At 40.0% G+C, this 60,453-nt stretch overlaps 2 protein-coding genes and 1 long non-coding RNA gene across 7 annotated transcripts; 1 reads left to right on the forward strand and 2 right to left on the reverse strand.

Moving 5' to 3' along the window:
* Positions 1–374: 374 nt before the first annotated feature.
* Positions 375–43,803, forward strand: LOC133652411 (leukocyte elastase inhibitor-like). Of its 3 annotated transcripts, XR_009826571.1 has the most exons (10): positions 375–512; positions 774–958; positions 4,779–4,916; positions 8,031–8,148; positions 8,230–8,372; positions 14,828–14,905; positions 15,023–15,112; positions 15,180–15,360; positions 19,267–19,642; positions 43,431–43,803. XR_009826571.1 is itself a non-coding variant. In XM_062051143.1 (9 exons), exons 2-9 carry the CDS (start codon positions 779–781, stop codon positions 19,500–19,502), a joined length of 1,164 nt encoding a protein of 387 aa, XP_061907127.1. In that variant the 5' UTR covers positions 375–512; positions 774–778; the 3' UTR covers positions 19,503–20,263. The 3 variants fall into 3 exon arrangements, 2 of the variants coding, with proteins under 2 accessions (XP_061907127.1, XP_061907128.1); XM_062051143.1 differs by lacking the exon at positions 43,431–43,803 and having other exon boundaries at positions 19,267–20,263; XM_062051144.1 differs by lacking the exon at positions 43,431–43,803 and having other exon boundaries at positions 375–504; positions 19,267–20,262.
* Positions 14,662–20,444, reverse strand: LOC133652414 (uncharacterized). 2 transcript variants are annotated; one of them, XR_009826572.1, is made up of 3 exons: positions 20,298–20,444; positions 15,197–15,260; positions 14,662–15,103 (listed from the first exon to the last, which is right to left on the reverse strand). It is a non-coding gene; the product is annotated as an uncharacterized LOC133652414 (long non-coding RNA). The 2 variants fall into 2 exon arrangements; XR_009826573.1 differs by having other exon boundaries at positions 15,197–15,388; positions 20,298–20,377.
* On the reverse strand, positions 24,773–37,826 carry LOC133652412 (calcium release-activated calcium channel protein 1-like). Of its 2 annotated transcripts, XM_062051146.1 has the most exons (3): positions 37,808–37,826; positions 37,536–37,735; positions 24,773–27,384 (listed from the first exon to the last, which is right to left on the reverse strand). In XM_062051146.1, the coding sequence occupies exons 2-3, from the start codon at positions 37,647–37,649 to the stop codon at positions 26,839–26,841; spliced, it is 660 nt and encodes a 219-aa protein (XP_061907130.1). In that variant the 5' UTR covers positions 37,650–37,735; positions 37,808–37,826; the 3' UTR covers positions 24,773–26,838. The 2 variants fall into 2 exon arrangements, with proteins under 2 accessions (XP_061907130.1, XP_061907129.1); XM_062051145.1 differs by having other exon boundaries at positions 37,536–37,826.
* Positions 43,804–60,453: the final 16,650 nt, after the last annotated feature.

Consider the following 60,453-nt stretch of genomic DNA (forward strand, 5'->3'; position numbering starts at 1 on the left):
TCTGTTCAAATATTCACATTTACTCACAGAACTGTATGAAGAAGACTAAAACTAAATTTAAAAAATGTGAAATAATATACATATATGTATGCACAGCACATTATTTTTATTGTCACTTTTCCTTAAAAACAGTTTTGTTTTAAATCCTGTACTTTCGGACAATAAACAAATCTCATGTCTTTTTTTTTTTTTAAACTTTTATTTATAAATTTCAACATTTACAAACAGACGAGAAACAATAATCAAAATAAGTACAACAATAGTACAAAACAGTACAAAACAGCGCCAGGAGGTTATAAATTCAAAGTAACTAAAATAGAATGCAAAAAATATATACATATAAAATAACATATATCTCATGTCGGACGCGGAAGTTGATTTTCCAATGACGTTCCTCCTGGGCGTGTACGTGTAATAAAAAAGATATATGTATATATATATATAAAAAACACTTTTTTGACAACAGTCTGAGTGTTTCTGGACCACCGGAGGACCTACAAAAACGTATGTTAGTAAGTAATTAATCTATCGACGTATAAGAGTATATGGGTGCACTTGTAATGTTTTATGTGGTACAGGAATTAACTTTTGATTATGGCTCAATTCCAATGCGGTATCAAATATCACGCTGTCGTGAACGAAATCCATTTGCATATAGTGAGTGCCAGCAGCATGTTATTTATTTATTCCAAGTGCTTAATTCTCCGAAAATATATGTATTTCGTGTGAATTCATTCTAAATTGTATGTAAATGTTTTGGGGTTTTTTTCCAGACAAAATGGCGTCATCAGCAGACATTCTAGCCAAAGCCAACACCACCTTCTGCTTGGATCTGCTGAGAAGATTAAGCGACGAGGACAAGACTGCAAATGTCTTCTTCTCCCCTTTCAGCATCTCTTCAGCCCTCGCCATGGTGATGCTGGGGGCTGCTGGCAACACAGCCTCACAGATGGCAGAGGTACACTTTCAAATCAACTCTAAGCAACATGTGTGTGTTCACAACTGCAACCTGAATGTGTTTAATAGGAGTTGGTGATTGAGAATTCTGACATACTGTAAGTTAAATGGCTGACTGCAGTTCAAGGGGTAAAGTGCAAAGTGCGCGTGTGTGTGTGTGTTTGTGTGCTGTGTGTGTGTGTGTGTGTGTGTGTGTGTGTGTGTTCTTGTATATTTACCCTTCTTGAGACATCAACACGGAAATGTACCTCCCATATGAGGACCGGTGAACAAGTAATGACCGAAATCATGGTCCCAATACGGAAAACCATTGCATCTAATAGAGAGCCAAACACCAGAGTCTGTGAACATTGCTCCAAAGTCAGGATTTTTTGTTGATTTAATGTGCACACAAAAGTAGGGATGTAAGATAATGGCTTTTTTGCCGATATCCGATATTCCGATATTGTCCAACTCTTAATTATCGATATCGATATATACAGTCGTGGAATTAACACATTATTATGCCTAATTTGGACAACCAGGTATGGTGAAGATAACCCTAACCCTAACCCTAATTTTTTTTTAAATTAATAAAATAAAATAAGATGAATAAATTCAAAACATTTTCTTGAATAAAAGAAGAAAGTAAAACAATATAAAAACAGTTACATAGAAACTAGTAATTAATGAAAATGAGTAAAATTAACTGTTAAAGGTTAGTACTATTAGTGGACCAGCAGCACGCACAATCATGTGTGCTTACGGACTGTATCCCTTGCAGACTGTATTGATATATATTGATATATAATGTACGAACCAGAATATTAATAACAGATAGAAACAACCCTTTTTTGTGAATGAGTGTAAATGGGGGAGGGAGTTTTTTGGGTTGGTGCACTAATTGTAAGTGTATCTTGTGTTTTTTATGTTGATTTAATAAAAATAATCACATATACTGTAATATTGTACATGGTCATTGGTATATATTGTATATATGTTATAGACATAATATAATATATCTGTATATATATTATTCTGTACACATATTATGTATATATTCGTATATATGTTAGATTTTTTTATCGCTATATTAGTCTATTTATACCTGCATTGTCCTTTCCATCCTTACACTTTCCATCATTCTAACTGAGCTACTGTGTTGAACAATTTCCCTTGTGGATCATTAAAGTTTGTCTAAGTCTAAGTCTAAAACAAAACAAAAAAACTGATACCAATAATAAAAAAACGATACCGATAATTTCCGATATTACATTATAAAGCATTTATACATCTCTACACAAAAGTAAACATTGACAGGTGCAAAGGCAGCAATATATGATAAAACAAGACGGCAGCTAAAGAAGGACTTCCCTATTCATCCCCGTAAAAACCCGCCAGGTGAACAGTTGATTTTACGACTTCCGGTGCTGACGTAAGACAACCTGCGTCCCATATTTGACCATGGGATGAAAAAATACACTACGGTACTAAGACTATAGTGGCCATTAACAGTTAGCTTCTGCAGCTGGGTTGCCCAAAGTGCGGCACAGGGGCCATCTGTGGTCCGTGACTCGTTGGTCATCGGCCTTAAACACATTACAAAAAACAAAAAATAGAGATCTCATTTGCACCCCTGGTGGTGAAATCTATCAAAATTAGGGTGGTCCCAAAAAGGAGGGATTTTTCAAATGTATTTATGTATATACTGTATATATACATACATATACATACATGTGTATATATTTATATACATACACCAACCCAACATGTTCTTTTTAACTTAAAGGCCTACTGAAATTAATTTTTTTTATTTAAACGGGAATAGCAGATCCATTCTATGTGTCATACTTGATCATTTCGCGATATTGCCATATTTTTGCTGAAAGGATTTAGTAGAAAAAATCGACGATAAAGTTCGCAACTTTTGCTCGCTGATAAAAAAAGCCTTGCCTGTACCGGAAGTAGCGTGACGTCACAGGAGCTAGTATTCCTCACAATTCCCCATTGTTTACAATGGAGCGAGAGAGATTCGGACCGAGAAAGTGACGATTACCCCATTAATTTGAGCGAGGATGAAAGATTCGTAGATGAGGAACGTTACAGTGAAGGACTTGAGAGGCAGTGATGGACGTATCTTTTTTCGCTCTGACCGTAACTTAGGTACAAGCTGGCGCATTGAATTCCACACTCTCTCCTTTTTCTATTGTGGATCACAGATTTGTATTTTAAACCACCTCTGATACTATATCCTCTTGAAAATGAGAGTCGAGAACACGAAATGGACATTCACAGTGACTGAACATGTAAATACACAATTAATAATATTCAGCTTTTTAAGCTAAAAAAATAGAAGCTAACCTAGCTACGTAGCCAACGGGATAGCATCAGTCTCAAATGCAGATAGAAACTAAATTAAAAAAAACCTGACTGGATGGATAGACAGAAGATCAAAAACACTATTAAACCATGAACATGTAAATACACGATTAATAATATTCAGCTTTGCGAAGCTAAAAAAAATAGAAGCTAACCTAGCAACGTAGCCAACGTGATAGCATCAGTCTCAAATGCAGATAGAAACTAAATTAAAAAAAACCCTGACTGGATGGATAGACAGAAGATCAAAAATACTATTAAACCATGAACATGTAAATACACGATTAATAATATTCAGCTTGGCGAAGCTAAAAAAACAGAAGCTAACTTAGATGCGGCGGCGAGGCGTACTCACGGTAGCGCGTCTGCTATCCTGCTCAAAACACAACACAACCTCCTGGTGTTGGTGTTGCTGTAGTCCGCCGCTCCACCAATCGCACCTACAACTTTCTTATTTGCAGTCTCCATTGTCCATTAAACAAATTGCAAAAGATTCACCAACACAGATGTCCAGAATACTGTGGAATTTTGTCGAAGAAAACAAAGGTATTTGATTGGGTCCAAACACTTCCCTTGACCTTGTGACGTCACGCGCATACGTCATCATACCGCGACGTTTTCAAGCGGAAGTTGCCTGGGAAGTTTAAAATTGCACTTTATAAGTTAACCCGGCCGTATTGGCATGTGTTGCAATGTTAAGATTTCATCATTAATATATAAACTATCAGACTGCGTGGTCGGTAGTAGTGGGTTTCAGTAGGCCTTTAATGAAACCCTAACATGATTCCATCTTAACGACTGTTGTTGTGCTGGCAGAGGTCTCGTCTTTGCATCTTAACAGCTGCTGTTTTTGCACCACAATGAAGCGCCACTATTCTCGTCTGAGCATGTCTCCTCTTGCAAATGATATCACCACACTACTGTAGTATCAATTTAATACAGATACAACCCTGAGTATACAGAAAATTGATCATTGGATGGATGTGTTCAACCCAAACGGGAAATTGAGTAAAACCATGCAATTGCTACGCCAACCCCTTTGGCACTGGCATTGAAACAGGGATTCAGAACATCCTCTCATCCTGTTACTATCTTATTAACAGATAAACTGATCATTTTGTTTGCCCAAAGTCTGTTTAGGAAATTGAAGTGCTCATCCCTCTTAAATACTTCTTTAAACATTGTAACTTACTAAATATAAATTTAAAGTCCATAACATACGACACTATAAATAGCAAACAGAGCAAAATAGTGGCGTGAGTGCTTGCATGGATGCGTGAATGGTTGCATGCGTCTTAAAGGGTACAAGTTGTGGTGTTCATGTCAACCCGCCCTATTGACTTAATGTAAATGCTATTTGCAGGTGAATGTCTGCAACTGTGCACTAATTATTCACTTATTGGTGTCAGCACAGCTTGAATCGATCTGCTTGCTGTGTAACTTCTCGTTTTCTCGATCCACAGTGTCTGAAAATTGAAGGCCATGATGAAATCCATGCCAGCTTTGCCAAAGTGCTGCTGGAGCTGAACAATCCAAAATCACTTTATGCCCTCAGTGTTGCCAACAGGCTGTATGGGGAGAAGTCTTACACGTTTGTTGAGGTTTGTGTTGTTCTATCTTCTATTTTGTTCCAGCTAACAAGAAGACAAAGACACAAATCTTGAGAGTCTTGCATAAGGAATGAGGACAATGACAGCACTTTTGGGATAAACACGATACACTCCATAAAAGGATCCAAGAGTTACCGCAGAAATTCAGGCTTTGCAATAAAAGTGGGCGATACAACGAATATTGAAATATATCCAATACCAAATATTACAGGACCCAATATCAAGACAGATATTTTTTACTTGAATGTTTTTCAAGATTATTTAATGATTTGGAGATGTTGGCCTTGAAGTTGTTGTTTGGGATTATTAGCAGAATAAAACACAAAACAAAGATTTAGGCAAACATAAAACAAAAACATTTATATGTGGTAGATGTAGAAGGTAGGACAATATCAGCAAAACAAAACATTCTATTACATTCAATTGTTTGAGCAATATAAAGTCAACAGTGCAAGATACAAATTAGATATTCACATTGTATATTGTGAATTACATTATATATATATATATATATATATATATATACACTACCGTTCAAAAGTTTGGGGTCACCCAAACAATTTTGTGGAATAGCCTTCATTTCTAAGAACAAGAATAGACTGTCGAGTATCAGATGAAAGTTCTCTTTTTCTGGCCATTTTGAGCGTTTACTTGACCCCACAAATGTGATGCTCCAGAAACTCAATCTGCTCAAAGGAAGGTCAGTTTTGTAGCTTCTGTAACAAGCTAAACTGTTTTCAGATGTGTGAACATGAATTCACAAGGGTTTTCTAATCATCAATTAGCCTTCTGAGCCAATGAGCAAACACATTGTACCATTAGAACACTGGAGTGATAGTTGCTGGAAATGGGCCTCTATACACCTATGTAGATATTGCACCAAAAACCAGACATTTGCAGCTAGAATAGTCATTTACCACATTAGCAATGTATAGAGTGTATTTCTTTAAAGTTAAGACTAGTTTAAAGTTATCTTCATTGAAAAGTACAGTGCTTTTCCTTCAAAAATAAGGACATTTCAATGTGACCCCAAACTTTTGAACGATAGTGTGTATATATATATATATATATATATATATATATATATATATATATATATATATATATATATATATATATATATATATATATATATATAAAACTCAATGTTGTCGTGATTAATCACAGATTAATCCCGATTATTTTTAAGTTTTTAAGACTATGAGTGGACAATTTTTTTGCTTCAATGACATGTTTATTAAACGTCATGCTTTTTTAAACAGCTCAAGACAAAATTGACATAAACACGCTTTATATGACACTAAAAAAAATGACCTACAGAATCCCAGACATAATTTCAATTCCTGCCGTAGGAGCTCTTGCATTCAGAGGAAAGAAGCTACACTTCTGTGTTTGGATACCAGTTTTGCGCATTAATAACACAAAATGTGGATTGTTACAATCATGGTTTGATAGTCAAAGATGTTTGGTAATGTAATCTGTGATATTCTTACCTGAATAAGTGCTTCTGATATTCTGTACATTATATGTTGTACAAGTTAATGGTATTCATATTACTGCATGACAATGTCTTAACTTCCTCTATTTATTAATGTAATATTCAGCCTGGTAAACATTCCGTAACTGTTATAAAACATGTTATAAAATAAAATACATAATATTTAAAATTCCCCCACCATATTCCTCAATTGATGTACTAGCATTTATTTTGGGAGAACTATCACAGATTACATTGTAAAACATATTTGACAATCAAAGCATGATGGTAATGTAAGCCCTTTTTTCATTTTGGTTAGTGTAGTTGGACCGGCTGTAACTCGTAACGCTTTTATTTTGTAGCCGGAAGTGTGTGTCTTGGCATGTTTTGACGACAAACCTAAATGTTGGCAATAAAAAAAAGTGCCTCTTGACTTCCTGCCTACCATCTTTAATTTTCTGCTGAGCTTTTATCCCATCTTACTAAACCAGTTACAGTAACAATCTACATTTTATGTTATCAATGCTCTAAACCAGGGGTCACCAACCTTTTTGAAACCAAGAGCTACTTCTTGGGTACTGATTAATGCAAAGGGCTACCAGTTTGATACACACTTAAATAAATTGCCAGAAATAGCCAATTTGCTCAATTTACCTTTAACTCTATTTTATTATTAATAATTAATGATATTTATCTTTGTGGAAACACTGATCATCTTAATGATTTCTCACAATAAATATATATAGAAACAGATAAATATCAATATGCAACACTTTATTTTTATATTTTCTCTATGTGCACATTTTTCAAATTGAACATTTTCAAATGATCACTTCTAAGACAGTCTTGTGAAATCACAATATCCCATTTTAACTAGCTAGCCACTAACATTTTTTAACAAATCATGAATTACTTTGCACCATGTTTGTACAAATAATAACTCATGTAAAATACAAAAGTCAACTCTCAAATGTTTAAATAAATCATGTCACACTTTGAACTGGACACCAAATCTGTTATCTGTTTCTTTGTCAGTTAGTGAAGACCAAGTCTTTAAAATATTTTCTTGGATTTTCAAATTCTATTTGAGTTTTGTCTCTCTTAGAATTAAAAATGTCGAGCAAAGCGAGACCAGCTTGCTAGTAAATAAATAACATTTTAAAAATAGAGGCAGCTCACTGGTAAGTGCTGCTATTTGAGCTATTTTTAAAACAGGCCAGCGGGCTACTCATCTGGTCCTTACGGGCTACCTGGTGCCCGTGGGCACCGCGTTGGTGACCCCTGCTCTAAACTGTAATCTAAACACCGAAGTGAAGCTCCACCTCTTTGAATGCAAGCAAGCCAGCATTTGCATTTGCATTTGCTGCAGTGATGACGGCTCACGGCGATCGTAGCTAAAATGGTCTTGGCTTGTTGGTAGAACAAGTTGCCATGGCTTTGGACCTGGGCTTTCCATTATGTACCCTTGTTTTTGTTCATAAAATAGGGTACCGGTATGTTCCTTGGCTAGATAATGGTTGGGAAACACTGCTGTAGAGTTCTAAGTGTGTATTTAATGCAGTCAGAATGATTATTTTCACCTCTGCTAGTTATGAATGTTAAAAAGTATGTGTTTTTTCTGGTTTTAGGATTTTCTAGCACAAACTAAAACACACTACAGAGCAGAGCTGGAGTCTGTGGACTTTATAAGAGGACATGAGGCAGCAAGGATCAACATCAACAAATGGGTAGAGAATGAGACACAAGGTAGACGTCTTACCATCAATACACAATGTTAACACAATGTTAACACAACGTTGATGTGTGCCACTGCTGCTTTTAAACCAGGTAAGATTACGGACATACTGATCCCAGGTGTGTTGAACGACAGGACCAGGCTGGTGCTGGTCAATGCCATCTACTTTAAAGGCGACTGGATCCAGAAGTTTAAAGAGAGTTCAACACGTGGCGCTCAATTTAGGATTAACGAGGTAACACTGCAGTAAAAGTACTTTTTATGCTCATCATTAAACTTCCATTCCTAACCACAGGGTTTCCCGCAGCATTTTGTTGTTAAAGCGGCCGCCTTAACAACAAAGAGCCACCGCCTAAATTAAAGTCTTAACAAGCTGCTCTGCTTAGTTCTGCCTCTGCATCTGTCAGTACGTCTCTGTAGCACCCAGCATTGTCCCACCCACAGAACCATCTGATTGGTTACACGCAGAGCGGTAACAGCCAAACAGCAGTGCATATTCAGAGCGCATGTAACAGCCAATCAGTAGTGCGTATTCAGAGCGCATGTAACAGCCAGTCAGCAGTGCGTATTCAGAACGCATGGAGTCAGTGCTCCTGCGGTGGGGTGAGCAGAAAGGTGTTTAGCAGGTAAGCATAAGGCAGCGGGCTCTCCCCAAATGATAATAAACACCTCCCAGTCAACTACTAGTAACATCACTATGAGCCCGTTGATGTTCTAGAAACATAAGCGGCAGCTCAGCTCACTCGCAGTCCTTGAGGTGAAGGCTAATTAGCTTTTAGCGTAACGTTAGCTCACTGTGCGGTGTGTGCGTGTGTGTGTGCGTTACGGACAGCAAAGCCCTGTCTGTCTGAGAGAAAGACAAGCATTATTGACCTACAGTTAACTAAGTTATTTCACTTGACCTTTTTCTGTGTTGATTGAGCTGTGTTGAAGCAGCAAAAAACGACATTATGTTAAATGAAGAGTTTCCTGAAGCTGTCTCTGATAGTTGATATAATAATGTAACTGCATCATAAAGTTTACATGAACTCCATAGTGTTCAGGGATGAATAGTCTCTCCTATTGCTATTGTACTATTTTCAACTAGTTACATTAAATCATTAATAATGTAGCAGTCTAGTTTTGAATTGCAGGGTCCCTGCTATCACATGTTGATAAAAATAAAACATTTATATAATAAAAATCAACTACAGGCTTCCCAAATGCTGTAATAAATTAAGCATGATGAGTTGAGCATATGTCAGCATGTGGCCCCACTTTTAACTCTTTTTTTTTTTTTTTTGATTGATTGAGACTTTTATTAGTAGGTTGCACAGTGAAGTACATATTCCGTACAATTGACCACTAAATGGTAACACCCGAATAAGTTTTTCAACTTGTTTAAGTCGGGGTCCACTTAAATTGATTCATGATACATATATATACTATCATATATACTATCATCATAATACAGTCATCACACAAGATAATCACATTGAATTATTTACATTATTTACAATCAGGGGTGTGGAGGGGGGGGGGGGTATGGACATCAAGTAGTGGACATAGAGAGAGAGAGAGAGAGAGAGAGATCAGAAGGCATAAGAAAAATAAAAAAGTATCTGCATTTTATTGTTTACATTTGATTATTAGCAATCCGGGGAGGGTGTTAGTTTAGGGTTGTAGCTGCCTGGAGGTGAACTTTTATTGCGGTTTTGAAGGAGGATAGAGATGCCCTTTCTTTTATACCTGTTGGGAGCGCATTCCACATTGATGTGGCATAGAAAGAGAATGAGTTAAGACCTTTGTTAGTTCGGAATCTGGGTTTAACGTGGTTAGTGGAGCACCCCCTGGTGTTGTGGTTATGGCGGTCATTTACGTTAAGGAAGTAGTTTGACATGTACTTCGGTATCAGGGAGGTGTAGCGGATTTTATAGACTAGGCTCAGTGCAAGTTGTTTAACTCTGTCCTCCACCTTGAGCCAGCCCACTTTAGAGAAGTGGGTAGGAGTGAGGTGGGATCTGGGGTGGAGGTCTAGAAGTAACCTGACTAGCTTGTTCTGAGATGTTTTGAGTTTAGATTTGAGGGTTTTGGAGGTGCTAGGGTACCAAGAGGTGCATGCGTAATCGAAAAAGGGTTGAACGAGAGTTCCCGCCAGAATCCTCAAGGTGCTTTTGTTGACCAGAGAGGAAATTCTGTAGAGAAATCTCGTTCGTTGGTTAACCTTTTTGATTACCTTGGTTGCCATTTTATCACAGGAAAGGTTAGCCTCCAGAATGGAACCTAGGTAGGTGACCTCATCTTTCCTGGTGATAACAATGTCACCTACTTTTATGGTGAAGTCATTGACTTTCTTAAGTTTGATGTGGGACCCAAACAGGATGGATTCTGTTTTACCCAAGTGTATGGATAGCTTGTTGTCAGCGAGCCAGGTGCAAGTTCTACAGAGCTCAGCACTGAGGATTTTCTCCACCTGTGACTTGTCCTTGCCGGATACCAGCAAGGCAGAGTCATCCGCAAACAAAAACAATTCACAGTCGCATGCCGATGACATGTCGTTTATGTATATTAGGAACAGTAAAGGTCCCAATATACTGCCTTGGGGGACTCCACAACTCACCGAGAGGGGGGGGACACGGTGCCGTTCACCTCTACCACCTGCTCCCTCCCCTCCAAGTAAGATTGCATCCAGCTCCATGAGGTTTTGTTAAATCCGATTGCTCTGAGCTTATCCAACAGTATAGCGTGGTTAACGGTGTCAAAGGCCTTCTGAAGGTCCAGCATGACCATGCCGCAGTATTTGCCCGCGTCCACCTCATGTTTGATGTGGTCGGTCAGATAGAGAAGGCATGTGTCAGTGGAGTGGTTAGTTCTGAAGCCGGATTGGAATTTGTACATGAGTTTATTAGTGGCAAGGTAACTATCGACCTGTTCATAAACTATTTTCTCCATTACTTTCGAAATGGAACTGAGAATAGAAACAGGTCGGTAGTTGCCAGGTTCCAATTTGCTTCCTTTTTTAAAGAGGGGAGTTACTCTTGCTATCTTAAAATCTTATGGTACTTGGCCTTGTGTAATTGATAGGTTTATTATGTGCGTGATGATCGGGGCAATGATGGAGGCAGAGTCCCTGAGGAATCTGGAGGGAATATTATCAAGGCCGGTGGCCTTGTTAGGGTGGAGCGCACTCAATTTTTTAAACACCTCATCAGCTGTGACCATTTCCAATTTGAAATCATCATTGGATACTCCTAGCTTTCTGTAGAAGGCTTTAATGTGTTCTACACCAAAGCGACCAGAGTGGTGGGACAGCTTGTTGACAAGAGTTGCGGCTATGCTGGTGAAAAAGATGTTAAGTCTGCTAGCTACCTCCATTTTGTCTGTAATGAGGGAGTCACCCTCCTTGATGCTGATGTTGGTGAGTCTTGTTTTAAGTTTCTGGCTGCAACCAGGAAGCTGGTTGTTGAGAATTTTCCAGAGCTCACGTGGCTTATTTGTGTTTTCCTCTATTTTGTCGTTAATGTAATTTTTTTTTAAGGATTTAGTCAGGTTGGTTGACTTATTTCTTAATTATTGCATTGCTTTTTGAGAGTTGAAAGGAGTAATTTGAGGTTATATTATTGGGTTGTTTATCTACTTCTGTTTTACATTTTTGGTATTCAGAGTATTTCCTGTCTCTGTCTTTTATGGCAGCTAATAGGTCCGTATTCATCCATGGTTCCGAGCGGGCTTTGAGCCTGACTGTTTTCACGGGAGCCATGTCATTTAGTATCTTTAGGAACGCCGTTTTGAAGCGATCCCAAGCAACATCGACCAGGTTGCTCGCGAGCACAGGGGACCAGTCCCACTCATCTAATTTTAAATTGAAATTGTCATTGGAGTATTTTTTGAGGGATCTGGATTGGGCTGTTATGTGGCCATTGACTTTAGGTTTAGCTATTTTACGGGTGCAGAAGGTTAGATAGTGGTCGCTAAGACCACAGATCATGACCCCACTATTTTTTATTTTAGGCCGGTCTGAAGTGAGAATGAGATCTATGGTTGATTGGGTGGAATCACACACCCTTGTGGGTAGAGCTATTAGCTGGGAAAGACCGTGCAGATTACAAAACTTGCTGAAGGATCTGAAGACAGGCGCATCTTTGCGTTGAATATCTGTGTTCAGATCCCCAGTTATAATTTTCTCCATGTTGTCTGTCCCTGCCAAGCATTCTTCCAAAGCCCCATAGAAATTACTCTGATTAGGGGGTCTATAAACAGTCCCTATTAGTACCGGCTTAGCGTTTTTAAATTTGATTTCCGCCCACACAGATTCCAGGTCATTGTGGTTTTCAAACGCTTATTGCAAACGCTTACTTGCAGTAAGTCAATTTGACTTAGTAAGTCATTATTTTGACATAGTAAAAAATATTGACTTACTAAGTCATAATAATGACATACTTTGTATCTCAGGTAACTAGGACTGTTTTGTTTTTACTTTACGTAAAAAATATCGAGATATATATCGTATATCGCCATTCGACGAGGTGGAGACATGATGGCGACAGGCCGAGTTACACCGATCCTTAAACCCACCCACCCCTTTCCCCGGTCCGTCTGCCCGGAGAGACACCACCTTAACTAACACATTTTCTGGGGGAAACACTGAACCATAATGCTAAACAACAAAAATAAGCAATGTCATCAAACCACAACATTGACTAAATTCAGTCAGTCTGATTCACAATAAAAACTAACTGTAAAAAAAACCCAACTATGTTTTTTCCCTCATCACGAAGTGGGTTTCATATTTCATTTCATATTTCATATTACTGAATTGTCGACCTAGCTCGTGCAATAACTTGGACAATTTAACTTTGACATCGGTTACCTGTGAGTAGCAATGTTTAATTGTACTATTCCTGTCAAATAAATACAAAAATAAATACAATTATAACAGTTGTGGGGGAAATGAGAGTAAACTAAACTCTGCTTATAATGAGAGGAACAGAAAAAGAGGGATACATTGATTGTTATTTATGGACCGCACACATGTTGTGTTCATGGCATTGGATCATCCATCTAAATAATCAAATGCATACTTAATTTATGTTGTCTTAGTGACCTGTTCTGTCCCAGCACATACTACATTCATAACACTTCATTTGCAGATCATCTTCAAACCGTTTTTTTGATTCAATTAATCAATTTTTTTTGTGTTCTGATTATTGTCAGAATGTTGCTGCACTTTCAATATGATCGGTATTCAGCAGCATTTACAATGAGAAGAGCCACTAAAGAAAATATACCACAGCTGATAAACTTTAGCTTTTTTAATTAACAGGCAAAGGAATATTTCTGTGCAGAATTTAAATGTATTACCTTCTTCTGACATTGGTCTTGCTTTGGGTTATATTGTGACTGATGGGAGCCTCCCTTTTGCAGGAAGGAAAGTCTTTCTTTAGTTTTAAGGCTGTCTAAATAATGAGAGGTGACTAGAATTGAAGAAGAACATTTGATTCTATACAAAGGAGTTAATACAAACAATAAATACCAGCGCTGCAGAGGAGACAGAGCTGTCTAAAGTCCAGAGCCTTCTCTAAAATGGTTGCGTGCCACATATGCTTTTGTCCATATTGGCGAAGACCGAAACGGAAAGTTTACTTGGTTTATGTGTTGAGAAATCATTGTTTTTATTCTCTTTTATCAGAAACAAGGCGAAAGGTAGTACAAAGGGTGTCAAGATGCTTTTGATTGAGGGCCACATCATAGTTATGGCTGCCCATCAGACGGCCGCCTCTATCTTGTGATATTATTACACAATTGTTTTACTTACAATGTGAAAATATGTAGATTTCGCTCGGTCATCTAAACTTTACCGTAAAAATTAAGATGGTGTTTCCACAGCATATTACTGTAAATTAATACAAAGTACCACTGTTGTTTATGGTAGAATTCTGACAAATGAGCTGCTAGTTTTTTTTACTGTAAAATCTATGGTTGTTGTTTTTACAATATATTACTGTAAATGGAAAAACAGGAACACAGTTTTTCTGATATGAAAAAACTGAGCTCGGTTGCCAGAATTGTACCGTAAAAAAACAGTGGTTCTGTGTTTCCATTCATAAATGCTGTGAAAACTTTTACCCCAAAAGGGACGAGTGGTACAAAATGGATGGATGGATCACAGCCACACACACACACACACACACACACACACACACACACACACACACACACACACACACACACACACACACACACACACCCCAACCCTTTTTCTTGCTTTCCTCACGCTCATCCAATCACCAGGAGTCATCAGGACACATTCATGGCCTCACAGACTCCATCCATCCATTTTGTACCGCTGGTCCCTTTCGGGGTCGCGGGGGGTGCTGGAGCCTATCTCTCAGACTGTTGTAAATAATACAATTATTTTCAAAAAGGAACGTTTCTCAATCTTTTGAACAAATTCTCCTCTCAGACAAACCACATTGTTCTTGAGTGTGAGTAGCTGACGTGTATATTCAATTTAATATACAATATTCTACTGTACTATCCTTCTGAAGGAGCCACTTCCAGTTAAACTTCATACAAAGGAATTGGAGTGATGGAAAATTGTGATGTTTGCAACATTATAAGATGGGAAAAATCATTTAATAATTTGATGATCATGTTTAATGTATTTTAATTCATTCATCGTGTTATGAGCTCCTATGTTGTTGTTTTTAGAATGTAACCAAACCAGTGAAGATGATGCATCAACAATCCACATTTCCTTTGACTTTCATATCTGAAGCCAACTGCCAGGTAAAGACAGGAATAAAATGACCAGTTGGCTTTTTAAAGGGTGTGAAGAAACGACAAGTTGTCTTTTTGTGGTGCATCAAATGTGTTGTGGTAAGAAGATCTGCTTCTGTTGGACAGATCTTGGAGCTGCCTTACAAAGGGAAGGATCTCAGCATGCTCATCTTTCTCCCCATGAGTATGAAGGGTGACTCAACTGGTCTGGAAACGGTATGGGACATGCATTATAGACACACAAAACAACCCACACAAACTTTGGATTGTGTGTCTGCCACAGATAGAGACGCAACTGACCTATGAGAACTTCCTGGAGTGGACTCGTCCAGATATGATGGACGTAGTTGCGGTCAAGGTGGGGCTGCCTCGGTTTAAGATGGAAGAGAAGTACAACATGAAGAATGTCTTGGTCAGCATGGGGATGTCAGATGCCTTCAACATGTCAAACAGTGATTTTTCTGGTAGGACGTTTGCCTGATTAGTCTTTGCCTACAATTCATCCCAGAGGAAAAGAATGGAGCTAACAATGATCCGTTCCAAGGTCAAACTTTTCACACAATTCATAGCTCTCAAGTAGATCTATTAAGTAGAAACATAATAAAAATCAATAGCATTGGACATATAGTGCATCCGTAAAGTATTCACAGAACTTCACTTTTTCCACTTTTTGTTATGGAATAAACTCATTTTTGTCCTCAAAATTCTACAGACAGTAACCCATAATGACAATGTGAAAGTTTTTTTTTAATGATTTTAATTTAAAAAATATATACTGTATATTATTATTACCGGTACATCTACATAAGTATTCACAGCCTTTGGTCAATACTTTGTTGAATCCCCCTAGGCAGCAATTCACAGCCTCAAGTGTTTTTGAATACGATGCCACAAGCTTGGCACACATATCTTTGGGCAATTTCGCCCAGCACCTCTCAAGCGCCATCAAGTTAGATGGGAAGCATTGCTTTTCATCTAGAAGGCATTGTACATTGCTGCATTTATCTAAGTCGAGTCAGGGAGGTGACCAAGAACCCAATGGTCACTCTGTCAGAGCTGCAGCATTCCTCTGTGGAGAGAGGAGAACCTTCCAGAAGGTGCATCTCTGCAGCAATCCACCAATCAAGTCTGTATGGTATAGTGGCCAGACGGAAGCCATTTCTTAGTAAAATGTAAAAAGTGCAGTTCCCCTTTTAATAGTATCCTGAGTTGAACAACAAATGTTGTAATTGTGAATGGGGTCAGATATTATAGGTTTGTAGTTTTTTCTGCTACTTTTCATTCATGATTTTGTTTTAATGTTATGTTGACTGTTTTTTTTTTGTTTGACCTTGAATGAATGAAAACAAATGGAAATAGAGATAAAAACTTAACTATAGCAATTCTCTTACATTTTTAGTAATTAGTTCAAAGTAATGCGACAACAGTTGACTCATGTCATGTGTATGTTGATCTCTGAGAGGCTCGCTAGAAGTTACACGTTACTGTCTTTTTAAGAGTATATATCTTTGTGCAAACTGGTGCAGAGGACAGCTCATGAAAGGTTGAAGCACACACTTTTCATTTAAAGTGGTCGGTCACGTCATTTAGTGTGGTCTGCCACATCCTTTTTAATGTGGTCTGTCCCATCATTTTTAATGTGGTCTGTCACGTAATTTAATGTAGTCCGCAATGGCGTTCAATGTGGTCTGCCACATCATTTAATGTGGTCTGTCACGTCATTTGATGTAGTCCGCAATGGCGTTCAATGTGGTCTGCCACATCATTAAAGTGGTCGGTCACATCATTCAATGTGGTCTGTCACGTCATTTGATGTAGTCCGCAATGGCGTTCAATGTGGTCTGCCACATCATTTAGTGTCGTCAGTCACATCATTCAATGTGGTCTGTCACGTCATTTGATGTAGTCCGCAATGGCGTTCAATGTGGTCTGCCACATCATTAAAGTGGTCGGTCACGTCATTTAATGTAGTCCGCAATGGCATTCAATGTGGTCTGCCACATCATTTAAAGTGGTCTGTAACTTCATTAAATGTAGTCCGCAATGACATTTAATGTGGTCTGCCACATCATTTAATGTCATCCGTCACATCATTCAATGTGGTCTGCCACTTCATTTAAAGAGACTCGCCACTGTATTTAAGTTGGTCCGCCACATTAGTTAATTTGGTCCGCCACCTCATTTAATGTGGTCTGTCACTTCATTTAACGTGGTCCGCAATGGCATTTAATGTGGTCTGCCACATCATTTAGTGTCATCCGTCCCATCATTCAATGTGGTCTGCCACGTCATTTAATGTAGTCCGCAATGGCGTTCAATGTGGTCTGCCACATCATTAAAGTGGTCGGTCACGTCATTTATTGTGGTCCGCAATGGCATTCAATGTGGTCTGCCACGTCATTTAATGTAGTCCGCAATGGCATTCAATGTGGTCTGCCATATCATTTAATGTGGTCTGTCACTTCATTTAATGCAGTCCGCAATGGCATTTAATGTGGTCTGCCACATCATTTTGTGTCGGCCGTCACATAATTCAATGTCGTTTGCCACATCATTTAATGTGGTTTGTCATGTCATTTAATGTAGTCCGCAATGGCATTTAATGTGGTCTGCCACATCATTTTGTGTCGTCCGTCACATCATTCAATGTGGTCTGTCACTTAATTTAATGTAGTCCGCAATGGCATTCAATGTGGTCTGTCACTTCATTTAATGTAGTCCGCAATGGCATATAATGTGGTCTGCCACATCATTTAATGTTGTCCGTCACATCATTCAATGTGGTCTGCCACATCATTTAATGTTGTCCGTCACATCATTCAATGTGGTCTGCCACATCATTTAAAGTGGTCTGTCACTTAATTTAATATAGTCCGCAATGGCATTCAATGTGGTCTGCCATATCATTTAAAGTGGTCTGTCACTTCATTTAATGTAATCCGCAATGGCATGTAATGTGGTCTGCCACATCATTTAGTGTCGTCCGTCACATCATTCAACGTGGTCTACCACATCATTTAATGTGGTCTGTCACTTCATTTAATGTAGTCCGCAATGGCATTCAATGTGGTCTGCCACATAATTTAGTGTCGTCAGTCACATCATTCAATGTGGTCTGTCACGTCATTTAATGTAGTCCGCAATGGCGTTCAATGTGGTCTGCCACTTCATTAAAGTGGTCGGTCACGTCATTTAATGTAGTCCGCAATGGCATTCAATGTGGTCTGCCACATCATTTAATGTGGTCTGTCACTTCATTTAATGTAGTCCGCAATGACATTTAATGTGGTCTGCCACATCGTTTAATGTCATCCGTCACATCATTCAATGTGGTCTGCCATATCATTTAATGTGGTCTGTCACGTCACTTAATGTAGTCCGCAAAGGCATTTAATGTGGTCTGCAACATCATTTAATGTTGTCCGTCATATCATTCACTGTGGTCTGTCACGTCATCTAATGTAGTCAGCAATGTCATTCAAAGTGGTCTGCCACATCAATTGAAACGGCCCTCTGAAGGCAGCCATATTTGCAATGTGGCCCTGTTTTAAAGGCTGTGAGGTAAAACTACTTCTCTTCTTCTTTCCATCTCAGTCCTGTGGAAGTGTTTTTACTAAAGCACACCAGTAAGTCTGTAAGACTTTTTATGAAACTTGTCTCCGGAAACCGTGACCCGACTGACTATGAAGAAACCATGAGAGGCGTTCTGTAGTGGCAAAAAAAAAAAACAATACTGAAAAGAGCATATTGCTAATTGTATCGTAAGGGTAAATATTATGATAGTTTGCAATATCGATATACTGTCACACTCCTAATACAAATACAAGTATTAACAATGGAACAACAAAACACACATTTTTGAAAATAAACAGAAGAGAATTGAAAAGTACAGATCTCATCATGCAAGTATCGTTCTGTTACTGGTTCTACACTCGATACACTACCACTCCTACTTGTTACAGTGTATTAGTACGAGTTTACAGAGCATACAGCTCACCTTCTCCAAAGCCCTTCCCTTTGATTTTGGATCAGTAATTTGATTTAAAGTAAGTGTTGTAATAATTTGGTGACTTCCAATAACACTCTGGGTCACAGTCGTCTACATCACACATAGCATCTGATTAATTACACAAAGTGCTCAACCCCGATAATAGAATAGATTAAATATGACCTATACATTTTTTTCGGATTTTCACCTTCTTCATTCATCCTTATTGCATTTACTAAATGATCCTATTCATTTGTTCTGTTAATTGTTATTTCAAACGTATTTCATGCACAAGCGATATTCTTGCTACTCCTTGTTAATATTTGATTTTGTGTCACCTCTTTTTCAAATGCCTTCTTTGACACTTGCTGTATGTTCGCAGGCATGTCTCCTGCCAAGGACCTGGTCTTGTCAAATGTGATCCACAAGGCCTTTGTGGAGGTGAATGAGGAAGGAACCGAGGCTGCTGCTGCCGCCTGCGCCAACGAGAGTTTCTTAGGGTTACGCTGTATCTCGCGAACACATGTCTTCATCGCTGACCATCCCTTCCTCTTCTTCATCCGCCATAACCCGTCCATGAGCGTGCTTTTTGCAGGCAGATATTGCTGCCCCGTGTGAGTTTATGCTCCTCGGCTTCATATTAACCACTTGAGGAGGGAATCACCACTTGAGTGGGCTGCTAATGAGTGATTCCAGGATGCTTCTGCTTTTAACCACGGGTGTTCAACTACTGCAGGAACTCTTTCACACTATTAGAGGTGAGTAATTGTTAATTATGGCTCTTTTATGGAGGTTAATTTGTGTCTTTATTACGAAAGCTTTTTTCTTTTAGACTGAATTTATGTAACTTAATTTTTTGTGTTCAAATTTTGTAAACTGATTTTTTTTTACATCAAATTATACTGACAATTTTATTGAATGAAAGTTTTTTCAGTGCTTTAAAATCCTGGTAATAAAAATTCAGTGTATAAAAATCCAGCGCAGAAAAAATTGCTGCCTCGAACCTACTTTAGGTCAATTAAGATAAAAACAAAAAATTCTGTCCCAGAAGTAGGCAATGAGGGGTCAAGTTTGAAGTCACGGGTCTTGCAAAGCAGCAGAAAGGCAGTTAAGTGGGCTGCATGGGCATAATACTACATAATGAACTTTTAAATGATTACAACGGTTAAAATCTTATCAGTCATTATTGTGTGATCAGCTTTTATCCTTTTTTGCAGAATCTTGGGATTTTGCAAAGTATAAACAAACGTAACGTTTTGCTTACAGCAAACAAGTTACGTTTGTGTATACCTTTCTTCTGGTGCCTATGCCTGTTTATCTTTTGATTCCTGTGCTAAGTTTCGCCTTAGCTCCCCATGGTTGTTTGTATTTTTGTATTTTTAAATGATTTATGAGAATAAATCATTGTCTTACCTCCACATTGCCTCCAGAGTTCCTGCTGCATCTTGGGAGAACAATCCGCGCAGTAAAATGTGACCCAAGCGTAACAGAAGACAGCCAGCCCGAGTGTGGCGATAGACAGGAATGAATAGCTCTCTGATTAGTGCCCGGGAGCAGGTGAGCGTCCCGAACACTAATCAGAGGCAGGTGAAAATAATCAGCACCCATGACAATCAAGAAACACAAACCCACGGGTGCTGAAACAGAACTAAGGGAGTCTTAAACTAAAACAAAACATAATCCGGGCAACGGATCATCAATCTGTGTGTGTGCGTGTGCGTGTGCGTGTGTGTGTGTTTGGTAATTAACCCTCGCAAATTAGTTGTGAAAATTAAAATTACAAGTTTTGTGGGGGGTTTAAGTCTTGCCCATATCCCTAGAAACACGCTTTAGTTAATGACTTGTTGACTGATGTTTATCAACCGATCTTAATCAAATTTGACAGATATGTGCATGTTAGTCCCCTGAAGGTGTGTACCAAATGTTGTGGTGATTTAGATAAATAACCTGAAGTCACAGGAGGTGTTTTGTAGAGCGCACTGCGCTGGTTGAGACATTTCAAGCCATTCCACATTTGGTTTCAAACTTCACAGGGTTTGATAACGACGCACAGCAGGTTGAAACTATTGTTTAATTTTGTGCGCATGGGTTCTAGTTGAAGGGTTGGAACATTCAAACACATTAGAACCGTGTTTCTTAACCATAGGGTGTTGTTGGGCCGCGAGCGCCCCCAACAGGGCCACCAAAAAAAAATCTGTTTCCTAGCAGTGGTCCGTATGGGCGGAGAGGTACTCCGTTGTAATACACTTTTCCACCACTTGTGGGAGTAATCACAATATCGAACAAACAGAAGAAGCTTGTAGCTAAAGTCATAGACAAGTTTCCTAAGCGCAACAATTATGACTAAAGTGGTGAAGCTGTATTTTCACTTGCACTTTATTATTGACAGTTCAGTTGTTCATTAATATTTCAGTTTATTTATTTTAGTACAAGTCCTTTCTTATGCATTTTTCTAATCAACCTGACTTGCTAAGCCTAAGGGTTACGGGTTAAATAAATAATATTATTTGAGTAACCCAGGAGATGAAAGACATTAAAACAACATTGAGAACTTGTTGAATTAGGTCCTACTGACGTTGAGCAACTCAAACCAAATGTTGGAACGACAAGCTTTTTAAACAATGTTTAGTCAATGTTGGGTTCTGACGTTGATTTAACAATTGGATGTGAATAATTTCCCAACCGATATTTTACAACACAAATACAACATTGAAACAACATGCTTTTGGGCGACATTTATTCAATGTCAGGTTGTGATGTCGATTTTACCATTGAATTTTAGTAATTTCCCAACCGATATTTTACAACACAAATACAACATTGAAACAACATGCTTTTGGACGACATTTATTCAATGTCAGGTTGTGACCTTATTTTGACCATTGAAATTTACCGTATTTTTCGGACTATAAGTCGCTCCGGAGTATAAGTCGCACCGGCCGAAAATGCATAATAAAGAAAGGAAAAAAACATATATAAGTCGCACTGGAGTATAAGTCGCATTTTTTGGGGAAATTTATTTGATAAAACCCAACACCAAGAATAGACATTTTAAAGGCAATTTAAAATAAATAAAGAATAGTGAACAACAGGCTGAATAAGTTTACGTTATATATAACTATATATATATAAATAACCAACTGAGAACGTGCCTGGTATGTTAAAGTAACATATTATGGTAAGAGTCATTCAAATAACTACATACTTGCCAACCCTCCCGTTTTTAGCGGGAGACTCCCGGTATTCAGCGCCTCTCCCGATAACCTCTCGGCAGAAATTTTCTCCCGACAAACTTCCGGTATTCAGCCGGAGCTGGAGGCCACGCCCCCTCCAGCTCAATGCGGACCTGAGTGGGGACAGCCTGTTCTTACGTCCGCTTTCCCACAATATAAACAGCTCTGTCGTGGAAAACTTGGGCCATGATGTCAAAATGGTTGAGAACCCCTCCATTAGAACACAATATTATGTAATGTAATATTCTTGTGTAATAATAGCAACGTTATGAGGTGGCGAAAGTGAACGTGTGCTCTCCTTTTAAGACTGTGGTCCTCTGCGTTGAGGTCCTTGAATATGCAGGACAATAAACTGAATAGAGTCTGCAGAGTGTCTTCAACAGGCTGCATTGTCTTGTTTATCTCCGGATCAGTACAGAATATACAATGGCAGGACCAGCAATGTGTTTAAAGCTCTGACAAGCAGTCTTCCTCCAGCCAGAAAGAATGTAAAGCTAACAGCAAGAACAAGGTTTTGTTATTGTATACCAGGGACGCCCGAGGCCTGGCCTCTTTTTTTGTAAAAATTGTAGAAATAGAATGAAACACAAACTGGAAAATGGGGCGGAAATAGGTCAAAAAGGCACAGAATAAGTAGAAAATTATTTTGCGACTTTTTCTTTTTTACACCATTAAAAAAGTTCTGTGCTAAAAAGATATTAAAGTGGCTTCCGGGATTCTTTGATTTTTATGGTATTTTGCATTTGGACTCACAGTGGAACATGTTTGGACATCCCTGTTATATACTGGATACTAAATCAAATAAAACAATAGATTGTTTTAATGCTGAGAGGCAAATACAGGGGTACCTCAACTTGAGAGTGTCCCAATTTAAGAGTGTTTTGAGATAAGAGCTGTGTCTTAGCTAATTGTTAGGCTTTAAGTTGCAAGGAAAAATGTGGGTAACACTTTAGTATGGGGAACATATTCACCATTAATTAGTTGCTTATTAAAGTAACAAAGACTTAATTTAGAGTTATTTGGACACTAAGGGAACATATAAGGGTTAGGGTTAGGGTTACTAATAAGCAATTATTCTGAGGTTATTTAGGGAAGACTCTTAGTTAATGGTTTACTGGTTGTATTATAAGGCCATGCAGAATAAGGCATTAATAAGTACTTAATAATGACTAATGATTAAGAGCCAATATGATACTAATTTGCATGTTAATAAGCAACTAATTAATGGTGAATATGTGTTCCCCATACTAAAGTGTTACCAAAATTTTAGTTACAAGCATATCTGCCATTAGTTGGTGTAGCAAATGTCACAGTGAACCCTGTAAGATCCCCCCAAAACATCCAGTTTTACTGGCTAGCATTGGCTTAGAGCTGGAGATGAGCATAACTTTGTTTTCTAACGATGGGAGGGACGGAGGTGAGCGTGAAGACAGTGCTGAGATGAAGTGGATGATATTCAATAAAATAAAAACTTCATGCAATTCCAGCGTGTCACTGCTGAAACAGAAGTAGTCTAATCCCAACCAAGAATGTTGAATACAATCCAAAAAGTGGATTTTTAGACACGAAAATAAGGGAAAGCTGCTGATGGTGTGTTTGACGGAAAAGCAGCTGGGGAAAAAAATACCATAGAAATCCACTCTCCAAGATAAATGCTGGACATTATTATCACACTAATAAAAAAACTGCTGTAGTTTGTAGTTGTAATCTATAAAATATTTATTATCTAAAAGTTTGTTTTTATTTTTAAATGACATGTTGAAAAGGTGCTGTTTTGGGGGGACAAGCACCAATTAAATTACAAAACCCACGTTGGCACGTTGTGTAATTCGTAAATAAAAACAGAATACAATGATTTGCAAATCCTTTTCAACTTATATTCAATTGAATAGACTGCAAAGACAAGATACTTAATGTTCAAACTGAAAAGCTGAACTTTTTTTTGCAAATAATCATTAACTTAATGGCAGCAACACATTGCAAAAAAGTTGGCACAGGGGCATTGTTACCACTGTGTTACATGGCCTTTCCTTTTAACAACACTCAGTAAAAGTTTGGGAACTGAGCAGACCAATTTTTGAAGTTTTTCCAGGTGGAATTCTTTCCCATTCTTGCTTGATGTACAGCTTAAGTTGTTCAACAGTCCGGGGTCTCTGTTGTGGTATTTTAGGCTTCATAATGCGCCACACATTTTCAATGGGAGACAGGTCTTCCAAATGAGCTAATATTTGCAAAAAATAACAAAGTTTTCCAGTTCAAACGTTAAATATCTTGTCTTTGCAGTCTATGCAATTGAACATCATAAGTTGAAAAGGATTTGCAAATCATTGTATTCTGTTTTTATTTACGATTTACACAACGTGCCAACATCACCGGTTTTGGGGTTTGTAGTTTGAATTAATTTAAAAATGGTTTGAGATACAAGTTTTTTGAGTTAAGAGCTCTGTCACCGAACCATTTAAGCTCGTAAGTTTAGGTACTACCGTACAATAAAAGTATTCACGATTTAAACATCTTGTTTCCTCTCAACCGTTGATGTTCACGAGTACGGAATGGCAGCGACATAGTTCACAAAGTACCTTAGGTTGACTTTATGGATGCATCTTATTAGTAAAAGAGCACCCAAACAAACAAATTCAGTCTAGTAATGTCAAAATGTGTTTTATTTTGAAATTGGCAACAACAACAACAACAAACAATCCCTGGTAAAGCAAATACCAAGTGGTCATAGTAAAACACATGCGTTGACCTTCTTCTGTATATACAACTGCTGAATAAATAAAGAACACATGTCAACCTGAAGAACAATGCTCTGTTTAAAAGAAGGCACATTATCTGGGCTGAGTGGCTCTTTGCCCACAGGACACAATAAGTGATATTTCTATTTGCATATTTCATTCGAGCGTAACCGAAGGCTCTGAAGCTGCATAAAAGAATAAAACCAAAACACAGTCACACAATTCAACCACTAGTCAAACCACGTCATTGCTAAAATGTAACATGTGAGCATGCTAAAGTATGTAAACTATCAACTATAACAGATTGCATTGAAAGACGTCCAACAAACATGCAGTACTTCAATGCAGTTGAAAGAATTCCACAAATTTTATATTATTTCTATTAACATTTTCTTCAGGCAACGATGTTAGGACCGTAAAAGATTGAGGTTTTCGGCTCATTTCGATTATTAATTATATGAATTGTGAATTTTACAAAAAGAAAGTGCTACTCAGAGAAATGAAGACAAGTCTTCCACAAAATAACGTACCTTACGAGACGACATTATGTAACACTCCTTAGGGTCGTTGTAACTTTTTTTTTTTTTTACATAACTTTTACATTGGTGCTCCAAATATAATTTACAATGACAATAATCTGTATTTGGTAAATCAGTTTGGATTTTGCGACATTCAGTAGCGACATTGAAGGAACCATAAAAATGAATAACACCATATTTCCACGCACCATGTGATATTATAAGTGACATACTGTACTGATACACCGTCATCATTCTTATCAATATTACCAATCAGTCACCTTGCATTGACAAATGATGACTTGAAACAGGCAGCAAGAGGGGGTGCAGCTATCGAATACTTTACAAATCGAGTACTCTATTGATTAGTTGGTTTGATTAATCGAGTAATCGGACAACAACAAAAAAACACACTGAAAAAATGTTGTTTGCATAACCTTTTTTTTCCTAATAAATGCACATTATCAACACTAACATGGCACTTAAAAAAAAAATGTTTTTTTATAACCATATAACTTTGAAACTCCACCATATTAATTACCTCCTACTTTAAGTCTGGAGGATTTAATTATTAAGTCCCTCTAGGATTTCGCGGGCGTTTTTGGGGATTGTTGTGGGTCATTTTTTCTCAATAATGAGCTTGCGGCAGCCAGCGTCATCTCAGAGGACCCTCGGGTGCCGTGAATGTCAATCAAGTGCCGTCTTGGTGAAGATTGATGATCGCTAATTTTTAGGTCTATTTTTTTTAATGCCTGTCTGGCGATCGACTGGCACACCCTCCTCCATCGTCCGGTAGCTCGCAGTCGACGTAATGGGCACCCTTGGTGTCGACTGTACAATATGTGATGATATTTTTTCGATTTTGCCCTTTTTAGATATTCCACTGAGCTGCCAGCCTTTGCTCCAAAGTTGGAACAGTCTTGCATAGACTTATACAGTAAAGCTGTATACATCTGCTTCAGGTATTTGCTTTGGACTTGGATATTCATTCCACACATATTTCTTTCCCACATGTAACATTGTGAATAAACTGTCCTTTGTCAGGCATCGCTTGTGTCAATGTGCAGAATTTCGCCACACCTAGTGTGTGTGTGACAATCATCGGTACTTTCACTTTAACTACACCATCCTGCTTGTGCCACCGACCTACTTTTCCAACAGTGCATATAAAGCTAATTTCACACTGTAACTCCTTCATTCAAACAATAGTGACTCATCGATTGCTATAACTATCACTAATATGGACGTCTTTCAGTAGGGTTTTGTATTCAATCTCGTGATGGCTGCAGGAACAAAAACGCAGCATGACCTAAGGACAGAAATTGTTTTCCTACTAAAACGCTTAAAAATGTGAGAATGAACTCGCCAAAGCTTCAGTGCAGATTAAAAAAAGACAATAAAATGATATTCCTGTAACTAAAAGCATGGCTGAAATGTCCCCAGCTCTTCCAAGCAAGAACATCGGTCAAGCGAAATGGCTTACAGCCTTCAGCTCGTCGTTTTCCGTCCTGTGGTCCAGTTGGTTCTGCAGCCGGATGACCTGCTCCAGTTCTCGGATTTGCCGGTCTGTTTTGTGACTGACGAGCGTGCGGTAAAAGTGAACGGCGAAGACGATAAAAACCAATCCGAAAGGCACCATGATGCAAGTGGACGCGATGGCTGCGGCTTGGCCGGGACTAATGGTGCCGTTGTTCTCCGTGTTGCTCTTAAGGGGCAAAAACTTGACCCAGCAGAGCAGCATCACCTCGGTGAGGAACAGGAGGGTGCCGATGACGGTGGAAAAGGCCCAGGCCAGCTCGATGTGGCGATGCATGCGCTCATGTGGCGACTCGTTCACAGAGTTGAGGTTGTGAACGTTGCTGACGGCCTCGAGATTAGGGAGGATGCAGGTGCTGACCATGAGCGCAAAAAGGTGCACTGCCACTAGCACTGTGGTGCAGGCACTGAACGCTATCAGCAGCCCTGGAGGGTAAGTATAATCCCTTTCCAGTTGTACCTCCACCATGGCAACCTGGGGGGGGGGGAGATGCACCACATGAGACAATTTCAATCACAGTGTAGTCTTCAATCACTTGTGTCTTCAGTAAGTGAAAAGTGTGCTCTATTGCAGTGTTTTTCAACCTTTTTAGAGCCAAGGCACATTTTTTGCGTTGAAAAAATGCGGAGGCACACCATCAGCAGATATCATTAAAACAACGAAACTCAGTTGACAGTAAAAAGTCATTGTCGCAATTGTTGAATATGACTTTAAACCATAACTAAGCATGCATCAATATAGCTCTTGTCTCAAAGTAGGTGTACTGTCACGACCTGTCACATCACGCCGTGACTTCTTTGGAGTTGTTTGCCGTTTTACTGTTTGTAGTGTTTTAGTGCTTGTCTTTATCTCTTTTTTTGGTATTTTCCTGTAGCAGTTTCATGTCTTCCTTTGAGCGATATTTGCCGCATCTACTTTGTTTTAGCAGTCGAGAATATTTCAGTTGTTTTTATCCTTCTTTGTGGGGACATTGTTGATTGTCATGTCCTGTTGGGATGTACATTGTGGACGCCGTCTTTGCTCCACAGTAAGTCTTTGCTGTCGTCCAGCATTCTGTTTTTGTTTACTGTGTAGCCAGTTCAGTTGTAGTTTCGTTCTGCATAGCCTTCCCTAAGCTTCAATGCTTTTTCTTAGCGGCACTCACCTTTCGTTTATTTTTGGTTTAAGCATTAGAGGCCTACTGAAACCCACTACTACCGACCATGCAGTCTGATAGTTTATATATCAATGATGAAATCTTAACATTGCAACACATGCCAATACGGCCGGGTTAGATTAGTAAAGTGCAATTTTAAATTTCCCGCGAAATATTCTGCTGAAAACGTCTTGGTATGATGACGTTTGCACGTGACGTCACGGATTGTGCGGACATATTGGGACACCATTGTGGCCAGCTATTAAGTCGTCTGTTTTCATCGCAAAATTCCGCAGTATTCTGGACATCTGTGTCGGTGAATCTTTTGCAATTTGTTTAATGAACAATGAAGACAGCAAAGAAGAAAGCTATAGGTGGGATCGGTGTATTAGCGGCTGGCTGCAGCAACACAGCCAGGACGACTTTGAGTTGGATAGCAGACGCGCTACCGTGAGTACGCAGCTTTGGCTTCCAAACATTTGATCGCTTGCCTGTACGTGCGTGCCGCTATGTGCATGTCACGTACGTAACTTTGGGGAAATATATGTGCTGTATGAACTTTAGAGGTGAATGGTACTTTGGGCTGTGGGATTGAGTGTGTTGTGCGGGTGTTTGAGTTGTATTGGTGGGTTGTATGGACGGGAGGGGGGAGGTGTTTGTTATGCGGATTAATTTGTGGCATATTAAATATAAGCCTGGTTGTGTTGTGGCTAATAGAGTATATATATGTCTTGTGTTTATTTACTGTTTTAGTCATTCCCAGTTTAATATCAGGTCCCACCCGCCTCTCACAGCATCTTCCCTATCTGAATCACTTCCACTGCCCTCTAATCCTTCACTCTCACTTTCCTCATCTACAAATCTTTCATCCTCGCTCAAATTAATGGGGTAATCGTCACTTTCTCTGTCCGAATCGCTCTCGCTGCTGCTGACCATGATTGTAAACAATGTGTAGATGTGAGGCGCTCCACAACCTGTGACGTCACGCTACTTCCGGTACAGGCAAGGCTTTTTTATCAGCGACCAAAAGTTGCGAACTTTATCGTCGATGTTCTCTACTAAATCCTTTCAGCAAAAATATGGCAATATTTATATCAAGTATGACACATAGAATGGACCTGCTATCCCCGTTTAAATAAGAAAATTTCATTTCAGTAGGCCTTTAGATACCTTTTTACCTGCACACTGCCTCCCGCTGTTTCCGACATCTACAAAGCAATTAGCTACCGGCTGCCACCTACTGATATGGAAGAGTATTACACAGTTACTCTGCCAAGCTCTAGACAGCACAGACACTCAACAACAACACATAATTTACAGACTATAATTACTGGTTTGCAAAAAATATTTTTAACCCACGGCACACCAGACTGTATCTCACGGCACACTAGTGTGCCGCAGCACAGTGGTTGAAAAACGCTGCTCTATTGGATGGAGGAGACTGACATCGCCATCAAAAATATTAAATTTATTAGCCCTAAAGTCCTTGCTTTCTCTGCACAGAAAACTATTGATGTGGAAAATGGCAGAATATTTTACTTGATGGAGGAAAAAAGGTCAGGAATAGCGCAACATTTGTCACAATCGAGAAGAGACACCTTTATTTTTTCAGAGGGGTCACAGCTAAGGATGTTCCGATCAGGGTTTTAAGCTGCCGATTCTGATACTGATCATCCATGAGTGAGATCGGCCGATTCAAATACTGATAAAATCACATGTATTAACTGTAAATGTTTCTATTTATTTATGGTGAGTGCTATTGACAGTTTAGCAATATCAACACAATGTTACTTCATTATTTTATTTTATTACATACAATTAGTGTTGTCTCGATACCAATATTTTGGTACCGGAAATTATTTCGATACTTTTCTAAATAAAGGGGACCACAAAAAATTGCATTATTGTCTTTATTTTAACAAAAAATCTTATGGTACATTAGGGTTGTACGGTATACCGGTATTAGTATAGTACCGCGATACTAATTAATCATATTCGGTACTATACCACCTCTAAAAAGTACCAGTCCGCCACCCCCCCGTCGTCGTCACGTCGTGTCATTGCTGGTTTGCGAGCAGAGGAGCATGTTCGGCAGCGCACAATCACAGAGTACTTACAAGCAGACACAGTGTGTAGACAGAAAAGGGAGAACGGACGCATTTTGGCTTAAAAACTAACGGTAAAGGTGAAGTTATAACACTGAAACACCCTCGGTAAGAGGTGCTTGAAAACATGGCTATCTAGCTAGCGGCTAAAGTCCATCAGCAGTGTTTTAGCTACTTCTAAATCACTAATCCTCGCCTCCAAGGTGACAAATAAAGTAAGTTTCTTACACGTATCATCCCTGCAGGACGAGGAATAGCTAAACATGTTTCACTACACACCGTAGCTCACCGGCATCAAAATGTAAACAAACGCCATGAGTGGATCTACACCTAACATCCACTGTAATGATATCAAGTACAGGAGCGTATCTAGTCGATAATACAATGATTACGTCGATATTTTTGGCATCACAACATCATCTTTCTGTTTTTTTTAATTCATATTATGTTTATAAACTCAGGAAATATGTCCCTGGACACACAAGGACTTTGAATATGACCAATGTATGATCCTGTAACGACTTGGTATCGGACTGATACCCAAATTTGTGGTATCATCCAAAACTAATGTAAAGCATCCAAACAACAGAAGAATAAGTGATTATTACATTTTAACAGAAGTGTAGATACAACATGTTAAGAGAAAGTAAGCAGATATTAACAGTAAATGAACAAGTAGATTAATAATTCATTTTCTACCACTTGTCCCTCATAATGTTGACAAAATAATAGAATGATAAATGACAATATGTTACTGCATACGTCAGCAGCTAAATTAGGAGCCTTTGTTTGCTTACTTACTACTAAAAGACAAGTTGTCTAGTATGTTCACTGTTTTATTTAAGGACAAACTTGCAATAAGAAACATATGTTTAATGTACCCTAAGATTTTTTGTTACGATAAAGCCATTAATGCAATTTTTTGTGGTCCCCTTTATTTAGAAAAGTATCGAAATATTTTTGGTACCGGTACCAAAATATTGGTATCGGGACAACACTAGTACACAATAGATAAACAAAAGCACACATCACTATCACTCTTTTAATTATTTGGTTTTTGCCTTCAAAGTCATTCTGTGTTCAGGGAATTATCCCCTGAATTAAACATGAACAAAAACGACAACAAAGGGATTTTGAGAAAATACAATTATTGATTTAATCCCTCTAGTATCGCTCATGTACTGATACTACCCTTGGTGTCAACACAAGGGCAGCAACAATTAGTCGACAAATGTCAACAATAAAATTAGTCGCCGACAAATATATTTGTTGACAATAGGGATGACGTCATCACTCTTGTTTGTCCGGCGGGAAGTGGGTCACTCGCAAAAAACATCGCCAGTGATAACATGTAAAGTGTGAGGATATTTCCTCTTTTTGCTTGTTAAAAACATGAATACCTTGCCCATTTTGCAAAACGGACCTTGTTTTTAATGGCAGCACATCTGTGATACGCCAGCATTTAATGCGGAGACATGATGTCGGACATCTGGAGGGAGGATGCTGGCTAACAAGTGTGGGACAAAGTTGTGTGAAAAATAACTTTAACTATCGTTTTAGCCAAAGTCAGCCAGCTAAACTTTGTCTACATTAATTCAAGTATGTTTTAAAGCAGCGTCAATTTGCAGTGCCGTAAAAAAAAAAGGCACTTTAACAAACGCGAACCTGGCACACACTCACAAATACAGAGACAGACAATGCAGAGGTATCGTGAGATTAAACACACAATCTATTAAACAACCAACATTTTAAAGGCCTACTGAAACCCACTACTACCGACCACGCAGTCTGATAGTTTATATATCAATGATGAAATCTAAACATTGCAACACATGCCAATACGGCCGGGTTAACTTATAAAGTGCAATTTTAAATTTCCCGGGAAACTTCCGGTTGAAAACGTCTATGTATGACAGGGGTCACCAACCTTTTTGAAACCAAGGGCTACTTCTTGGGTACTGATTAATGCGAAGGGCTACCAGTTAGATACACACTTAAATAAATTGCCGGAAGTAGCCAATTTGCTCAATTTACCTTTAACTCTGTTATTATTAATAATTAATGATATTTATCTTTGTGGAAACACTGATCATCTTAATGATTTCTCACAATAAATATATATAGAAACAGATAAATATCAATATGCAACACTTTATTTTTATATTTTCTCTAAGTGCACATTTTTCAAATTGAACATTTTCAAATGATCACTTCTAAGACAGTCTTGTGAAATCACAATATCCCATTTTAACTAGCTAGCCACTAACATTTTTTTAACAAATCATGAATTACTTTGCACCATGTTTGTACAAATAACTCATGTAAAACACAAAAGTAAACTCTCCAATTTTTAAATCATGTCACACTTTGAACTGGACACCAAATCTGTTATCTGTTTCTTTGTCAGTTAGTGGGAAGCCTGGCATTGCATGCTGTTAACTAGTGTGTTGTACTCTGGTGTGTAACTTGACACTGTAACTCTGAGTGAGTCTTGCAGATGTGCATCAGTGAGGCGTGTTCTGTGTTTGTTCTTGATGAAGTTCATGTCAGAAAAGGCTGATTCACAAAGATAAGATTTTTCCTCATTGTTTGCGGAACCTTCTTAATCTTTTGGACATATTTTCACAGCAATCTGGCCTTAAACTTAATTATAATAAATGTAGAATGTTAAGGATCGGAAATCTAAAGGGAACGTCCTTTCGAATGGAATGCAAAGTGCCTGTTTTGTGGACAGATGGACCAGTTAACATACTTGGTGTTGTTGTCCCAGAAAATCTGGAAGATCTAGGCTCAGTAAATTATGATAATCGACTAAGAAAGCTGGACAAAATTATGCAATTATGGAAAGGGAAATCCCTAACCTTGTATGGTAAAATGTCTATTGCCAACTCGTTAATTATTCCTCAATTTATTTATTTGTTTTTGTCATTGCCAGCTCCATCACAAAACTTTTTTAAGAATTATGAGCGGAGGGTCTTCGATTTTGTCTGGAACGGCAAACCAGAAAAGATTAAAAGAAAGGTTTTGTACAAAGAGTATGAATATGGGGGCCTGAAACTTCTCAACCTTGAAGCTATGTGTCTGTCTTTAAAAGCATCAATTGTTCCAAAGATGTATTTAAACATTGAGTGGTACACAAATGTCCTGTTGGACAAAAAACATGTACTGTATCAAAAGAAATTGTATCCTTTTTTACAAGTGATCCCCTCCCAGAGAGTCTGCTGGGAAACATGGCGGGGTTCATAAAGGAAACAATCCACTCATAGTGGTGTTTTCAATTTTATGTGCCAGAAAAAAGAGACAATATTTTGCAGCAGTTAATATGGATTAACTCTAATATTGTAATAGATGGAAAGCCTTTATTTTGGAAAAATTTGTTTGAAAGAGGAATCATTTTTGTCAATGATATTATCAATGAGAATGGTAAAATTATGAAGTATGATGAATTTAGAGCTATGTATGGTGATGCTTACTCAAGCTTTTCATTTTATCAACTAACTGGAGTAATTGGGAAAAGATGGAAACAAATAATTAATTATGGAACTACTAAATTATTAGTTTGTAAACCTCTAATAAGAAATTATAGTTGGCAAAAAGGAACTAAAATAAATAGAAAAATATATAATTTTTATTTAATAAAGAAATCTTTGAAGGCTGCCTCATACAACACACATGGAAAATGGGAGGACTTTTTTGACTGCCCGTTGCCATGGGATGCCATATTCAAACTAATCTATAAAACCACTATCGATGTGCAAAATCGTTATTTTCAAATTAAAATTATTTATAACTTCTTACCCACAGGGAAAATGTTAAAATTATGGAATATGACAGAGTCAGATGATTGCCGATTTTGTTGTCAGGAGCTTGAATCCACCCTGCATTTGTTTTGGTATTGTCATATTGTGTCTTTGTTTTGGGTGGAAGTTGAAAAAATGTGTTTAAGGATTGGTTTGTTTATGAAGCTTAATGTGGTTTCTGTTATTTTAGGAGAGTTAATTGACAATCATGATTTAGTCAATTTAATTATAGTACTCGGTAAAATTGTTATTTTTAAGGCCAAAAACAGATATTCACTTAGTATTACTTTCTTTAAAACATTTATTCAGTATTTTCTAACTTTAGAAAGTTACATGGTTGAAAACGATAATGATGCCAAAAAACATTAAAAAAAAGATGAGAAGTCCTCAAAGGCTTATTTTGAAAGTATAATTATGTTTATAGATTATATGATATCTGTTGTTGTGTTCCCTAATTTGAGTGACCTGGACATAATCTGGACTGTACATAAATGCTTATTTTGAAAATATAATTTTGTTTATAAATTATATGCAATCTGTTGTGTTCCCTAATTTTTTTCTGTGTACATGAATGAAGGTGTGTGTTGCTGAGTCCGACTTGGACATTATCTGGACTGGGCCTGGTTTAAAAAACCCTTTAAACAAATCTAATTTCATTGACAACCTGGTCTGTTGAAGATAAGGCCCTTTTTTTAAAAATAAAATAAAATAAGATAAATAAATAAAAAACATTTTCTTGGATAAAAAAGAAAGTAAAACAATATAAAAATAAATACATAAAAAATAGTAATTAATGAAAATGTTAGTGGACCAGCAGCCTATACAATCATGTGTGCTTCAGGGACTGTGTCCCTTGCAGATGTGTTGTCTATGTTGTGGGAACCAAAATATTGGTAGCAGAAAGAAATAACCCCTTTTGTGTGAGTGGGTGTGGATGAGTGTGCATGGGGGAGGTTGTTTGGGTTGATGCACTGATTGAAAGTGTATCTTGTGTTTTTTCTATGTAGATTTAATTAAAAAAAAAAAAAAAAAAACTTTTTTTTTTTTTTTTAGAACAGGCCCGCGGGCGACTCATCTGGTCCTTACGGGCGACCTGGTGCCCGCGGGCACCGCGTTGGTGACCCCTGATGTATGATGACGTATGCGCGTGACGTCAATGGTTGAAGCGGAAGTATTGGGACACATTGTATCCCAATACAAACAGCTCTGTTTTCATCGCAAAATTCCACAGTATTCTGGACATCTGTGTTGGTGAATCTTTTGCAATTTGTTAAATGAACAATGAAGACTGCAAAGAAAAAAGCTGTAGGTGGGATCGGTGTATTAGCGGCTGGCTGCAGCAACACAACCAGGAGGACTTTGAGTTGGATAGCAGACACGCTATCCGACGCTAGCCGCCGACCGCATCGATGATCGGGTGAAGTCCTTCGTCGCGCCGTCGATCGCTGGAACGCAGGTGAGCACGGGTGTTGATGAGCAGATGAGGGCTGGCGTAGGTGGATAGCTAATGTTTTTAGCAAAACTCTGTCGAGGTCCCGTAGCTAAGTTAGCTTCAATGGCGTCGTTAGCAACAGCATTGCTAGGCTTTGCCCGGCGGTACAGCATTAACCGTGTGGTTACAGGTCCAGAGTTTGGTAGTATTGTTGATCTTCTGTCTATCCTTCCAGTCAGGGGCTTATTTCTTTTGTTTCTATCTGCATTTAAGCATGATGCTATCGCGTTCTCGACTCTCATTTTCAAGAGGATATAGTATCCGAGGTGGTTTAAAATACAAATCCGTGATCCACAATAGAAAAAGGAGAAAGTGTGGAATCCAATGAGCCCTTCTACCTAAGTTACAGTCAGAGCGAAAAAAGTTACATCCTGCACTGCACGCTAGTCCTTCACTTTCACGTTCCTCATCCACGAATCTTTCATCCTCGCTCAAATTAACGGGGTAATCGTCGCTTTCTCGGTCCGAATCGCTCTCGCTGCTGGTGTAAACAATGAGGAAATGTGAGGAGCCCTTCAACCTGCGACGTCACGCTACTTCCGGTACAGGCAAGGCTTTTTTTTTATCAGCGACAAAAAAATTGCGAACTTTATCGTCGATGTTCTCTACTAAATCCTTTCAGCAAAAATATGGCAATATCGCGAAATGATCAAGTATGACACATAGAATGGATCTGCTATCCCCGTTTGAATAAAAAAAAATCATTTCAGTAGGCCTTTAAGAGACTGTTCAAACTACAAGTGTTCACAAAGTACACAGAACATCTTGAACCCTTTTTTATTATTATTATTGAGACAAAGATTATTTCAGTATTTATTATTTGTTTGCTTACTATGGTATATTATTTATTTGTTCACTATTCTGTTAGAGAGAACAAGGAAATTGGATAACATTGCTATGGTATGAAAAGGGGTAGGACTAAATAAGCTTTTGATTGATTGATTGAGACTTTTATTAGTAGGTTGCACAGTGAAGTACATATTCCGTACAATTGACCACTAAATGGTAACACCCGAATAAGTTTTTCAACTTGTTTAAGTCGGGGTCCACTTAAATTGATTCATGATACAGATATATACTATCATATATACTATCATCATAATACAGTCATCACACAAGATAATCACATTGAATTATTTACATTATTTACAATCAGGGGTGTGGAGGGGTGGGGGGGGGGTAGGATATGGACAGCAAGTAGTGGACATAGAGAGAGAGAGAGAGAGAGAGATCAGAAGGCATAAGAAAAAGTATCTGCATTTGATTGTTTACATTTGATTATTAGCAATCCGGGGAGGGTGTTAGTTTAGGGTTGTAGCTGCCTGGAGGTGAACTTTTATTGTGGTTTTGAAGGAGGATAGAGATGCCCTTTCTTTTATACCTGTTGGGAGCGCATTCCACATTGATGTGGCATAGAAAGAGAATGAGTTAAGACCTTTGTTAGTTCGGAATCTGGGTTTAACGTGGTTAGTGGAGCTCCCCCTGGGGTTGTGGTTATGGCGGTCATTTACGTTAAGGAAGTAGTTTGACATGTACTTCGGTATCAGGGAGGTGTAGTGGATTTTATAGACTAGGCTCAGTGCAAGTTGTTTTACTCTGTCCTCCACCTTGAGCCAGCCCACTTTGGAGAAGTGGGTAGGAGTGAGGTGGGATCTGGGGTGGAGGTCTAGAAGTAACGAGCTCTGCTTCTTCCTACTCCTTTTCGGACGTGCTGTAATGAAACAACTGGAAATATGTGATGCATTACATTGTATGTATGCATGTTCGAAATGAACTGAACTGGACTTCCTTGCTATTAACACTTCCTTGCTTACTCGCTTGTCCTATTAAGAGTAAGACAACATATTGTTATGTTCGCACGTACTTCTGCTTTCTATTGTTACTTATCAAAGCAAGGTGACAAATCAATTGCCTTACACTTGGACAATGTCCAAAGTGATTATATTCGCCAGTATCTTCAGGTGAAGGGAAAACACGTGGAAGATATTCAGGCCTTCTCCAAAAGGCAAGACCTTGAATTGAGTTATTATTGTTACGTGCGTCACGGATCCACTTTTAAAAAAGTCGTGCGCGTAGCAAACAAATCGACTTACCATCGCGAAGCCTGACAAAAGGGCTGAAGTGCGGCTGGTGGCTTTGAGTTTGGCTCGGCTTAAGTACAACTTCCTCCATGACAGCGCCTGCAGCGAGTGCTCGTTCAAACTCATGCCGATAGTTGCGGAAGTTTGGTGCCGGAAGACTTTTCTCCTCTTCTTTTGTGTCGATAGAAGCGATTAAGGACTGAAAGAGAGCTCTGAAGGGAGAGAGAGAAAATAAGACCGATCAAACTTTCCTGCAACAGCTGACTGTCAGAAACATGAGATACCCTGGGCAGGCGAAGCCATACACACGTCGACTAGGGTGATACCACGGGTGGTATCAGTGATGTGCTGTCAAGGGAGGCTAGTAGGAAGTAGGTGGCTTTTTTTTTATTTTTATTGATTGAAACTTTTATCAGTAGATTGCACAGTACAGTACATATTCCGTACAATTGACCACTAAATGGTAACACCCGAATAAGTTTTTCAACTTGTTTAAGTTAGACTTCCTTTTTATTGTCATTTAAATTTGAACTTTACAGCACAGATAAGAACGAAATTTCGTTACATAAGCTCATGGTAGTGCAGGATAAAAAAAAAACAATAAGGTGCATATATAAATAAATAAATATGTATAAATAATATATAAATATATATATATATAAAATAAATAAATATATATAAATAAAGTCGGGGTCCACGTATATCAATTCATGGTAGCTTAACCATGAGATGTTCAAAAACGAAGTAATAAAATAAAATAAGATTGAATATTCCCTATGCTTTCTCAAAATCGTACCTCTGCCTCACAGTAGGGGGCGATATATTGTCAACTTGCAGTTCAATGCCAACTGCAGTACTCTGACTCGCCACAGTGGGAGAAGTGGGGGCGCTCAAGCTCGCCTTTTTTTTTTTTTTTTTTTTTTTTTTTTTTTTTAACTGTTAGAGCAGTGGTTCTTAACCTTGTTGGAGGTACCGAACCCCACCAGTTTCATATGCGCATTCACCGAACCCTTCTTAAGTGAAAAATAATTATTATTTTTTTCAAATTCAAGACAAAGTTATATGTTTTTGGTAACACTTTAGTATGGGGAACATATTCTAAGTAACAAAGACTTAATTTAGAGTTATTTGGACACTAGGGGAACATATTCTAAGTAACAAAGACTTAACTTAGAGTTATTTGGTTAGGGTTAGAGAGTTAGGGCCGGGTTTAGAGGGTTAGGGTTATAATAAGGCCATGCCGTTTAAGGCATTAATAAGTACTTAATAATGATTAGTTAAGAGCCAATATATTACTAATTTGCATGTTAATAAGCAACTAATTAATGGTGAATATCTTCCCCCTACTAAAGTGTTACCATGTTTTATTACTGGTGCACAAAATGAACCGTGCATGAACATCATCTTGTTTAAACAACAAAACCAACACAGTGCATAAACCCACAACAAATTACACACCTGCACATCAGTGTGACTTCTGCTGTTGCCGTATCCGTAATACGCCGATAGGGAGAAGTTTTTATTTACACGATGAGTCGGGTGTGTCTTGACCTCCGCCGAACACCTGAGCCCGACTCACCGAACCCCTAGGGTTCGATCGAACCCAGGTTAAGAACCACTGTGTTAGAGTTTGAGTTTGCGTTTGAGTTTATTTCGAACATGCATGCGTACAACATGATACATCACAATTTCCAGTTTCTCTTTTCAACATGTTCGAAAAGGAGTAGGAAGAAGCAGAGTTTATTTAATCCTACCCCTTTTCTTTTACATAGCAGTTGCTAAAACTTTTGTTCACTTCCTGTTCTCAATTTATTCACAATATACTGCGTGAGTAATCACAAAAAAAAAATAATAATAATATTTGAAGAAGTAAGTTATATTTCATATGATGAGATGAGTAAGATTATTTTGAGAATGAATGAATGTGTATTTATAACAAACATGGCTTTTTTTTTTCAAGCCAGCGTTTGTGGGTGTTTTTTTTTGTCAGATGCAAAAATATTATTTTATTTCTTGGAAGGAAATGGAATTAAATGAATGTGTCTGCCAATATGGAGGATTATATACTGAAGTGTTTTTCAAAATGTTTTGAGCCATGGCACATTTTTTGCACACCATAATGGCAGCTACACTTTCCATCTTAAAGATCTAAAAAAATTATTTGGGAATGTCCGGCGGGCCAGATTGAAAAGCTTAACGGGCCGCATGTGGCCCCCGGGCCTTAATTTGCCCAGGTCTGCTTTAAACCATAACCAACCATGCATCACTATAGCTCTTGTCTCAAAGTAGGTGTACTGTCACGACCTGTTACATCACGCTGTGACTTATTTGGAGTTTTTTGCTGTTTTCCTGTGTGTAGTGTTTTAGTTCTTGTCTTGCGCTCCTATTTTGGTGGCTTTTTCTTTTTTGGGGGGTATTTTCCTGTTGCAGTTTCATGTCTTGGTGGACCGGGTGGACCGCTAGCCTGTGCATAGGTTGGGGACATCTCTGCGCTGCTGACCCGTCTCCGCTCGGGACGGTTTCCTGCTGGCCCCACTATGGACTGGACTCTCGCTGATGTGTTGGATCCACTGTGGACTGGACTTTCTCAATATTATGTCAGACCCACTCGACATCCATTGCTTTCGGTCTCTCCTAGAGGGGGGGGGGGTTACCCACATATGTGGTCCTCTCCAAGGTTTCTCATAGTCATTCACATCGACGTCCCACTGGGGTGAGTTTTTCCTTGCCCGTATGTGGGCTCTGTACCGAGGATGTCGTTGTGGCTTGTGCAGCCCTTTGAGACACTTGTGATTTAGGGCTATATAAATAAACATTGATTGATGTCTTCCTTTGAGCGCTATTCCCCGCATCTACTTTGTTTTAGCAATCAAGAACATTTAAGTTGTTGCTATCTTTTTTTGTGTGGACATTGTTGATGTCTTCTTTGAGCGATATTTCCCGCATCTAATTTGTTTTAGCAATCAATAATATTTCAGTTGTTTTTATCCTTCTTTGTGGGCACCTTGTTGATTGTCATGTCATGTTCGGATGTACATTGTGGACGCCATCTTTGCTCCACAGTAAGTCTTTGCTGTCGTCCAGCATTCTGTTTTTCTTTACTTTGTAGCCAGTTCAGTTTTAGTTTTGTTCTGCATAGCCTTGCCCAAGCTTCAATGCCTTTTCTTAGGGGCACTCGCCTTTTGTTTATTTTTGGTTTAAGCATTAGACACCTTTTTACCTGCACCCTGTCTCCCGCTGTTTCCGATGTCTACAAAGCAATTAGCTACCGGCTGCCACCTACTGATATGGAAGAATATTACACGGTTACTCTGCCGAGCTCTAGACAGCACCGACACTCAACAACAACACATCATTTGCAGACTATAATTACTGGTTTTCAAAAGTTATTTTGAACCCAATTAGGTGTAATTACATGATCTCCCACGGGCCGCTGTATCTCTGTATCCCGCGGCACACTAGATACAGAGATACCACAGAGATACAGTGGTTGAAAAATAAATCAAAAATACAGTATATTATACTGTATCCAAGATTAAATACTTCTCTAAACTGGACTTTAAGACAAAATGAATGTGATCATACGAAGTACGTTTTCATGGAGGATAGCTATTGCTGCTTCAGGTACAAATACAGAAAGGTAAGATACACTCACAATATTTTATTTATTTTGTTAAAAGCAAATGGGACCAAAAAGTATTTAATAACAACTTTATCAAATACTTTTTGGACCCATTTATCATATCATAATATCATTATGATAACGTTTTTATGAAAGCGAATAACTCCCTTCTTTTTCCTGTTATTATAATGTGCAACCTAAATCAACAGTGATCAAAGCTGCACATATAAATTTAAGTAAAAATAAAAAAAAGAAGAAAAAAACCTCCAAAAGTATCTATGCCTCACCTGGTGTTTAGTTCACTGATCCGTATCAATATTTTTCAGTTCAATGTGTTTTTTTTATGTCGGACACAACAAACCTAAAACACTCTTCATCTAAACAATTAAAATAACAAAACATATCAAAATATATAAACAACTCAATGACAATGCAAACTTGTATTTTTGGAGATCTGCATCAATTTAGTGACGTGTTATCAAAGGATAAAACTTATATTTTTTTTAAACACATTTTTGTGAGTGTCAGTGAGTGGTATTCAGAATTCCCATTATCATGAACGTATCACGCCTGTAAGGTGATTGGCGAAGAGGGAGGAAGTGTTCGTTGTTGCGGAAATGAGGAACGAGTATAGGCTTGCGTGTGGAAGGAATGAGATAAATCGAGCTGTGTCAGCATAGGTTGCTCAATAAGAGTTTAAAAAGAGCGACACACTTTGTGTGCACTTCTTCTGGACGCTACAATATGCATCATAACAAAAATCTTATGTAAACAATGCATAGACGTGATAGTCCAACTGATATTGACTGGTATGCACAAGCTATGGAGATGACGTCAGAGTAAAAACACTGCATTTAGATTAGATAATAATGAGTCTTATCTTGGATTATGGGATCCGTTATATTTCCTTGTTTTAAATAATCAAGTACATTTCATTTATATAGTAAGTTCATTTTATTTATATAGCACTTTTCACAGGGAGAACTCACAAAGTGATTCACATGTTTAAAACACAAATAGCACAAAACAATTGTTTGGTGCAACAACCAAAAAACATTAAAAAATAAAATAATAGATATGATGGTAAAAATCCATCCATCCATCCATTTGTCTACCGCTTGTCCATGGGTACAAGGGTACACCCTGGAAAAGTGGCCACCTCATCACAGGGCCAACACAGATAGACAGACAACATTCACACTCACATTCACACACTAGGGCCAAATTTAGTGTTGCCATTTAAAATTATTTTTAAATTCAATTTTTATTAATTTTAATTATTTATTTTTAATTTCCATCCATGGATGGATGGATATTTAATTGATATTATATTATTACATATTTTATATTATATATATTATATATTATATTAATTTATATTTAATTTTATTAATTTTTAAAACAGGGCCAACACAGATAGACAGACAACATTCACACTCACATCCACACACTAGGGCCAAATTTAGTGTTGCCATGTAAAATTATTTTTAAATTCAATTTTTATTAATTTTAATTATTTATATTTAATTTTCATCCATGGATGGATGGATGATGGATATTTAATTGATATTATATTATTACATATATTATATTATATATATTATATTAATTTATATTTAATTGTATTAATTTTTAAAACAGGGCCAACACAGATAGACAGACAACATTCACACTCACACAATTTAGTGTTGCCAGATAAAATTCTTTAAAAAATGTAATATTACAGGAATGCACACGTAAACAACTGTGTTTTGACTGCCTTTTATGAATGTCAATGAAGGGGCAGCTCCCAGCTCAATAAGGGAGTGTATTACACCATTTAGGGGTAACTTTTAACTATTAAATTAACCTAAAGTATTACATTTTCTTACTTATGGTAAAAAATAGATATGTGTTATGAAGTTTATGAGATGCAATGCAAGTGTTATTGTTTGTTTATTAAAGGCTATGATGGTAAGACAAATGATGAGTGACAATAACAGTGATTTTTTATTTTTGCTGTTTAATGTGTTTAATCACTGTTATTGATGTTTGCATGGCTGTTATTATTGATATTATTATTACAATATACATTATTATAGATTTTTTTTTTTTTTTTTTTTTTTTTTTAGTGTTGTGTTTGTCTTTTTGGTTGCTCTGTGGATTGATGTTCGGAATGTTGCAAGGCCAGGGAATTGGTTTGGAGTTGGGACAGTTTTATACAGTACTGTTTTGTTGAACTGATTAATATTCTGTGGAATTTTGGTAAATCCATCCATCCATTTTCTACCGCTTATTCCCTTCAGGGTCGCGGGGGCGCTGGAGCCTATCAGCTACAATCGGGCGGAAGGCGGGGTACACCCTGGACAAGTCGCCACCTCATCGCAGGGCCAACACAGATAGACAGACAACATTCACACTCACATTCACACACTAGGTCCAATTTAATGTTGCCAATCAACCTATCCCCAGGTGCATGTCTTTGGAAGTGGGAGGAAGCCGGAGTACCCGGAGGGAACCCACGCAGTCACGGGGAGGACATGCAAACTCCACACAGAAAGGTCCCGAACCCGGGATTGAACCCAAGACTACTCAGACCTTCGTATTGTGAGGCAGATGCACTAAACCCTCTCCCACCGTGATGCCCGGAATTTTGGTAAATGAAAATTAAAAAAATAAATATTCATATCATAGTTTAGGTATATTTATATATTACTCTCTATCCATTACATCTACTTTTAATATTTATAAAAAAATTATCTCAAATAATATAATATAATAATGATAATGTAGTAACTCAGATTATTTATTCTGTAAATATGTATACAAATTAATACACTTCTGGATTTGATGTTAAACCACATTTTGTTACCCGGTGTTCTTTTATGCATGTGTAATAATAAATGTTATCCTAATCCTAAATTTATTTCTTGATATTTTTTATTTATTTATTTGTTTGTCTATGTGACAGGCATAGTTTCCATTCAGTAACATTATACAAATATTATACAGTGAATAAAGCAAATATGAAAGAGCAGTAATATATATATATATATATATATATATATATATATATATATATATATATATATATATATATATATATATATATATATATATATATATATATATATATATATATATATATATATATATATATATATATATATATATATATATATATTGGTCAAAATAATGATAAACACATAAATAAAATGATATTTAATGTGATTTGAGTATTTGCATTAGCAATACTTGGTATCGAATTGGTACACAATTTTGCAGTACTGCCCACCTCTACTACCCACAATTCCCTGCCGCGTGCTGTTCATAGTCGTCCCCTTGCGTCCACACCATGAAACTTCTGGCACAAGTTGTGCCCTTTCAATGTTGTGTAATGTTATTATGTGAAATTGCCTAAACTAATTAGACCTGCATAATGTAACAAGATGTCATACAATAATGTATGTCAATAATAATAATAGCAACTGCAGTTTGGATTGTCATTGCCATAGAGATTTTCTTTTAACATGTTAATTATTGTGGCGATGCATGAATTGCACTTCTTGTTGAAAGCAGGTTCTATTATTTTGCCCTGTAGATAAACAAAGCAACCAAAAATATTGGAAATAGTTTTTTAGAAAGTATGATACGGTGCAGTTATATACAACTATGCTAAACTACAATCACAATAGTCAACAAAACAAAGAGAGCACAGTGTACAAATTCCATGTTGAAGGTGATTCTGATATTGTTAAATAAAACATCAATCCAAAGTGGATGCTATTATATTTGTAAAAATGTATTGTTTTTGCAACCCTTGTGTTAGATTTATTTAGATATACCTAATAACCTAAAGAAAACACTTATTGCAGGATTTCACAATTATAGCTGTACCCTTTCTCATAATAGTTCCTTATGTTGTGATGATGACGCTTATTCACATTTTGTAACGCTAGGTTTTGATGTCGTCTAAAATCTGTAATCAATCACTACTATTAGAAACTGTACCACAGTATGTAAGGTTGTAGTTTTTGTCCAACCCTTCACTTTAAACGGGAGTAAAGAATGCGTGAAGAATGCACCACCGACCTGATAGGTCCAGAAGAGAAAGAGATGATACAGTATTATCTGCTCACAGATGCTACCTGGTGGTTGTTTGAGAACACTGCAGCGAGTCCCGGATAGGCCCACTCCAATTGCTTCAGTCACGCGCAGGATTCTCACAAGAATGAGGCATGAATACAACCCCACCTATCGTATATTGAATGCTATATACTGTATATATATATATATATATATATATATATATATATATATATATATATATATATATATATATATATATATATATATATATATATATATATATATATATATATATACACACAATTCATATTAGTACAGTGTTGTGATACTTTGTGTTATGACCTTTGATCTCAGATATCATGAGTATCTTTGTTAGGATTTCATCAGTTTTGCTCTGATTGGACAGTTTTTGTCCTGTCGATCTTTCTTTTATTATTTATTTATTCATTTTTAATGATAATTTCAAAACTGTATGGTTAACATTATGAGCAAAAAGAATGCGGCTTGTATTTCCTTATCTTCAGAGTCTTCCTGTCGAGGGTATTTTCTGCACTTTTTTGGAATTCTGCCGATAATTCAAAATCCGTATGAGAGACAAGAACGCATGTGTCTTTCTTCTTAATGAATGCTAACTCATAAATAAACGTAAATAAAAGTCAGTTCACAATGGAGTCAATGGGAGGTCCTCTATTCCGCCCATAAAGCCCTCTTACAAATCATCCAAAAACCGCCAACAATACTCCATTTACATTTTGTGATCTAAATATTAACCAAGTATTGGTGATATTGTTACACACACACACTGGTTATCATTTGGAATGGGGACCAAGTTTTTGATCATCACTTGTGGGGACCACCATTTCTACAGGTTGTGGAGGCATAAAAAAAATGAGATAAAATGGCCACTGCCCAGTTAGCTCATACGCGTCTTTAAATCTCTGGATTGATGAAGTAATGTGCTGATCATTCTTACTGGGGACCCTGGGGAAAAAGAGTTAATATGGTTCATGGGGACCAAATTTAAACAATTTTGCATAATTCACACAAATTTGTACGTGACTATTGAGGACCATTAAAAAAAAAAAAAGTTCAAATGAAATATGACATGATCCTCAGAATACAGCAACACATCTGTCCTCTTATAGGAAGTTTCACCACTTACATGTTAAAGCAAATCCTGCATCTTCTGTGACATTACTGAAAACTGCTATTTAGCAGTAATGAAGTTGTCTGCAACTCCAACTACCATATATAGAAGGATGGAAAATTGTGAATGTGAATCATACTTTAAGGTAATAATGTTTTATAATCATGCTGTATGAAAATGTCATCCTAAGGAACACTAAACCAGATTTTGTTTTTGGAAAAATATATTAGTTTTAACTAAGGATGGATACCATACAGAATCCCAGTACTATTAATGGTTAAACATTTTTAAATGATTACCGTATTTTTCGGACTATAAGTCGCAGTTTTTTTTCATAGTTTGGCCGGGGGTGCGACTTATACTCAGGAGCAGTGTTGGGTTAGTAACTGAAAACCAGTAACTAGTTACAATTACTAGTTACTTTATTTCAAAAGTAACTCAGTTACTAACTCAGTTACTTACACCAAAAAGTAATGCGTTACTGTGAAAAGTAACTATTTAGTTACTTCTTTTTTCCCTCCTTTTTTAAGGCTCCCATTAATGCCCTTTTAGCCTTCATTTCAGTACTGTTATTGCACTGGAGAATAATACCATCTGTTGATCAACTTGACATGCATTTGCATCACTGAACTCAGAAAGCAATGTGGTCTACATACAACACACAAACAATGTGGTCTACATACAACACACAAACAATGTGGTCTACATACAACACACAAACAATGTGGTCTACATACAACACACAAACAATGTGGTCTACATACAACACACAAAGACAAAGATATGTTTCAAAGGGCCAATTTACTTCAGGCCAGAAAAAATTGACAAAACTATTTTAAATAGCTGCAACATAATGGCACTTTAACTTTAACTCTAAGTAGATAGGATCTTTGATCCAAGACACAACTTACATTTAACTAAAATGTTATTTTCTTTGTGCTCGACCAAAGAAAAGTATTGAGAATGTCTCCATGTTAAAAAACTCGACTTCTGGCTTCGCCATGATGTCTGGTTAGTTGTTATGAGAGTAGCGTATGTGTGTGTGTGTGTGTGTGTGTGTGTGTGTGTGGCCCTTTAAGATATGACAGCATGAGAGGTGAGTGACGTCAGTGAGTGAGTGGGCGAGAGAGGTGAGGGAGCGGCGACAGTGAGTGCGTGTAGGTGCTCTAGCTTGGTGGATGGCTGCGTGCAATAAAGTCACAAAGTTGCAACAAACCGCCGGGCTCGTCATTCACCCTCAGCTGTAAAGACCCTCTTCCGGGTAAAGTGAAGGTTGTTAGACCCGAAGTACGGCTCTGGAGGAACGTCTCCCCTGCGGGGAGGCGTGCTTTCTGTGGGTGGGGGAAAGCACGCCTCTTCTTTTCCACCGGAGCGCTCCAATAAAACACACCCAGATCTTCAGTTTCTAGCCGATACTGCATAAAAATAACGTAAAATAACGCAGTAACGCATCATGCAGTAACGGTAACTGAGTTACTGTATATAAAAAAAAAACGCGTTAGATTACTAGTTACCGCCGAAACTAACGGCGTTACAGTAACGCGTTACTTAGTAACGCGTTAGTCCCAACACTGCTCAGGAGCGACTTAAGTGTGAAAATATTAACACATTACCGTAAAATATCAAATAATATTATTTAGCTCATTCACGTAAGAGACTAGACGTATAACATTTCATGGGATTTAGCGGTTAGGAGTGACAGATTGTTGGGTAAACGTATAGCATGTTCTATATGTTATAGTTATTTGAATGACTCTTACCATAATATGTTACGTTAACATACCAGGCACGTTCTCAGTTGGTTATTTATGAGTCATATAACGTACACTTATTCAGCCTGTTGTTCACTATTCTTTATTCATTTTAAATTGCCTTTCAAATGTCTATTCTTGGTGTTGGGTTTTATCAAATACATTTCCCCCAAAAATGCGACTTATACTCCAGTGCGACTTATATATATTTTTTCCTTCTTTATTGTGCATTTCCGGCAGGTGCGACTTATACTGTGGTGCGACTTATACTCCGAAAAATACGGTAACATCCTTTAGAAAGGTTTTCCCTTTAGGGGACCTGTTTTTTTGTCCCCATACCGTCAGAGGTCCCCTAAAGGTGACTGTGTAAGCAGAGTGATGTCCCCATTAAGGGACGGCGTGGCGAAGTTGGTAGAGTGGCTGTGCCAGCAATCGGAGTGTTGCTGGTTACTGGGGTTCAATTCCCACCTTCTACCTTCCTAGTCACGTCCGTTGTGTCCTTGGGCAAGACACTTCACCCTTTGCCTCTGATGGCTGCTGGTTAGCGCCTTGCATGGCAGCTCCCGCCATCAGTGTGTGAATGTGTGTGTGAATGGGTAAATGTGGAAATACTGTCAAAGCGCTTTGAGTACCTTGAAGGTAGAAAAGCGCTATACAAGTACAACCCATTTATCATTTATTTATAAGTAAACATTGCCAGAACACACACACACACACACACACAAACTTCTTCTTCTTCTCTTCTTTGGCTGTCCATCGATTACAATGATGACGTTGCTCCAGTAATGGGTTATTGAGGGGGGTTTCGTATAGGCCAATGCGCGACCCGCATGGTTTGCCACATGTGGGGCAGATGTAGTCCACGCTTGAGAGGGAGGCCCCTGCAGCGCGCTGATGTCGCTGTAAACGTTGTTGTTTTCTCCTCTCAGTGGTCTGCTCCTGGAGATGAGCAATGCCGGCGTGACTGCAGTTGCGCCAGGTGTGGCGATCAGCAGCCAAGACTTCCAGTGCGGAAGGCTGGATAGCACAGCGCTTCAGGAGGGTTTTTATGTGGTCCTTGTAGCGTTTCCGCTGACCCCCAGGAGACCTACAGCCTTCCTGGAGTTGGCCGTAGAGGATCTGTCAGGGGAGCCTCTGGGCGGGCATGCGGATTACATGCCCCACCCAGCGCAGATGTCTTTGCGCAAGGAACACTTGGATGCTGGGTGTTTGGGTCCGGTCATAAATATCCACATGTGGGACTCTGTCCTCCCAGGTCAGACCCAGGATCCGTTGCAGGCAGCGGATGTGGTATCTCTCCAGGATTCTGACGTGCCTTTGGTAAGGGGTCCAGGCTTCCGAGCCGTATAGCAGTGTGGACAGACAAACTGCTTTGTAAACAGCTGCTTTGGTGGAAACTATCAGGTTTCTGTTCAGGAAGACCCTGGTTTTGAGCCTACCGAAGGCAGCAGACGCTAAACCAACACGGACCTGGATGTCATTATCGATGTTACAGGTGGGGGACAGGACACTTCCGAGGTAGGTGAAATGTGGAACGATGGTGAGCTGCTGACCATCAATGTTGAAGACAGGCACTTCTGACTGGTGGGTAGAGTGTTGCGCAATGATCTGTGTTTTTGAAATGTTGACCTTGAGTCCTAGGGCACTGTATGTGGATGAGACCACGTTAAGTGCACGTTGTAGAGATTCTGGCGTGTGGGCAAGGAGAGCGCAATCGTCAGCATACTGAAGTTCTACGATCTGTTGTTTTGTAATTTTAGTGAAGGCCTGGAGGCGCCGGATGTTGAAGAGACTGCCGTCCAGCCGGAACTGTATGTGGATGCCATCTGTGGTTCCCAGAGCTTTGTGTGTGAGAAGGGTGACTGCTCAGAGAAAGAGGTTGAATATGACAGGGGCTAGGACACATCCCTGCCTGACCCCGACTTTCACATTAAAAGAGGGGGATTGCTGGCCTCCAATGCGGACACAGGCTCGCATTCCATCATGTAGTTGTCTCAGGATGTTGAGGAACTTTGGCGGAATCCCCAGCCTTCCCAGTAAGTCCCAGGGGAGATTCCGGTTTACAGTGTCAAATGCCTTGGACAGGTCGATGAAGGCGATGTACAGATCCTGGTGGTGTTCCCGGCACTTTTCTTGTACCTGCCTGGCTACAAAGATCATGTCAGTAGTACTGCGATCTCTTCTGAATCCACACTGTGATTCAGGCAGGATGTTCTCAGAGATGTGAGTAACTAAACGAGAGAGCATGACCCGGGCAAGAACTTTCCCAGCAACCGAGAGCAGGGAAATTCCTCTGCTGTTTCCACAGTCGGCTTTGTCACCTTTCCTCTTAAAGATGGTTATTATAACAGCATCTTTCCATTCCTGGGGGATGGCTTCAGAGGACCAGATGGAATCAATTAATTGGTGAAGCCGGCGGGTGAGGAGATAGCCACCAAACTTCAGCACCTCAGCTGGGATACCGTCAGGGCCTGGGCTTTTGTTGTTTTTTAGGCCCTTGATGGCTTTTAGGACCTCAGTGTTACGGCTCAGACCCCTGCCGTCTGTGCGCACCTGGGGACACGCCCACGGCCGCGCAAATCCAGGGACATGCCGCGCGCGTCTCCGCCCTGCAGCAGCCACCAGCTGCAATCACTCACCGGAGATCTGCACACCTGGGACTGATGAGGGCGAGCCGCATAAAGGGACCAGTGAACCCAAAGATCGGCGCGGGAACTTAGTTTTCTCATGGTGACCCTACCCTCCGTCGCCTGGACAGTGAGCTGTGCGCCTCACTTTTCCTTGGATCTCCCCCCTGTGTTTTTGGACTGCATTCCTCGTTCCTGACTCCTCGCTCGCCCCTGGACTTGACGCCCCTCTCAGCCCCACGGACCCCCGCTTGTATCCCGGATCACCTGCCTTCCCCCTGGACTTCCTCTTCTCTCGTTCAACACTTTGGTAACACACACTTCAGTTAAATTACACACATAATCTTACACCACATACTCATTACCTTTTGGATCTAGTTCACACTCCATTTTCCTTAGTTTATTATATTAGTATTGTTTGTTATTATTATATATATTGAATATATATAAATATATATTAAATAATTGTGTACACTTTCCCCATGGTGTCTGTTTGCCGTCACCTCCCCTAGTAAACATTACAGTAAGTTCCCGCCAATTGATTAGGGACCTGACGGCCCAGTGACTATAGCCCCACCCCCAGGGACTTTAGCCCCTCCCCCAGTGACAATTTTTTTTTCTCTCCTATTTTTGCCCCATTCACCATGGCCTTTTCTTTTCGCTCCACACGGGAGGAATTGTCTGGTCCTGTCGACCTGTCTTGGAAGGGAATGTTTAGTAGCAATATGGGCAAGGAAGAATTTTCTCGCCGCCTGGACACCCTTTTTTCCACCCGCAGTGTCTGTTTCTCAGTCTACTGGTAGCGTCTGGAATCCGCCTTTGGAGGGGGGGAATGATACCGACAGCTGTGCTGGTGAGGTAGCATAGCTGCGGCCAGCAAGACCACTAGCACCGATTTTTCAGTTTGCCTGGCCGCAGCCACCAACCACGCTACCAGCACCAGAGCTAGCGTCCGAGCTAGCACTTGTCTCCGAGCTAGCGCCCAAGCTAGCACCTGTCCCTCGGCTAGCCCCTGAGCTAGCACCTGTCCCTCGGCTAGCCCCTGAGCTAGCACCTGTCCCTCGGCTAGCGTCCGAGCTAGCACCAGCCCCTCGGCTAGCGTCCGAGCTAGCACCAGCCCCTCGGCTAGCCTCCGAGCTAGCACCAGCCCCTCGGCTAGCCTCCGAGCTAGCACCAGCCCCCGAGCTAGCACCAGTCCCCAGGATAACCCCCGGGTCTCCACCAGCTCCCAGGCTGGCCCCGACCTTCGCACCTCGGCCTGCAGCGCCGACCTCTGCACCTCGGCCTGCAGCGCCGACCTCTGCACCTCGGCCTGCAGCGCCGATGACGTCCGCTGCCTCCACGCCGCCGATGACGTCCGCTGCCTCCACGCCGCCGATGACGTCTGCTGCCTCCACGCCGCTGCCTCCACGCCGCTGCCTCCACGCCGCCGATGACGTCCGCTGCCGCCATGCCGCCGATGACGTCCGCTGCCGCCACGCCGCCGATGACGTCCGCTGCCTCCACGCCGGCGACGACGTCCGCTGCTTACACGCCGGCGATGACGTCCGCTGCTTCCACGCCGGCGATGACGTCCGCTGCTTCCACGCCGCCGTCCGCTGCTTCCACGCCGCCGATGACGTCCGCTGCTTCCACGCCGCTGATGACGTCCGCTGCTTTCACGGCGCCGATGTCGTCCGCTGCTTCCACGCCGACGTCTTCCTGTTCCACTTCACCTCAGACAACGATGTGCCCTCCTCTTCGTGTCCAGCGGAACGCACCACGGCGCCACTCGCGTCCGCCTCCCCGACGGCCAAGAAGTCGACCGTTCCTTGGTCGTCCACCTCGCCGGCTGCAGCGGCGGTCTACTCGCCGCCGCCACCAGACTCGTCCCCGGTGGATTCGGGGACACTTGGGCCGGCGACCCACCACCAGTTCGCCCCTCCACCCTCCCTTGACGATTGTTCCTGTTTTTTGGGGGGTTTTACTTCCAGGACATCTGGAATCTGTCCATAGGGCGGGGATACTGTTACGGCTCAGACCCTTGCCGTCTGTGCGCACCTGGGGACACGCCCACGGCCGCGCAAATCCAGGGACATGCCGCGCGCGTCTCCGCCCTGCAGCAGCCACCAGCTGCAATCACTCACCGGAGATCTGCACACCTGGGACTGATGAGGGCGAGCCGCATAAAGGGACCAGTGAACCCAAAGATCGGCGCGGGAACTTAGTTTTCTCATGGTGACCCTACCCTCCGTCGCCTGGACAGTGAGCTGTGCGCCTCACTTTTCCCTGGATCTCCCCCCTGTGTTTTTGGACTGCATTCCTCGTTCCTGACTCCTCGCTCGCCCCTGGACTTGACGCCCCTCTCAGCCCCACGGACCCCCGCTTTTATCCCGGATCACCTGCCTGCCCCCTGGACTTCCTCTTCTCTCGTTCAACACTTTGGTAGCACACACTTCAGTTAAATTACACACATAATCTTACACCACATACTCATTACCTTTTGGATCTAGTTCACACTCCATTTTCCTCAGTTTATTATATTAGTATTGTTTGTTATTATTATATATATTGAATATATATAAATATATATTAAATAATTGTATACACTTTCCCCCTGGTGTCTGTTTGCCGTCACCTCCCCTAGTAAACATTACACTCAGCAAAGGTAGGCGGGGAGTCCAGGTGGTCGACAGGGGGAGTGGTTGGGAAATTGGTGAAAATGTCCTGGTCAGAGGGATTTTCGGAGTTAAGGAGAGTGTTGAAATGTTCAGCCCATCTATTTAGGATCTGGGGTGTGTCCTTATAGAGGGTGACTCCGTCTGCCGATCTGACTGGGGTTATGTTTTTTCTCTGTGGACCATATATGGATTTGACGGCATCATAAAATCCATGGGAATTGTTTGTGTCAGCATAAAGTTGGATCTCGTTGGCTTTCTTGATCCACCAGTCATTTTCCATGGCTCTGAGGGTACGCTGGACTTCGGCTCTTATGGAGGAGAGTCGAGTCTTTAGTGTGATGGATTGTGGGTTGGCCAGGTAAGCAGCATGGGCTTTGTGTTTTGCCTGGAGAAGTTTATGGATATCCGGTGCACTGTTGTCAAACCAGTCCTGATGTTTACGCCTGGTGTACCCAAGGGACTCCTCTGCTGCCTGATGGATGGCAGTTCTTAGGGAGTTCCAGCAGGTGTTGATGTCAGGGTCCAGGTGGGTATCAGGGATTGCAGACAAATGTTCTGCAAGCTGTGCTCTGAGCTGGTCTACAGAGTGCTTGGATTTGAGTGCTTCACAGTTGAGTCTCTTGTTTCGTGATGTTTTCTTCAGTTGGTGGCGGACTTCCATCTGAAATTTGGCTCTGATCATTCGATGGTCAGTCCAGCAGTCCACTCCACGCATCGCTCTGGAGATTAGGACCTCCTTCCTGTCTCTACGACGGGTGATAATATAGTCGAGGAGGTGCCAATGTTTGGAGCGAGGATGTTGCCAGGAGGTCTTGAATTTATCCTTGAGCTGGAACAGGGTGTTGGTGATGATCAACTGATGTTCAGAGCAGAGTGTAAGGAGGCGAAGCCCATTATCATTAAGCCTACCAACCCCGTGCTGACCAAGTGTTCCGGTCCAGAGCCCACTGTCAGAGCCCACCCTCGCGTTAAAATCCCCGAGGAGTATGAGCTTGTCGGTGGGAGGCGTTTCCTCAATGGCGGAGTTTAGTGAGGCATAGAATGTGTCCTTGCTCTCGAGGTCTGCATCCAGGGTTGGGGCGTAGGGCTGATAAGGGTGACATGGCGATTTTTGGTGAGTGGTACACGCCACGTCATGAGCCTTTCGCTTATACCCACTGGAGATTCTGGGATATTGTGAAGAAGGCTTGTCCTTGCGGCAAACCCCACTCCATGTAGACGACGGGAGCCTTCTGGATGACCCTTCCAGAAGAAAGTGTAGCCTTCTCCTGCCTCCGTAATTGAGTCTTCCCCATGTAAGCGGGTTTCGCTCAGGGCGGCTATGTCAATGCCGTATCGGTTTAGTTCATGCGCAACGAGTGCTGTTCTTCGCTGCGGGCGGCAGGAGAGATCACGCACATCCAAAAGTGTGCGGATGTTCCATGACGCTATTGTGAAGGGAATTTTGTTTGTCTTGTACGATTGTTTTCGACCGCATAAAGGGATGGCCCGGCAGCTGCGGTAGGCTGCCCGGGCGATGAGGAACAGACCATTTTCAGGCCACCTTTTCTAGGCCCTTCCCATTTCAGGGTGAGCAGAGCGGTGCTGCTCAGTCACGTGCGAAGCTGCCGGGGAGGCATGCTGTTCCATCCCATGCCACAGCGACCTTCACTCGCACGCCGCCTACGTGCAGGGTTGGGCTAGATACTGCCAGTCACATCCTTGACCTGTACCAGCCACCCTTCCCCATCGCCGCAGGACTTGAGGGCGGGGAGGTTGGGGGTAGTGCTGAGGAGGAGCAAAACACCTGCACAGTGAATTGATTTAAGTGGTGGTAGAAGTGCGCAATCTCTACCCGCACTGTTTTGTCTTGGCCCCATGTGGTGTCCTCCAGTGGCATGAAAAGCTCATGACGACCTTCTGCCGCATGGTGTTGCAGAGGACTGCCAGAGCACCGGTCTATTGGTGACTGCCTAATGCGGGTCCTCGCCACAGATTTTTCGTTAGGGGTTTTCTCCCGTAGCCTATAACCAAGTGGTTAGCCAGTAGGCACTGGTCAATGAGGCAGAGACTTTTGAGGCGGTCTCTGCAAGCTATTTTAACCCATAGCTGGGACCCTGACAGGTACTACCACCCCGGGTCAGAGTGGACCTGGGAGTAATGAGGACTGAGGGGTAACTCCACCTTCCCCAAAACTCCAGAACTCCCGAACTGAAGCCTCATCACCGGATGCAGTTTTGAGTCATACCCAGGACACACACATACCCAGGACACACACACACACACACACACACACACACACACACACACACACACACACACACAAACATTATACACTTATTTTAATAATAATAATAATAATACATTTTATTTATAAGGCGCCTTTCTGGGCACTCAAGGACACCGTGCAAAATCACAACAATAAAATCAAATTGGATAAAAAACTAAACAACAACAACAACAAAGATAGAGAAGAAAAAGATGATTACAATGAATAGGCAGTCAGGAATAGGTGTGTTTTGAGTCTTGATTTGAAGAGGGATATTGAATCTAAGTTACGAAGGTCTGGTGGTAAAGAGGTATTGTATTTTACCATAACAATGTAAAAGGTTATCATATTCCAGTCTTCTTTATTTTCCGCTCCTCTTTATCTCTTTTCTTTTGTTATTCAAGTATCCATCACATTTGTGTATTGTTGCATTTGAAGCGATTGCAATGTTGATAATAACCTGCTCAGTGGCCTAGTGGTTAGAGTGTCCGCCCTGAGATCGGCAGGTTGTGAGTTCAAACCCCGAGTCACACCAAAGACTATAAAAATGGGACCCATTACCTCCCTGCTTGGCACTCAGCATCAAGGGTTGGAATTGGGGGTTAAATCACCAAAAATGATTCCCGGGCACGGCCACCACTGCTGCTCACTGCCCCCCTCACCTCCCAGGGGGTGATCAAGGGGATGGGTCAAATGCAGAGAATAATTTCGCCACACCTTGTGTGTGTGTGACAATCATTGGTACTTTAACTTTTAACTTTAACTTTAATAGAGGTCATTTTTGTTTGTCATTATCAATATTGTTATCTCCATTAGTATTTTTAACATTCCATTTGAAGTGCAATAATGTTCATTGTCATTACTGCGTTATTACTCTCTACTTTACTCATTTGTTTTTTTTCCATAATTTTTGGTATCATATTTGCATATATCATATTTGCTGATGTTGTTCTGTTCTTGTTGTTGTTTTCTGTCTTATTTCCCTTCTTGTCCACGCAATTTCCCCCCAGATACAGTTTACCAAAACTAGAAATTCCTGATGTCTCTGCAAAAATTATTTTGTCCAAGTCCTGTCAAGCAGCCCAACCAGTAAGCCACACCTTCAAAACTCTTCAGCACAAACTAAACAACACGGACCTCTGGCTGGTGAACTGTTGTTGGCAACGAGTACAGTAGTATGTTTTATTTATGTTTTAATTGGATAGTCTTGTCGACAGAGAATCTGTCACCTGTATAGACAAAGTGTCACATCCTCACGCTGAAGTGACGCAGGATGTGTCACAACTGCTTGTCACTAGGATGACAACAGGCTGACAGCAACACTTTTTCTCACGCTGACGCTCCCGTGGTTCTCCTTCTTCCGTGTTGGCGAGCATGAAAGAGGCTTTAATTGATATGACAATGAAGCTAATTATATGTGTTACTGTACATCAGGCGCTACGGGAAATGAGGAAGACGCCCTGACAAAAGGGATGATATCATTGAAGTACATCAGAAAAGAACTCTGTCGTTCACAAAGTACCAGCAAATATACAAAAGGTATCATACGATCTCAAGTATACTCATTCGTATCATTGTAAAATCAATCTATCTGTGGCAGCATCGAAGAAAGCTACACTATATTGCCAGAAGTATTTGGCCACCCATCCAAATGATCAGAATCAGGTGTCCTAAATCACTTGGCCCGGCCACAGGTGTATAAAATCAAGCACTTAGGCATGGAGACTGTTTCTACAAACATTTGTGAAAGAATGGGCCACTCAGTGATTTCCAGCGTGGAACTGTCATAGGATGCCACCTGTGCAAGACATCCAGTCGTGAAATTTCCTCACTCCTAAAGATTCCAAAGTTAACTGTCGGCTTTATTATAAGAAAATGGAAGAGTTTGGGAACAACAGCAACTCAGCCACGAAGTTGTAGGCCACGTAAACTGACAGAGGGGCTCAGCTGAAAAATTATGGTATGGGGTTTGTTTTTTAAGAGTTGGGCTTGGCCCCTTAGAAAGCTCCAGGATACCAAAACATTTTGGACAATTCCATGCTACCAACCTTGTGGGAACAGTTTGGAACGGGCTCCTTCCTCTTCCAACATGACGGTGCACCAGTGCACAAAGCAAGATCCATAAAGACATGGATGACAAAGTCTGGTGTGGATGAACTTGACTGGCCTGCACAGAGTCCTGACCCGAACCCGATAGAACACCTTTGGGATGAATTAGAACGGAGACTGAGAGCCAGGCCTTCTCGGCCAACATCAGTGTGAGACCTCACCAATGCGCTTTTGGAAGAATGGTCGAAGATTCCTATAACTACACTCCGCAACCTTGTGGACAGCCTTCCCAGAAGAGTTGAAGCTGTAATAATTGCAAAAGGTGGACCGACGTCATATTGAACCCTATGGGTTAGGAATGAGATGGCACTTCAAGCTCATATGTGAGTCAAGGCAGGTGGCCAAATGCTTTTAGCAATATAGTGTATGTACAAATTTCACTTTTGTATCTCATTGCCCATAACTGTGGAGCATTCAAGAACTCCTCAATTAAAAAAGAAAACAGAAACAGATGTGTTATAGGTTTTAAAATCAGGGGGAGGCTTAACTCCCAAGAGATGCACTAATAATAATACAATCATAACTATGTATTATTATGATTCGTATTATCCACTGATGATAATCAGCTAATCTCCACTTTACACTCTGAAATAAAGGACAATTTGGCAGATTTATAGTCATATCTAAATGAATAATAATGGGGGCGGCGTGGCGAAGTTGGTAGAGTGGCCGTGCCGGCAATCGGAGGGTTGCTGGTTACTGGGGTTCAATCCCCACCTTCTACCATCCTCGTCACGTCCGTTGTGTCCTCGGGCAAGACGCTTCACCCTTGCTCCTGATGGCTGCTGGTTAGCGCCTTGCATGGCAGCTCCCGCCATCAGTGTGTGAATGTGTGTGTGAATGGATGAATGTGGAAATACTGTCAAAGCGCTTTGAGTACCTTGAAGGTAGAAAAGCGCTATACAAGTATAACCCATTTATCATTTATCATAATAATGACAGGTTGTATAATTATTGAAAGTCATATTATAGCCACTTTGTACTGAATTTCAGATGTTTTTGTGTAAACAAAACGATATTATTTATGGGTGTCATTTTAATATGTTAATCCCGTCTTTAAAAAGTCAAACACCTAATTAATGTTATTACACATGATTTAAACACCGGGTTTTAAACCAAATTCCTGCAATAATTATTTTTATAGTGAACGTGTGTGTATAGGGGCAGCGACGTTTTGTGTTTAGGGCAGGGGTCCCCAAAGTTTTTGACTCGGGGGCCGCATTGGGTTAAAAAAATTTGGCCGGGGGCCGATGGGAAAATGCATTTTTAATGATTTGCCTGAGCGGCTAGGAGACACCGAGAGTAACGAGTGGTAGAAAATGGATTAGAAAGGACAGATATAAAAAAACACAAATAATTAAAAAGAAAAATAATAATTATTATTATTTTATTTCATTTTATTTTTTAAACTTGGGACTTCCCGCGGGCCGTAGTTTGGGGACTCTTTGGTTTAGGGCAGTGGTTCTTAACCTGGGTTCGATCGAACCCTAGGGGTTCGGTGAGTCGGGCTCAGGGGTTCGGCAGAGGTCAAGACACACCCGACTCATCGTGTAAATAAAAACTTCTCCATATCGGCGTATTACAGATACGGCAACAGCAGAAGTCAGACTGATTTGCAGGTGTATAATTTGTTGTGAGTTTATGCACTGTGTTGGTTTTGTTCTTTGAACAAGGTGATGTTCATGCACGGTTCATTTTGTGCACCAGTAAAAAAAAACATGGTAACACTTTAGTATGGGGAACATATTCACCATTAATTAGTTGCTTAGTAATATGCAAATTAGTAACATATTGGCTCTTAACTACTCATTATTAAGTACTTATTAATGCCTTATTATAATCCTAATCCTCTAACCCTGGCCCTAAGCCTCTAACCCTAACCCTAACCCTAACCAAATAACTCTAAATTAAGTCTTTGTTACTTAGAATATGTTCCCCATACTAAAGTGTTACCAAAAACATATAACTTTGTCTTGAATTTGAAAAAAAACAGCATTTTCGGTGAATGCGCATATGAAACTGGTGGGGTTCGGTACCTCCAACAAGGTTAAGAACCACTGGTTTAGGGTGTGATGAGGGGGCCCTTCAGGAGTCTTGTGTGTGGCCCCTGAGTTAGCAACTAAACTATAATCTGGCTCATTTTCAGTGTATAAAGCAGATTTTTCATTAAAATGTGCACTGTCCTACAAATAAAAGTAGAAATTAAAACTGCAAGCAGCGATGGGCGGGACCAACTTTGAGGGCTCATAAAATCCAAACCGGAGGAGTAATTAAAACTCTTTCATCAACTTTTAATCAGAAGGGTTCAATCTCTCTCCTGTGCTAATTTGAAGCCGACACGACAAACGCGCTCAGAGGAGATAATGTTTGTAAAAAGGTGACTGTTTTTACTCAACTTTTGTTTTGAAGGGGGAATTGCAAACTTCCTGTTGATTTTTGCTGGGGGTTGTCAGTGTATGAAATATAGGTCTAAGTGAGACCTACATAGAGGTGTTTGTTTCATGTCTCTACGACATTCCTACTGGAAGTTAGGGGCAGTTGTGTCTGTGTTTTCTTCCTAGGGGGCGCTAGAGCGCAATTTTGAGTTTTGGGGTTTGGTTTTTTGATTAGATCGCAATTTTCGCCAGTCCTGATGTGTGTGTCCAATTTGGTGAGTTTTGAAGCATGTTAAGGGGGTCAAATTACAGCTCAAAGAGGC

This window comes from Entelurus aequoreus, linkage group LG06 (assembly GCF_033978785.1).
Source record: "Entelurus aequoreus isolate RoL-2023_Sb linkage group LG06, RoL_Eaeq_v1.1, whole genome shotgun sequence".
Classification (NCBI taxonomy): Eukaryota; Metazoa; Chordata; class Actinopteri; order Syngnathiformes; family Syngnathidae; genus Entelurus; species Entelurus aequoreus.

Excerpts from the sequence above, each read along its gene's own strand:
- LOC133652412 (XM_062051146.1), bottom strand. The coding sequence starts at position 37,649 with ATGAGTTTGAACGAGCACTCGCTGCAGGCGCTGTCATGGAGGAAGTTG. Across the intron at positions 27,385-37,535 it reads TTTTGTCAGGCTTCGCGATG|GTTGCCATGGTGGAGGTACA; the intron begins GTAAGTCGATTT and ends CCCCCCCCCCAG.
- LOC133652411 (XM_062051143.1), top strand. The coding sequence starts at position 779 with ATGGCGTCATCAGCAGACATTCTAGCCAAAGCCAACACCACCTTCTGC. Across the intron at positions 959-4,778 it reads CAGCCTCACAGATGGCAGAG|TGTCTGAAAATTGAAGGCCA; the intron begins GTACACTTTCAA and ends CTCGATCCACAG. Across the intron at positions 8,149-8,229 it reads GGTAGAGAATGAGACACAAG|GTAAGATTACGGACATACTG; the intron begins GTAGACGTCTTA and ends CTTTTAAACCAG.